This window comes from Lactuca virosa, chromosome 2 (genome assembly GCF_052849685.1).
Source record: "Lactuca virosa cultivar CGN04683 chromosome 2, Lactuca_virosa_CGN04683_v6, whole genome shotgun sequence".
Lineage (NCBI taxonomy): Eukaryota > Viridiplantae > Streptophyta > Magnoliopsida > Asterales > Asteraceae > Lactuca > Lactuca virosa.
In genome coordinates, this window is record NC_136427.1 from 52,058,044 (window position 1) to 52,130,132 (window position 72,089).

The following is a 72,089-nucleotide window of genomic DNA, read 5'->3' on the forward strand; positions in this document are numbered from 1 at the left end:
TCACCCTAGTAGCGTGATTTTATGTAATCTAAGCAGAAACGATCAGCGGTTCGCGATCACCGGGCTCGGGATGCAAGATGGCTTCAGCAAAGAACAGAGGAGAGAAAAGAAATGGTGTAAGGAGACAGGAGGCCGGACTTGCTATTTATAGGCTGTTTTGGGCCATTCCACGTCGTGGAATACATATTGCCACGTCGTGGACTTCAATGAGTCACCCCGTAGCTTTAACACGTGTTTTCTAGCCCCGATTAGTGTCCCTGACACGTTTCATGTCGTGAAATTAATGTCCACGTCGTGAACCATGGCGGCTAGGGTTTCTGCCACGTGTCATGTCCTTAGACAGCTGCATCTTCGGAAGGTCATAACTTTTGCATACGAACTCCGTTTTTAACGTTCTTTATATGCATGCGTAGCTAATTCCGAGTAATACAACTTTGATTTAGACTCCAATAGCTAATTCTAAGTCTATTTTAAATTCGTCTTTGTTATAGAGATTTATAGTGTTAGGGTTTATCATAACTTCTTCAGGCGAAGTCAGATTTAGACGTTTTCTATATTTTTGGAATCGTATGGACGTATACTTTGATTTATATCATAAATTATGTATGAATGTTCATACATTTACATGAATTACATAGTAATTTTATCACATTACTAGTTTAACAAAATCACATTACATGATTGGCATAATCACATTTGATTGTTGTTGACCTATTTTGACTGGTGGTACATTCTCCCCCCGTTAGAACAATTTCATCCCGAAATTGATCTTATGGATGGGGTTTTGTTAAATAGTTGGGGGTATTTTTGTTTCATCTGATATTCACATTCCCAAGTAAATTCAAGTCCTCGTAAAGAGTTCCATCGAACTTTCACTATGGGAATACGACTTTGTTTTAATCGTTTGGCGTATCGATCCATGATTTCGACAGGTTCTTCTACAAAGTTGAGTTTGGTATTTACTTGTATCTCGTCGAGAGGTACAACAAGAGTGTCATCGAATAGACATCTTTTGAGATTTGACACGTGAAAAACATTGTGTATATTGCTTAGCTCTTGAGGTAACTTGATTTGGTATGCGACAGAACCAATTATTGCTAGAATTTCAAAAGGTCCTATATACCGTGGGTTTAGTTTGCCTCGTTTTCCGAATCGAATTACGCCTTTCCAAGGAGAGACCTTCAACAGTACTTTATCTCCAACTTGGAATTCTAAAGGCTTACGTCTTACGTCAGCCTAACTCTTCTGACGATCACGTGTTGCCTTGAATCGATCCTTAATTTTCACAAACTTTTGAGTTTGTCTCGTGGATTTTTTTTCTGGCTCGGCACATAAGGTATTACCTATATGTTCTCTGGCCAATTGTGTGTCTCCAACTTCTCAGTGCAAAAACTACAGCTCCCAATTCAAGGTCATGGGTAGTGTAATTATTCTTATGCACCTTAAGTTGTCGAGATGGGGAGTTGGTCAGTCCAAAAGCATAACTAGGAACTATTAATGACTATACCAAGTCCTAAATGCTGTTTTGGAACATCGTCTTCTTGTACTCTGAGTTGATGGTATCCTGATTTGAGATCTATCTTTAATCTTCTAGAATCTTCTAGTGTTTTAGTTTATCAACCACCGTATCCAAGTTTAGTTGTGCATCGGTCTGACCATAATTAAACATAGGTGATCAGTCTACATTTAGTTGTGGTTCGGCCCATGTACAATAAAACTCGAATAAGTAGTTTTACCTAAAACATTGCGTTGAATTCTTATCGAGGGTTTGGGTTTTCTATATTTTTGGGTTATACATGTGTTCTCATTGCGGGACTGAGTTCATACATAACTCTATATCTTTGTCTTTGTTGTATTCATGAGTATTATTAATTATTGTTTGTTACTTCAGGTCTAGCTGATAAGGCAACGGCCAGTCAGGAGAGTCGAAAAGGGCTAGATCATTTTAGCATGTAGCCGTTCTGAAATCCAGCAACCCAAATCGACATGTCTATCCTTGTCACCGCTCCCGTAAGTAGTCCTTTAGTCGTGCTTTCCTAAGAAAGTACTAATTCACTATAGTTAATAGCTCTGATACCAATCTGTCACACCCCGGCCGTCGGCGGAAACACCGGGCAGTGTAACGTCATTTCTCGTATCATAGTTATCAACTTCCTGAAAACACATGCAATTTAAAATACGTCAACATAAAGTTGGTGAGTCCACAGGTTTTGACTCCATATAAAAATAATACATTTTCCAAGTTCAAAAGTATAGTTTTGAAAGTATCATTTTGACTCTCCAACGTGTAGTATATATATATCCTAGGTATAAAAGTTTACTTACCAAATAAGTAATTTACCTATAAGTCTCATATACTATGAATATAAGTGTTTGTAATTTCATACAAACATAAGTTGCTACGTATAAATCTTATTTCAATTCTATACGAGTAAAACCGCTACGTATAAATCTATTTCAATTCTATACGAGTATGTGTGTTAGGTATAATTATCTACTTAATATACAAGTAGTATACCTACAAGTTTCTTGTACCTAGAGTATAAGTGTTTGGGAAACTTATACTTAACATTAATACTTGTATAATGACAAAGTATAATGCTTCTACAATTTGCTACCATGAGTCTGTAACCGCGGCTATATGACTAGTTTCAAACCTCTGCTTGATGCTACAAGTTTCGCATCTTGAGATAAGTTCCACACGCTTCATCAAGGTCGGAACAATAAACAAATAAAAGGACAGTTCGTCACTCGCACACTGTTGTGTTGTAGCTAGCAACCACGAGTGGGGTTGTCAGCCCGTATCTTATTCAGACACGACTTCCTCGCTCACACGGGATTAACGGTTACAGGTCAGAGGATTTTCCCTAAGATTTCCAATCTTAGTTGATGAATACAATAGCTCATGTAGACTTGTCGAGTTCCGTTAGTTCTAGTAGTAAAATCATATTCATGTCTAAAACCTAAGTTATTAGACTATGCTTTTAACATTACTCCTAATATTTATAATACTTAGGCAGTACAACAGCTATAATTAGAATTAAAACCAGGTTTTATCTTGACATAAAACCAATAACAACAACATATCACATACCTGGTTTTATCTTGACATGAAACCAACAATAACAACATATTTATCAATTAACATATAGAACTTCCGAGTATAACTCTGGAACTATATCGCACACATAATATATATAGAATCCTAAGTATAACTCAAGATCTACATTAGTATACTACAATAACAATAACATGCTAACAACTTTACGATAGTTGTTTATTTTCAGATACGAAATAACTATATCCCGGTTATTATAACTATCTATGTTGATACTAATATACTATCATATAGAGATAATAATAACATATATACAATATTTAGCATGCATTTTCCCCCGAAAACATTAGAAAGTGGGGCCGTGAAACTCACCCTAGTAGCGTGATTTTATGTAATCTAAGCAGAAACGATCAGCGGTTCGCGATCAACGGGATTGGGATGCAAGATGGTTTCAGCAAAGGACAGAGGAGAGAAAAGAAATGGTGTAAGGAGACAGGAGGCCGGACTTGCTATTTATAGGCTGTTTTGGGCCATTCCACGTCGTGGAATACATATGGCCACGTCGTGGACTTCAATGTGTCACCCCGTAGCTTTAAAACGTGTTTTCTAGCCCTGATTAGTGTCCCTGACACGTTTCATGCCGTGAAATTAATGTCCACGTCGTGAACCATGGCGGCTAGGGTTTCTGCCACGTGTCATGTCCTTAGACAGCTGCATCTTCGGAATGTCATAACTTTTGCATACGAACTCCGTTATTGACCTTCTTTATATACACGCGTAGCTAATTATAAGTACTAAAACTTTCTTTTAGACTCCAATAGCTAATTCCAAGTATATTTTAAATTCATCTTTGTTATAGAGATTTATAGTGTTAGGGTTTATCATAACTTCTTCACGCGAAGTCAGATTTAGACATTTTCTATATTTTTGGAATCGTATGGACGTATGCTTTGATTTATATCATAAATTATGTATGAATGTTCATATATTTACATGAATTACATAGTAAGTTTATCGCATTACTAGTTTAACAAAATCACATTACATGATTGGCATAATCACATGTGATTGTTGTTGACCTTTTTTTACTGGTGTTACAAACTCCGACTACTTTGAGGATCACTAATGGGAGTCAGGGAAGGGTGGAGCCCCTGAGGGATCGAGGTCGTGCTTTCCAGCTCACTACCGAGGAGTCCAGATCAGCTCCCGATGTTATTACTGGCATGTTTCTATTCATTATCTTATTATGTACGTGTTATACTATGCTTATTTATGTACCTCTTCTTGGTATGTTCCTAGTGAACTCGTTGCCTGCTTTAGTGTTGTTTGACTCGGGTGCGAGTCAGTCCTTTGTGTCTCAATCGTTCAGTAGAGAGTTTGATTTGCCTATTGGGGAGGTAGAGTGCCCGTTGCGAGTGTCTATCGCCAACAAGCATGGGGTTGATGCATCATCAGTGTATCAAGGTTGTATTCTGGAGATCTTCGGGGTGTTGTATTCAATCGATTTGATCCCTATCCCCATGGTGGATGTTTGCGTGATTGTAGGGATGGATTGGTTGAGCCATTTGGTGCAATGATTGATTGTGAGGGCCAGCGAGTGGTAGTTCGAACCCAAGTGGTGGACAACTGGTCATCTATAGAGAGGTCACCAGGGTGGGTTCAGGGTTTTATTCTGCAGCTAGAGCCCGACAGTATATTCAGCACGGTTGTGTGGGTTATTTGGTTTATGTGGTGGATACGCGTGTTGGGGATAAAGTTCCAGTTTCATAGGTCCCGGTTTTCAGGGAGTTTGCCGACATGTTTCTGGAGGAGTTACCCGGGGTGCCTCCTGTAAGGCAGGTCGAGTCCAGGATTGATCTTGTGCTAGGTGCGACCCCGATTTCCATGGCTCCATACCGTTTCGCACCGTCTGAGATGCAGGAGATGTCATATCGGCTACAGGAACTGCTAGGCAATTAGTTCATCTGATCAAGTAGTTCTCCGTAGGGAGCACCGATTTTGTTCGTCAAGAAGAAAGATGGTTCACACCAGATATGCATTGATTACCAGGAGTTGAACAAGTTAACGGTGAAGAACCTTTATCCTCTTCCGCAGATTGATGATATCTTTGATCAGTTGCAGGGTGGATCTTTGTTCTCCAAGATAGATCTGAGGTTCGGGTATCATCAGGTCAGGGTGAGAGAGGAGGACGTGGAGAAGACTACGTTCCGAACTCGTTATGGGAATTACAAGTTTGTGGTGATGCCATTTGGGCTCACTAATATGCCTGCAATATTTATGGATTTAATGAACTGAGTATGCAGGCCGATGCTTGATCATTCTTTTATTGTGTTCATTGATGATATCTTCGTATATTCCAAGCCCAGAGAGCAACATGGGGAGCATTTACGGGGGCTTCTAGGGGTTTTGAGGTGAGAACGACTTTACACTAAGTTCTCTAAGTGTGTTTTGGTTACAAGAGGTCCAGTTCCTTGGACACCTCGTTAACCAGGATGGGATATTGGTCGATCTGGCCAAGATCGAGGTTGTGATGCAGTGGGAGGTTCCGAAATCTCCCTCGGATATAAGGAGTTTCTTGGGGTTGGCAGGGTACTACCGGAGAATCATTTAGGATTTCTCCAAGACTGTAGTACCCCTCACTTGTCTAAAGAGGAAGGGGGTGGATTTCCGATGGGGCCCTGAGCAGCAAAAAACATTTGAGACCCTTCGACAGAGATTGTGTGAGGCCCCAGTTTTGACCCTCCGAGAGAGAATTGAGGATTTTATGATTTTCTATGATGCTTCCATCACTGGTTTGGGGGAGGACCGGGAGGTCCTCATGCTGAGAGGACAAGTGATAGCTTATGCTTCACGGCAGATGAAGCCGCATGAGACGCGATATCCCACGCATGATTTGGAGTTAGGGGCAGTGTTTTTTTCCCTCAATATTTACATGCATTATCATTATGGGGTTCGTTGTACTATATACACGGACCACAAGAGTTTGAGGCATATTATGGATTCGCCGAACCTTAACATGAGGTAGCGCAGGTGGCTAGGATTATGACTGTGAGATCCTTTACCATCCAGGTAAAGTGAATGTGGTGGCGGATACCTTGAGCCGCAAGTCGGCTGGATCTTCTAAGGGGATGTCGTGTATGAGGATATCAGTGGATTCCTTGCTCTTGGGTTTGATGAGGGAGGCTCAGGCTGAGGGTGTTCGGGAAGAGAATTGGAAGAAAGAGAGGATCAGGGTGAGATGGCCAGATTTGTTACAGATAGTCGTGGGTTGTTGACCCGATGTGGTCGGGTCTGGATTCCGAAGTATGGAGGGGTCACGCAGACTGTATATGAGGAGGCTCATAAGTCTCATTTTTCTATCTATCCGGGGGTCACCAAGATGTATTGGAATCTAAGGTTGAGCTATTGGTGGCCATGTATGGAGAGGGAGATAGCTTGGTACGTGGAGAGGTGCATGAACTGCAGGATGGCTAAGGCTGAGCATCAGAAGCCGCATGGCAAGCTTCAACCTCTGGAGGTTCCCATGTTGAAATGGAAGCAGATTTCGATGCATTTCATCACCAAGTTTCCGAAGACGGTAAGGGGTTTTGATGCTATTTGGATCATCGTGGATCGATTGACCAAGAGCGCCCACTTCCTGGCGATTCAGTAGAGTTCTTCAACTGAGAAGTTGGCCGATGTATATGTTCGCGAGATCGTTGCTCGCTATGGGGTTTTGGTCTCCATTGTTTCAGACGGTGATGTTTAGTTCACCTCCCATTTTTGGCAGAAATTCCATGAGGAATTGGGCAAGAGTTTGCATTTCAGCACAACTTATCATTCGCAGAACGACGGCCATAGTGAGTGGACGATACAAACCCTTGAGGATATGTTTCGGGCCTATGTCATCGTTTTTGGTGGGAGTTGGGACTCCTACCTACCACTTGCAGAGTTCTCCTACAACAACAGTTACCACTCCAGCATTGGTGCTTCGCCTTTTGAGCCCTTGTATGGGCAGAGATGTCGTACCCCGATTTTATGGGGTGAGGTTGGTCACAGGGTTATGGGACGGACGGAAGTGGTCCTTCAGACCACGAAGATGATTGAACAATTTAGGTAGAGGTTGCAGACTACTCAGAGTCGACAGAAGAGCTATGCCGACCAACGCCGATCCGAGTTGGAATTCTAGGTCGACGATATCGTACTACTGAAGGTCTCACCTTGGAAAGGTGTGATATGCTTCAGGAAGAGGGGAAAGTTGGGTCCCCGATAGACTGGTCCATTTCGGGTTATTGCTAGGGTTGGCAAGGTTGCGTACATATTGGATCGTGCTGATGAGCTCAGTCAGATTCGTAGCACTTTCCATGTTTTGCAGGTGCGAAAATGCATATTGGATAAGGACGTAGTGGTGTCCTTAGACGATATTCAGGTTGATGAGTGCCTGAACTATGTTGAGAGGCCGGTGGCCATTCTGGAAAGAAAAATGAAGGTTTTGCGCAGCAAGGAGATACCTTTGGTAAAGGTACGGTGGCAGCACCAGAAGGGCTCCGAATGGACTTGGGAGCCGAAGGCGGAGATACGAGAGCATTATCCCGAGTTATTTACCGTGGCAGACTTCTAGGACGAAGTCTAGTTCAAGTGGGGGAGAATTATAACATCTCGATTTTTCAGGGATGGAATTATTCCCATTTATGCATATCCTTCTTTGGAATACGGCATGGTGAAGCCTCACAACGACGTGTTGAGAACTTTTAGGGATAGATTATCAATTGATATTTAAAATGTATTTTAAGTTAATCTTGGACGTTTTAGTGAACGTACCATCAATTTCTTTCGTTAGTAGATGACCACAATAAACATTTACTTTTGCAAAAAAGAGGAAACCACAAGAAATATGCACATTAAGATGAAGATCTAAAAGGGTTAACTTCTGCAAAAAAAAAAAAGAATAAAATTGAGGTACCTGAAGGAGAAAATGAAGAAGATCATGGTGATGTCCATAGCCTCTCAGAGTTCAACCAACAAAAACCCACAAAATTTGAAATCGTGGTGCGTATCTACGTCAATGGATAACATGCTAAGTAAGAGTAATAGAAAGACATTGAACATAACCACACACATTGTACCGTGTAACAGTGTTTGATATGAAAAAGAACTTCTCATGTTTATTTTATCAAACACATAGAGTGTACCATCAAATTAATTTTTCCTTCACCAAAATCATGTACAAATGGTTTCTAAATATCATTAGATCATCACAATCAAATACCACACAAACTCACATCCACACATTAATGATTATAAAAAGATCAAAAACAAAAAATGTAATATGTGAATGACAGCTTAAAGAGGGAACCTGGATGAACAACGAATTGAAGAAGAGCAATGGTAGACGGATAGAAACTTCGAGATCATGACAATTGTAGGCAAAATAACAATCATATTTTACAGGTAATTGTGAATATGAAATCGAATTTCTTCCACAAATATTGGGATTTTACCTATCAATCGAAAGATTATCGGCAACCTACTTAATGTGGCGGAGCTTGAACAAATTATTTGGGGGGGGGGGGGGGGGGCGAAACTAAAACTGTAGTTATTAAAAATAAACAACAGAGGCCTAAGCCTAATTTTTATATTTTAATGTCTAATATATATAAAATATAGTTGGTAAAACTAGTTGCTAGTAAAAAACAGGGGGGGGGGGGGGGGAGCCCCCCTAGCCCTTATAATCCTCCATTGATATAACGCCTTAAGATAGAAACTACTACTATCAATTTACTTAAACAAAAATTCAAATTTGAGAGACCTATAGCCGATTTAACAGGCCGTTAAAGATCAATGCAATCTCCGTGAAGTAATTTGAAGGGTATAACGATTCCTTATTTATTGTTATTAGACAAAACTTCTAAAATGGTCCCTGTGGTTTTCGAAAATATCAAGTTGAATCCCTAAGTTCGAAAAACCTCACCGATCGTCCCTGTGGTTTCAAAACTTTTAACAAGTTATCATTTTTGTTAACTCCGTTAGCTTTTGGCCGTTAAGTGAATGGCATTTCAGTCATTTCACTACTACAAGGACCATTTATGAAGTTTTGCCTCATTTAAAAAAAAGAAAAATATATATAACTATTTAATATAAAGGGGGCCCACCCACTTCTCTCTCTCTCTCTCTCTCTCTCTCTCTCGTTTTCTTTTCCGTCTCACGAACATCACAACGAAACCAAATATTCACCCACTACTATTTCCCTCTCGTTCGTATCTCACCGGCTGACCAAATTCAGGATTATATTGAATGATCAATGATAATCGGAAAGTATAAGGTGGGGCGAGATGAGTCGAAGTGATGTAGCGGCGGCGGTGGTTGGTAGTAAGTTGGAGACTCCATCAAGTTGATTACAGCTTCTGCAATTGGTGGAGCACTTTGATTTCGATTCAGTTCGTTGAGATTTATGGTGTTGTTAAATTGGGTTTTCTACTCCTCTCATGAGGGGTGGAAGACAACAATGGCGAAAACGAGAGAAAAATGTGAGTGTGGTATATATTTATTATGTATTCAAGTTTGATTATGCAGGAGGTAAACATCCTCCTGCATCTTCTTCGTTCTCAGGTTATCGCACCAGAGAAAAAAAAACCAATTTTCGTGGCTTTGAATGTGGAACTCGACTGGAGTTTATTATTTACGAAGGGTTTAGGAGGACTTATGGTGGTGGAGTAGCAGCAGCCGCACATGTGGTGATGGCGGTGATTTGGAACAACGACGGCGGTGGCAGGAGGCCACTCCGGTGGTCTTCTGATACCCTGTTCTTGCTTCTTTCGACTGTATTCAATTAAGGGAGTGTGGGGAAGGTCACTAAGCAGCTTAGGGTGGTTTTTCCAGTGAAAAAGTGAGGTGGCGGGTGATTTTTAATGCAGCGGCAGGAGGTGGCATTGGACAGTAGGAGGCTGCTTCGGTGGCCTTCTACTTCTTCTTTCTTGCTTAAAATTACCAGAGAAAACAAATGGGATGAGGGAGAGAGCTGTGGTGATCGAAAACAGCAGCAACAAAGGGTTGGGGATGTGCTCTCCGGTGGTAGCAGTGAAGGGTGGGGTGGTGGCAGTTTGGTGGCAGCAAGGTGGATGCCACTTCTTCCTTCCTTTTTCTGGGCAGAAACAGACGAGAGGGAGATGTGAGGTGGTGTTTGGGGTGACGTTTTTGATCAGAAGAAGGAGGTATAAGGGTGGTTTGGGGTGGTGGGTTATGGTGGTTTCTTGGTTGTTTAGAGAGAGAGAGAGAGAGAGAAGTGGGTGGGCCCCCTTTATATTAAATAATTATATATATTTTTCTTTTTTTTTAAATGAGGCAAAACTTCATAAATGGTCTCTGTAGTAGTGAAATGACCCGAATGCCCTTCACTTAACGACCAAAATCTAACGGAGTTAACGAAAAATACCATTTGTTAAAAGTTTTGAAACCACAGGGACGATCCGTGAGGTTTTTTGAACTTAGGGATTAAACTTGATATTTTCGAAAACCACAGGGACCATTTTTGAAGTCTTGTCTTGTTATTAAATATATTATAAGATAAATGATGATTTTGAAATTATACCTCCTCATTTTAGTAATTTTGTATTAACATAAATTAGAATTTGAGAGGGAAAAATATTACTAAAATGTACGAGAAAATGACTAAGATGTACGAGAAAATGACACGTGCCTAACACAGACAGGCTTATAAAGGTTACACATGCCACACACTTTTTATTAGAAGACAAAAAGAGAAGATTAGATCTATTTTCTTAGATTTTAGGTTTTCTATTTAATTCGACAAATTCCTTCATTTAGATCTCGAACGTCTATAGCAAATAATGATCCCTCGCAAAATTTCATTGAAAATAAGTTTATATATTGCGATGGTTTTATGCTGATAAGACGTTCTTGAGTCGTGGTAATTCGGACTTCTTTTTGTCACGCTGGCTTCTCTTAATCGCGTCGAAACTACCACCCCTTTTCATTTGACTATTCATATCGTTCAAATAAGCAATCTTATAGCTACTTCATTGTTCGTTTTTTTTAGATTAATTAGGCTTCTTAAAAAGGTATGTTTAAAATTCCTCTGGCTCATTCAGATTTTCTTTTCTTTTTTTTCTACCGAATATGATTCACTTTGATCATGAGTTAACTTCAATTTTTCTTGAAGAATGTACAAAAATCGTGATTGATTGCTTCTCAACATGTGGTTGAGCACAATTGAATTTGTTTCCGCAAACAATTACCATAAAATTAAATTTACTTTATTGCATATTCACTGTTTTTGCTGTTTAAGAGTGGTTTTAGTTATGATATTAACTTTTTAAGGCTATTTTTATGCCTGGAAGTGTTTGTTAAGGGTTTTTTAAAGTGGTTATTCGATTATTGCTACTTCAAGTGGTTATCTATTGTTATATGCTTATTTAATTAGGGTAAATAATCATAAGGTATGGTAGAGCAAAGTTACTTATACACCGCTATTTTATACATCATTAAAACTATTATTGTATTATATAATTAGCCCTAACTTGCTTCCCCAGAGCTCATTTTTAACTCAGCATTTGTTGTAGAAGTTTAAGAGGCAAAACCTGAAACTGAAGTTGTGTGATTACATGTTAATTTTGATTGGTTTGATAATTAGGTAATTAAACTGTTTCTGCTCATGATTATCTATTCATTTAAGGGTCAAACAACCAGATAATAAGTTTCCAATAATTAGTTTGCTACTAGCTGTAGAAAAACTTATCATCAAAAGGAGAAGTAAAATTACTATAAACCCTTATTTAATACGTTCTATCCATCAAAACTGATTATTACAACTTCAAACAGGAAAAGGATGTCCAAACACTATCTACTACAAGGATTCTAATTATTCATTACAAACTACGTATCCAAACATCTCCTTAATACCCTTTGAAGTTGAGTACTATAAAAAATAGCATATGGGGGACCTAGGTGACACATTCATGGATAAATTAATTTGAAAAAGGCAAAATGGGTGGAAAAAATCCCAACTCCAAATGTGTATAACTTTTGATCCTTCAGACCCACTTTAGACCCACTTTATATGGACGGAAAGCTTCTATGGGTTGGACCTAATAAATTTCCCACCTTTGGGACTTTTTGATTACTTATTGTTCTTTATTTATGTTCTATGATCAATAGGTGACTCTTTCTTTTCTTTTTCTCTCATCAAACGTATTTGTTTCTTTGTGTTCAATATGGAAATTACCCTACTGCATCATAATGATGTTATCATTTTTTGACCTTTTTTCATGTCTCTAATGCAGTTTTTGGCACTTGAGGGTTTATAGATAGCCGTTGAAGGAAAAGATGATGTACGATCTTTAAATGCTACAGATTGGCCATCCCATAGGCACGAGAATAATCTAAATCAAAGATTTTCACAAACAACCAGAAGTGTTTCAATATCCATTCCTGTGAGTTCCATTGAATTGAACTCCATTTCAACAAGTCATGTTGCCTTACTTAATAAAAGAAAATGTCCTGATGTACAGAGACAAGAGAGGGAAGCTGTGGAAGAGAAACAGACTAGAAATCATAACCATCAATTGGGAGTTAATGATGAAGAAAAAAATAAGCACTTATTGAAGTCAGGACAATTGGGGATGTGCAATGCTTCTTACTGTACATCATGCCCAATATCTTGCTATTATGAGAGACCACTGACCTCAAGAGTTTCACAGCGGTTTGATCACTATGTATTACTCTTTTCTTTGGAAAGTACTAAACATACTTGATTTCAATTTTCCCTTTTAGAACATATTGGTTCTTTAGATAATTTCAGTACCCATGTAACTAAACATACTTGTTCACAAGGCTGTTCAATTTTTATATCTAAATCATATGCTATAGTAGCTTGAATACTTACATGATTGCTGTTGTGGTGTTGTCTTAATTGCCTATATCATTAGTTTATATGGAATATTTAGACTCACTGGACGTAAGATTGTTGTATATTTAATTGCTGCAAAACTATTACTCCATGCACTCTTGTCACAATGAATTGCTTACTTTTGTTCATGCAGTTGTATTTTTTTGTTCTTTTGCAGAATGATGATGTTCAATGTCGAGGTGCAAAGGCGTGGAAACGGGAAAAGTTATCGTTACTAAAACATTTTATGTTTGGGGTCATCAATCTGTTAGATTACTTGGGTTGAAACTTGTGTAAATAACAAGCAAAAAAATAAACCCTTATGCAACAAGTAAAAAGAATATGTGAGAATGGAAGAATTGAAACAAATATATTACTTGAACAAAAGTAAACTAGAAAAGGTCCTGCATAAAAAAAATACCACACCATTCATCCTATTTATACTAGACAAATAAGTATCCTACTTGAATTCTAAAACTATGCAGGATATAAAATAAAAACTTAAATATGGCTACTTTCCTAATTGCCCATTATTTAAACTAAACAAAATAAACTCCTAAAATAATAAAACCGATTAATCCAACAATCACCCCTTAATCGGTTTGGTCATACGAGCCACTCGTTCAAAACAATGCCGGTTCCTCTTCGATTAGACCCGCTTCTTCCTTTTCCCATTTAGGACACTCGTTTTTATAGTGACCAAGCTCACCACATTTGTAACATCTAACGTGACTTTTATCCCGGACACGTTCATTACCATCTCGACTTCTCCCGGACCCCCGACCTCTTCCCCGGCCACGTCCAAAGTCATCCCGATTTGAACGTTCATTGCCACAATGCTTACAAACATGTGACTTTTCGTCACTAGCCAACAACAACCCACCTTGAGTGTCCTCCACTTTCTCGGTTCCTCTTATACGTTCCTCGTATGCCTTCAATCTACCAACCGCTTCATCGAATAACATTGAATCCAACTCGAAACATTGCTCTATTGAAGCCACGATTTGAAGAAACGACTTAGGCATCGAATCTAGTAACCTTTTTACCAAATCACCTTCTTCAAGCTTATATCCAAGACTCCTTGCTTTTGACGCTAAACCGGATAATTTTGTCACAAAATCATCAACCGTTTCATCCTCCTTCATGCGTAAACTTTCAAGCTCCCTTTTTAAGGTTGCAAGTCGAGCTGTTCTCACCCGATCCACTCCCAAATACCGTGTTTTTAGCCCATCCCACACTTGTTTTGGGTCGGTGTAACTCGCCATTTGCAACACCATGTCTTCGGGTATCGCTTGAAACAAAAAGGCAAGAGCTTGTTTTGACTTCTTTTGATCTGGTGCTTTATCTAACGTTTTCGGTTCGACCGTCTCCCATATGCCATGTGCATCCCTAATCGACTTGACTTTAACCGCCCACACCGGATAATTCGTTGGAGTCAAAACCGGAACTTGATATGTCAACGAACCTCCTTCTTTAACCAACGACATCCTTTTCTCCTTAACCCCGGCTTCTTTAATCAAGCTTGTTCTGAGAGCACTCTTCCACCGGACAACAAGACAAGGTCACGACCACCTTTACCGTCTTCCGTCACCCGCAAAACGAACCAAATCATAGCCACCCGCTTTGACGTCTTCTCGTTCGTTTACTCCGCGCCTCCAGTTAGTCTCTCACAAGCCCGATTAAAAGAAACCGGGGTTGCTTCTAATCAACCTCGAATCACACCCCTTCAACGAAACCGCGCTCTGATACCAAGTGTTGGATTACTTGGGTTGAAACTTGTGTAAATAACAAGCAAAAAAATAAACCCTTATGCAACAAGTAAAAAGAATACGTGAGAATGGAAGAATTGAAACAAATATATTACTTGAACAAAAGTAAACTAGAAAAGGTCATGCATAAAAAAAATACCACACCATTGATCCTATTTATACTAGACAAATAAGTATCCTACTTGAATTCTAAAACTATGCAGGATATAAAATAAAAACTTAAATATGGCTACTTTCCTAATTGCCCATTATTTAAACTAAACAAAATTAACTCCTAAAATAATAAAACCGATTAATCCAACAATCACCCCTTAATCGGTTTGGTCATACGAGCCACTCGTTCAAAACAATGCCGGTTCCTCTTCGATTAGACCCGCTTCTTCCTTTTCCCATTTAGGACACTCGTTTTTATAGTGACCAAGCTCACCACATTTGTAACATCTAACGTGACTTTTATCCCGGACACGTTCATTACCATCTCGACTTCTCCCGGACCCCCGACCTCTTCCCCGGCCACGTCCAAAGTCATCTCGATTTGAACGTTCATTGCCACAATGCTTACAAACATGTGACTTTTCGTCACTAGCCAACAACAACCCACCTTGAGTGTCCTCCACTTTCTCGGTTCCTCTTATACGCTCCTCGTATGCCTTCAATCTACCAACCGCTTCATCGAATAACATTGAATCCAACTCGAAACATTGCTCTATTGAAGCCACGATTTGAAGAAACGACTTAGGCATCGAATCTAGTAACCTTTTTACCAAATCACCTTCTTCAAGCTTATATCCAAGACTCCTTGCTTTTGACGCTAAACCGGATAATTTTGTGACAAAATCATCAACCGTTTCATCCTCCTTCATGCGTAAACTTTCAAGCTCCCTTTTTAAGGTTGCAAGTCGAGCTGTTCTCACCCGATCCACTCCCAAATACCGTGTTTTTAGCCCATCCCACACTTGTTTTGGGTCGGTGTAACTCCCCATTTGCAACACCATGTCTTCGAGTATCGCTTGAAACAAAAAGGCAAGAGCTTATTTTGACTTCTTTTGATCTGGTGCTTTATCTAACGTTTTAGGTTCGACCGTCTCCCATATGCCATGTGCATCCATAATCGACTTGACTTTAACCGCCCACACCGGATAATTCGTTGGAGTCAAAACCGGAACTTGATATGTCAACGAACCTCCTTCTTTAACCAACGACATCCTTTTCTCCTTAACCCCGACTTCTTTAATCAAGCTTGTTCTGAGAGCACTCTTCCACCGGACAACAAGACAAGGTCACGACCACCTTTACCGTCTTCCGTCACCCGCAAAACGAACCAAATAAAAGCCACCCGCTTTGACGTCTTCCCGTTCGCTTACTCCGCGCCTCCAGTTAGTCTCTCACAAGCCCGATTAAAAGAAACCGGGGTTGCTTCTAATCAACCTCGAATCACACCCCTTCAACGAAACCGCGCTCTGATACCAAGTGTTGGATTACTTGGGTTGAAACTTGTGTAAATAACAAGCAAAAAAATAAACCCTTATGCAACAAGTAAAAAGAATACGTGAGAATGGAAGAATTGAAACAAATATATTACTTGAACAAAAGTAAACTAGAAAAGGTCCTGCATAAAAAAAATACCACACCATTGATCCTATTTATACTAGACAAATAAGTATCCTACTTGAATTCTAAAACTATGCAGGATATAAAATAAAAACTTAAATATGGCTACTTTCCTAATTGCCCATTATTTAAACTAAACAAAATAAACTCCTAAAATAATAAAACCGATTAATCCAACACAATCCACATGCCAAAGTTGTTCGAGGGTGGGCCCAATTAGTTATCACTTCTTGCTCATCGCCACTGTCATAGACCCCTTATTCTGTTACTTGTTGTCAGTGAATAAGGTACAACCCTTAAGCACGCATTTAAACACTGATAAGTATATATGAAAACCGGTGCCATCTCATCTAAAATTTGACATTTTGTTCGTGTTATTTCCAAACTATGATGGTGAGTTAAATGTTCTTGTAACCGTGCTTGTGAATTGGCATAATATATACACTTCTTTTTAATTGTTTGATCTCTTACTAATCTAGTATATTATTATCTTCCTTTACATGCTTACTTTTTTTGGAAGCAAGGGTTTAAGTGCATAGGAATTGATTCAGGAACGACAACACCCATTGTGGTTTTCAGAAGCATCATGGACCTTATATTCCTCATGCACATGCTTGTTCAGGTAAACCTCTAGCTTTTACAGTTCTCTTTATTTTATATATATATATATATATATATATATATATATATATATATATATATATATACACACACAACACATACACACACACATACACACACACTTAGGTTACTTACTCGTTTATTACACGGATTGATTAAAAAAATTAAATAGAAAACAAAAATTAAAGATTTTTTTAAACGGTATTTTAATAGGACTCGACTAAAATGAGGAATAAGTAGGTATATTAAGTAATACAAATATTGTTCAACAAATCCATTTTTGGTCTCTACATTTTAGTGATTTCTTGCATTTGAGTGTTTTAGCCATAGAAACAACCACTTCATATCTTGAAAACTACTTCATCTTTCATCTAAAATAAATAGAAAAACTCATTAATAATCACCCCAATCTTATTTACAAATGTTTTAAATGTTACTGAAACTTTTTGGGATCCAATGTAAATGTTACTGAAACTTTTTGGGATCCAATGTGAAGATGTGGTTAAACTTGAAGTGATAATTATGAAAGATGATAAAAAATGGTTTTTATAAAGTAAAAGAAAACTAAGAAGACTTTTTGACTATTGTGTTCACCTTGACAATGGAAGTTTGTTATGAACCTAACACCATTTTTTTAACATTATATTCATTCAAATAAAAGCAGCTTTCCAGAAAAGTACCAAAAAAGTATATAGAAAAGTATATGGAGACTTGAATACCGATTGAAAAAACTAAATAAAATTACTTCTATATATTGATCGGTATCAGTGAAAACAAGGACAAAAGCTTGAATGAAATCCTAACCGGTATAGTTGTAAGTTAAATTGTTGGTATCTATGCAAAGTCGGGTTTAACGTCCGAAAAGTTACAAATAGATTTTTCATTTTAAAATAGATTAATCAATTAAAATCTTTTTACTTAAAATCAATAACCGACATTCATTTGTTTGAAACCATAGTGTTATTAGAGATGAATTTACAAAACATCGGAAACCAAAATCTTCAGTGCGTGTGAACAGTCCCGCCAAGTTCTTCTCACAAACAAACTGGAAAATATTTTATCCATAACTGTAAAAAGTTCCCTAATATACCACATATTCCACTATATATACAATGCATACAAGCGAAGTACTCGACTCTAGCGCCGAAAAACCACATATCCTACCCACATACATATATTATACATAACGGGTGCAACCCTCACTCACATAACAGGCTTTGCCCAAACATACATAACGGGTCCCGCCGAAGGAGTATAACGGGCCCAATCGAAACTCTCATAATGGGCCCCACCTAAACATACATAATGTGCCCTATCCAAGGAGTATAATGGGCCCAACCCAAACTCAATTTCCAGGTGCCAAATCCTAGTCTTCCGTATAATTGTTAGGGGCCAAATCCTGGTCTTCCAGAGAATACATAAAGTCATATGTAGTCAAACAGGGGCCAAATCCTAGTCTTCCGTATAATTGTTAGGGGCCAAATCCTGGTCTTCCAGAAAATACATAAAGTCATATGTAGTCAAACAAGAACCATGCAATAAGGCTTTTGGACCTAGAGTTCTCAGGCTATCCAACTTGACCACATACAACCCCTCAACAAACAATTAATACCATCATTAACTTAAGTACCTAACCACTCATGACATCTAAGGCTCAAGGGAGCAGACCGCGGTTTGGCCGCACTCAGTGCCACATAGGCAGGGGAACACCGCCCCCCCCCCCCATGAGGTATTGGGTACGGTTTAGCCGCACCTCTCCCAAAATATGTCGCATTCCTTTTTTTTCTCGCTCTCTCTCTCTCTTCCTTTATTTGTCTTTCTCTCTCTTCTCCTCTCTCTTACCTCTCTCTTTCTCTACCATAGTTCCCACATCTTAGGTGAGGTAAAGAATCACACTTTGTGTGGTATAAATGATGTGCCACCGATGTGGTTCCTATGCGTCAGAGGAGGGAGTGTGGTTCTTTTGGCACCACTCCCTCCAGCCTAACAATATCATATAATCCACATGCAAAACCCTACAAGTCTAGCATACCATGACACCAAGTCTCCTACTCTATACATACATAGCAAGGAGTTATCCTAGTCAACTATGATGCATGTACTCTAACAATACATGTATCCTGACATACAAAGAATATACAATGTCATACGTGGCATAGTGAGAAGACTCATCTGAATCGCAAAACCAGAGAAGAACAACACCCACACACATTGTACTGATCAATCCTGCAAAGCAACTAACACTAACGAAGAATAAACCTCAATCAATAACTCAAATTCTTCAAATTTGACCCAAGGTCAAACTGGTCAAAAGAAAAGTCAACGATCAACCAAGTCAATGACCACAACGACGTAGAGACCTCTTCGCCATGTCTTGGGATGTCAATAAGCAGGATATCACCACGTCGTGGGCCCTCCTTGGAAACGTCGTGGTTGTTGTCAGAAAGCCATTTTCTCATTAACAGCTTAATCCTTACAGATCAAAGCTCAAAACTTTAGATATGGTTCTTCTCATTAACTTAATGGATAAAGTTTCCAAGTTCATGTATTAAAACCTCACCATGAAGCAAGATCTTAAACCCTAATTCCGAATAAGTTATTTCAAGGCTAAATCTTGTCTATGGGATCAAGAGCACCCAATCAAGGACCTTTTTCTCACTTAATCAGAAGTCCATGGCCACAAGAGTGTCATAATAAGCTCTAGAGTTCCTTAAACTCCATGAGCATCCATGAATGAGACCACAACAAACCAAAAAGAGCATAAACACGGATCTCAAAAGAACAAGGTCAAGGTGCGAGCTTTATACCTTAAATGACTCTGAAACTTGAAGATAATGGACCTAGGCTTGTTCTTTGCTTCCTTGCACCAAGAGTTCATTCCTCCACAAGATTCACAAAATCAAAGAGATAAACTCAAAACCAAGCCATTAAGCTCACAAACATGGAAGGGAGGCTAGGGTCTCGAAATGGGAAGATAGGGATTGAAGGAGATGACCTAAACCAAGAGTTAAGTTCATTAAAAATGGGAAAAACCCTACAAATCATGGGCTTGGGCTGCAGCAGCCACATAAGTTCATCAGCAGATATTTTTCATTTAAATGTCATGCCACATAATGGTTATCAACACAACATGTCATGACATAAGGTCTTCTCCAAAACCTTATCTTTGACCTCTTTAAGTCTTCAACTGAACTGTTTTGGAAACGGGTGTTACACCAAGACTTAGAGTTTCTCCATTTAGTTGTAAGTGACATCATCACCCATCCTCAACAAATGGAGTCTATATCATACCTCATCCCCAAAAAATAAATAAACTAATGTTACAAAAAGAATTAGCAAAATGTAAAACAAAATGGCATACCGAAACTTTCTGGCATGTGATAGAATCTAAAGAATTAACAGGAAAGTAACACTTGAATTGAAAAGATAGAGCCCGATTCAAGAGGCGTTGAGTATCTGATTACAAAACTAAATATGTGAATGATAAAAACAAAATGAGTGAAAAACAAACTACAAGGCCTGCTGAACTAGATAGCTAAACACGGTTAGTTAAATAGTTGATCCGAAAAAGTAGCTCAAAACTTGCATGTTCATTACTGTTTTCCCGCCAGAGAATGGGTCAAATATATATTCTAAAAGTGAATTAAATTGGTTCTTTTCAGCTGATTCTTTGACTCTTTTGACTTGGTTCTTCCTTCGTGAGTAGACCTGTAGTGGGGATGTATCATTTCTTCCCTCCCAGTAAAACGCCTTGTCCTCAAGGCGAAAATCTGGAAACTAGGCGGGTAGAAGATCATAGTTTTCCCAATTAGCATCTTCGGAAGGGCGGTACCACCACAAAATTAAGAACTCTAAAACGGGATGACCACCTTTGATAACCTAACAATAGGCAAGTACCAAACTTGGTTGCAAATTGTGACATCCCTATTTTCACGGTTAGAAAAGACTTTTTTATTTATGCTTATTATAAAACAATGTATTCTTTATTTTGTGGAATTGGTCCCATAAAAGCATTTCCGAAAAAATGTTTTTTATTGATTTATTAAAATTTTGGGTGTTATAACTGATACAAGAAACATAAGCCTAAACGTAGTCATTACAGGCCTTACAATAACTTTTATATTATGACCTATATTTCCTCGAACCTCTCATCAGGGTCGAACATCATTATCTTTGTACTGCTTCCTGTGATATAAAGAAATTGAGTGGGTCAAGATGGGAAACCTTGTGGGTGCATAGGTTTTCAACCCACAATAATATATTTAATTTTTTAATTATCTATTTCATATAAAACATTAACCCAATTACCCATTCCCATTATTTTCTTTATTCATATATAAAGACCTGTCTTAAGGGACATCGTTTGTAATTATGGTGGTTGTCATTTATATTCTATTAGATGACTACATTGTTAGTACAATAGTACTAGTTCGTATATCATTAGTACAATAGTATCAGTTCCTACATTGTTAGTACAATAGTACTGGTTCAAGTCGTGGCATTCTGTCATCATTTTCGTCATTCATCGTACTATGACATCTTATCATCTTTACCTTTTAATACTCTTCATTACCCAATGTATTATATTCATATAAATTTATTTATATAACATTTCATCTAACATTCAATTATCTAAATACTTCATATCTATGTGTAAGATGAAAGTAACTAGACTGGCAGAAGTCCAGAAATTAGACTAGCAGAACTCCGACCCGAGCAGTTCTATTTTTTGAAATCTCTAACGAATCAGAATTCCACTAAAACTACTAAATACTAAAGAGATTTGAGACTCGAGGAAGAAGTTTCCAGAGAGAATTGTTTTGAATGGTGTGTGGGGTGAATGAGGGGCGAGCCTCTATTTATAATAGGTTTTTGACAATGTGCACCACACGCTCCAACTACGTTGTTTCTTCAGCTTTGTGACACGTGTCGCAATTCTGGTGGTCCACATCCTACCTTTTAGAAGCGCCCTGTGTGCGTCGCGCGATTTGCAAAACACAAATTTTGTAAGTTCCATAACTTCTTCATACGGGCTCTGTTTTTGACGTTATTTATATGTCTTTGATCAATGCGAACTATCTGATATCACTGCCAGTAGTGTTGATTTATCTTCTTTTCGTTTGAGTAATTCTTCTCCAATTTTTCTATCATTGGCATCAGTGTTGCAAAACTCGGGCTACTCGGCCGAGTACTCGGAATCGACCCTCCACCGAGGCGAGTAATGTGAACTCGGCAAAAAAACTCGGTTTAAGTCAAACTCGGTCAAACATCGGTCAAAATCGGTCAAAAATCGGTCAACATTTCTCTAACTCGGGCCTACTCAGTATTACTCGGTCTTACTCGGGCCTACTCGGTCAAACTCGGCCAACTCGGTCAAAATCGGTCAAACTTGGTCAAACTCAGTCAAAGGGTTAAAATTGTCATAAAAAGAGAAAATAAATCAAGAATTTCAAGATTAATATCTATAATACACTTAATAATTTATTATTTAACACACACATGTGATTATTACTACATATATATCTTAAATTTTCAGTAATTATTTATGAACTGAGACATTTGTGTGTATTTCAGTTTTTATGTATTCACATGTATCTACTTTTGTTATAAATTTCAATCAAATTATGATTTCAACTTATGATTTTGACATATATAATTTTCCTAAAAATATTTCTACATGAATTACCGAATCCGAGTACTCCCCGAGTACTCCCGAGTACTCCTACTCCCCAGTCGGCCGAGCAGGTACAGAGTAGCGAGTTCTACAACCTTGATTGGCATTCTCGTGTGGGACATGTGTCAGCATCACCTTTACAATTTCTAGTCTTTACAAATGTTTTGGGTCATTTGAATAGTTCTGATATCTATGATTGTAGTGGTTGGAAATTAGCCAAATTTTCTTCTTTGCCATTTACTAGAAGTGTCTCTTGCTCTTTTTGCACCTTGTGATCTTGTGTTCAACGGGAGGATCCATCTACTCTGTTCTGTTTGTAGATGATTATACTCGTTATTCTTGGGTTTATCTCATGAAGCACATCTGTGATTTCTTTAGAATTTACAAGAATTTTAGAGCTCTTATAAAGACACAACAGTCGGTTGTTACAAATGTTTGCGGTGTGACTTGGGGGTGAGTATACCTCTAATGATTTCACACAACTTCTTGCTTCTGATGATACCATAAACCAGTCGTCATGTATAGATACTCCTTAACAAAATTGTGTTACAGAGAGAAAACATAGACATCTTGTTGAAACTACTTGCTCATTGTTACTATCATCTAGGGTTCATAGTGGTTTTTGGGAGAAACTGTACTAACTATTGTCTACATGTTCAATCGAATCCCTACTTCATATAACTTTGGTATGCATCCATTCGAGAAGCTATAAGGTCACTTACCTGATTACTCATCATTACGAGTTTTTGGGTGCACTTGTTTTGTTCTCCACCCACATGTTGAGTGGAATAAGTTATCTCCACGATCAACCATATGTGTTTTTTTGGGATATGGTATTGGTCAAAAAGGATACCAGTGTTTTGATCCAATAAGTCAAAAAAGATTATGTTTCTCGACATGTCACTTTTTTGGAGCATGTTTCGTTCTACTGGAAAGGATATTAGTGTTTTGATCCAGTAAGTCAAAAAAGGATATCAGTGTTTTGATCTAGTAAGTCAAAAACATAGACATCTTGTACTCCTACATACAACACTCTTATTGTTCCAACACCTGTTGTGACTCCAAATCCTCTATCTCCAAGGAGGACTACTAGAACTCGTAAGTCACAAAGCTTTCAAAATTTTCATATTCTTCTTACTTGCCAGCATTTGCATCATTTATAGCTAATATACACCGTCTCATTGAGCCTAATTCCAAGAAATAGGAAGTCTCTTATCCTTTTTGGCAAAATGTTGTGGTTAAAGAACTTACATCTATTTATCCGACTCATACGTGAGACCTAGTTCCTCTCCCACCCGAAAAACGTATTATTGGTTGTCGTTAGGTATACAAGATCAAAACCAAGTTTGATGGGTATGTTGAACAATATAAGGCTAGACTTGTTGCAAAAGGGCATTCACAAGAGTATGGTATGGATTATGAGGAGACTTTTGCTCATGTTACAAAAATGACGACCGTTCGCACTCTAATACTTGTTTTTTTTTTCTATTTGATATGTGTGGATCTATGTAAATTTACATGTAAATTTGAGATAAATTCACTTGTGAATTTCACAAAACTCATTCGTGAATAATCAAAACGTTGAAATATTATCAATTGCAATTGAATCTACTTCGATTCATTTGTAAATGTGAATATTTATTCAAATTCATGTGTAATGTAAGTAAATTACTTTGTGAGTCTCTCTAAATTCATTTGCGAATGATCAAAAGTGTTGAAATAGAAAGTCAGATTAACATTTTCAATGTTAAAAATGGAATTATATAAAGTTCAAATTGTGAACATGAACAAGACCATGAAAAAAACTAAATTTTTTGAGATCATCCATGTATGTTGTTGATAGAGGACAAAAAGCAATAAGATATAATGCATAAAAAAACTGAGTTTTTTACTATGATCCACTAAATGCGCTCCTATGAACCAATATACAAGCTTCTCTTTAGCCTTCGATCGTTTGGATTTCGACGCTCACGATTTGTTTCTTACGATTGTTTCCTTGGTTCCTTGTTTAATATGGTTTTTTATTGAAGACATTTAAGACGATGAAAACTGAATTTTGATTCAAATACATTTCTCCAACTTTTCACAAGGAAAGAAACATGTTCTCGTTCCATTACACCAATGATGTTTTGTCTAATCTTCAAGAACCTAAGCAACCACTCTTTCGGAAAAAAAAGAACCTAAACAACCATTATATTTTCCATGATGAGGGTTTTCTATCATCTTAAAGAGATTCCCTGGTTGGAAAATTATAGATTATGAAAAGATACTAGATCAAAATAGAGTATAGAAAAAAACCCGGATAGATGATCAAACATATATAAGGTTCTATAAATCAAATTCTCAAGGAAAACAGTGAAACATAAATAAAAAGGGTAGCATGTATACAATGTTAGTAGAGCAGGGGTGCAACAATGGTGAGTAATGTGGCTGTAACCAGCGGTGAGGAAGAGCATCGACTCAGAAAGTGGAGCCTTTATAAAACTCCTTTATATGTGAAAAAAGATTTAAAATTATAAATGACTTAATTGTACCCCATGGAGTCCATCCCTTATCCATGTCAACTTCATTTTTTCTCAACGATAGACATTAGATAAGATACCAAACTATGTTAGAATCCCTAAAATTGTGTGAGCGTCGAGAGTGAGTTTACATGTTCCATTTAAACTACCATTCTACAATTCTAGAGTTTTGTTGAGTTCTTGGAGTGGTTCGTATTGCAGAATAAAGGCTTCGGGTGAAGTTGTTAGTGCAAAGATTAAGGCGTGACGCTTGGCAAAGTTGCTAAATGTTTCTTCTAGGCAAAAGTTGTAAGAGTGAAACTGAAGACTATGGACAAGGTCAAAAGAAACCATGAATTAGCTAATGTTGACGATATATATACTTGTAACCGTAATGCTGAAAGTTTGTATTATTGACCATCAATACAATCTCTCTCTAGTTTGCCTATAGATATAGCTTGATTACTCTGATCAAGTGAACAAAGTTAAATCTGTGTGCTATTATTGTCCTTCTAGAAGTGAAACTAAGCACCAAAGCGCAATTTTGGTCATCGGTGCACACCTTGCTTTGACCTTTAGTGATCAAAAGAAGGTTTGAACTCTAAACTTCGAAGCCCATGTTATGTTGGCGATGTCATAGAGCCATGAGCAAAAGAACAGAGCCATGAGCAACGATACAGGAGAAATTAGGTCAAATGTTTAATGTAAATAGATGTGCTTGTATGATTGTAACCCTAATGTTGAAAGTGTGTATTATTATTTATCAATACAATCACTCTCTAATTTGCCTGTGGACGTAGCTTGATTACTCTGATAAAGTGAACCAAGTTAAATCCTTATGCTCTTATTGTCGATTTAGCACCTTCTTAATTATCATGTTTGGGTTTGTCGAAGTCCTTAATCATAACAAGTTTGTGAATAATGTTATAGGATATCAAGTGTTGGTGACCATTTCCTTGCATATCCAATAATCTACGATGAATTTATATTGTGATAGATGATCTTTTTCTATGATGTATAGACCATTTCCTTGCATATCCAATAATCTTAGTTCGTTATTATAGTATTATAATGGTTCTCTGGTATCGAATAATTGTTAATGTCTTTTACAGTTCAGGTTAGCATTCTTTTCACCTGAATCAAGAGTTCTAGGTGCTCCAGAATTGGTTGATCATCCTAGAAAAACTGTGTTACATTATCTTTCTGGGTATTTTTTCCTTAACCTATTTATTGTACTACCAATTCCTCAGGTAAGATTCTCTTTCAAGCATATATATCGTCACTTACCATCATCATTTGTGCATTCCTCAAGAAGTTAATTAATTGTCCATGTAGATAATCGTATTATTTATCCTACCAAATACCATTGCATCATTGGGAGCAAATTATGCAAAGGATCTTTTGCGAGCAGCTGTTCTTGTTCAGTACATTCCCAGGTTATTACGAATTTCCAAGCTTATTGATGGCATGGGTGCAAGTGGTTACATTCCTCGGTCGGGATACTCGCTGGTTATATCCAATCTTCAGATTTTTGTCTCGGCTGGTCATTTTGTAGGGTCATGTTGGTATCTGTTAGGTTTACAGGTGAGTGGGAGCAGGAGTTTTTCATGTTTTATTCATGATTTCATTGCAAAATAAATCTAAAGAAAAAAAAAACTCCTATATCTTAATCACACTATCATTTTTATGACACTGATTTTTATTTTTAATTTTTTTTATTTAGTCACTCTATCATTTACATTTTTATTTTTAATTTTTTTTTTATTTAGTCACTCCATCATTTACTGTAAGACAAAAAAAGGTTAATCATTGATTGCTAAAGTCGAATTATGAAATCAAGACTTAAATACTATTGAAAAAATATATTTGTTGTTTTGATTTCATCCATGTTATTATTCCGCTAGTTCATAAAAGTTTGAAGGCTATTCTAACTGTTTTTCCTTTAATTCTTTCAAGAGGGTGAATCAATGCCTTCACGCTGCTTGCCATAATTCTACAATCATGCATTGTATGAAGTTTATAGATTGTGGGAAAGGGAAGGAGTCTTGGGCCTTTGATGGTAATCAAATATGGAACGAATGGAAACAAAAAAAAAATTCAAGTGCATGTTTTAGCGAAGATGGTTTCCCATATGGAATTTATGTGAAGGCTGTCAATCTTACTGTAGACAATAGTATAATCACAAGATGTGCGTACTCTATGTTTTGGGGGTTACAGGTATTTTATCTTGAATTGACTCTCTCTTCCTTTTTTTCTTTTATCTGATCCTTTTTCTTCGTCTCAACACTTTCTTACATTTTTCTAATTAAAGATGGGATTTAAGCTATTTCACATGCGCATTCCTTGTTATTTGATGTATAGCTTGTCAATAATCCATGTTATGTTTTTAACGGTTTTCTTTTTGGGGTTTTTGGCACTCTATATATTCTCTTTTTGTGACAAAGTATTGTTTTCATCCTCTTTAACATGGTATGAGGGCTTACGAATTCAAAATATTAAAAAAACAATCCTTGATTCCATTGGTAAAGCAACAACTTACTATTGGTAATATGTGATTTTGAATTAGAATTAGGCAAGTTACCTATTATTATAAGATATGCATCTAATAAGATTTCGTAGTTATTAGAGTAAGTATTAGATGAGTAGTCTATTAGTTTTCTTCTCTATAAATAACCTTATAGTTTAGTATCAACTCATTAGATAATGTTAAGTATGGAGAGGAAGATATGGTTTTAATTGTGTTACATTTTCTGCCAAGCTCCTATTCCAATTTCAAAGATATCATCTTATATAGGTGGGATACCCTCATTCTATATGTTATTTTTGTGGCCCTGGATTCAAAGAGCAGGCAAAGTAAATGTTGGCTACTAGTGGCTTCAGTAGTTTACAGGCCGATTGCTTGTGTGTTCATAGCGATCAATGAGAACGACTCAAATAATGGATCTCGAGCTAAAAAGGCCAATCAAAATCAAGAGGCAAGTTCAAATCATGCAAATATTGCAAAAAGAAAGAGCATGACATAATGTGTACATGTTGTAGAACAAGGAAAAAGGAATATCTCAAACAAATTGAAAGATAACAAAGCAGATGATTCTACGAAGTGTGTATTCGATAGTAGTTCAGAATATGAGAGATTCATGTTGTAGGATATTCTTAGATGAATGACGTGTGGGTTCTTGATTCCACTTGCACCTATCATATGCATAGTTATCGACTTAGTTCATGACTCGAAAGAGTAAAATGTTTACTCTGTGACTCGATTCATACGAGCAATGATTATATATATACATGGAGTATCACACACATGAAAGACATAATATTGGTTCAATATTAATGCACGTTCACCAAAATGTTACAACTTTGCTAGTTATGAGTTTGACTCACTGTTTGCCACCATATACATGTGGCTTGTGCAAAAATTATACAAAAGAATATATCGTATCCACAAAATAACACAACTTGCGAGCTATTAATAAAGCAAATGGAAAAACCCTTACTATCTTCATCTCCATCTTCATCATCCTCAACTTCAACTCATCTTTTGTATCACTCACAATAATTGTTGTTCTTGTCATTTATAACCGACACCTTTTTTACGTTCCTTGGTGCTAAAACAGTTAATAGTATCTTTATGTTTGACTACTGTATAAACTAAGGTAATACAATATATATTCTTTGTATATCAAAATATATACCTCTCTTTCGTTTTTTGTTACTAGTCCCCTCATCCACTTTAAAGCATTAGTGAACATCCATCCATGAGATATCTTTCGGGAGACATGCATCCTTGTAAGTTTCTCCTGGTTCTTGTCTCTTTTGATGCCTTGTATTAGGGTTAATGTGTATTTCACAAATACTAAAACATTTAACCTTTGTTTCTCCAAAAAGAGGAGTACATAATGAAATGTGCTCCAATTCCTCTCACATCCTGTGACACTACATGTGAGATTGAACATACAAATGGCTAGATGCTGAAGTTTTGGACACTCATCTCCATAGTTTCTCCACGACCTTGTTGGTTGGATCTTCTTTCTTATTGAAATGGTTGCGGCTAATTAAACCAAACATTCTAATTCTATCAATGAACTTATCAAGTTGTTCTTGAATTTTTATGTTTTTTGGTCTGTCATACATCTTCTCAATAACGTAGTACAATCCAAGTTTGACTTCATAATCAGCCCGAAAGTTCTCGTTGAAGTGAAGGCTATTTTTAAAAATTAAGGTAAGATATTAGTTTACTATATATAAAGTAAATTAATAAGTAATTTCAATCTCATGAACAAAAGTCAGCCTTGGATGAAGATGGTATCCCACATGAAGGGACCTATGGAGTTGCATTTGCCACCTACGATCAATCTTTTTCACAAATGGGTCGATATCTTGTCTCAACCCTAATAAAATTTTCCACATGGTCTTTTTCCCCGTTCTTAGGATATGAGGGCGTATTAGACTATATATTACACAAATTTAATTATCTTAGTCTAGAGGGAAATAGATATAATATTCATCTCAGTATTACATACATATATACCTCTTGTAATCCATTATTTACAATCAAATGCGAATGCATGACCTTACATAGAATATTAGTTACCATGGTTTTACTATATTCTGAAAGAATAAGCTTACTTATTTTTCATCCAAAAGTTCAAGACAATACTTTGGGACTTAAGGTTTTTTATCCACCTCCCATTAATCTATATTTCTTACTCATGTCAAAGGTAATAAGAGAGTTCCTTCTAATCCTTTTCATTTGCTGATGATTGTGACACAGCAAATCAGTACATTGGCTGGCAATCAAACTCCAAGTTATTTTTTCTGGGAAATCCTTTTTACCATGTTTATTATTGGCGTTGGACTTCTACTATTTTCCTTTCTGATCGGAAGCATGCAGAACTTTCTTCAAGGTCTCGATCGCAGGTACACCAATTAGTAGGAAATTTATGCTGCTTATAACCCTCACTGATTTATGATATTAGTAGCTCTTCAATATGAATGATCCATGGACATTTAATATTATCGTAGAGAAATGGAAACATTAGTTAGGCGACGTGATGTTGAAGAGTGGATGAGACACAAGAATTTACCAGAAAACCTACGAAGGTATAAATCACATATCTCATTATTTTCATCATTCACAGTAATTAATCATTAATGTGCAATTTCCTTTCTCAGTAAAAGTTCAAATTTAGCATGAAGCTTTAGGCTGTACTTATTACTCCGGACTGGACTCCAGAAGCTTTCTAGGGCTATTCTAAACTTGTTCCACGTTTTGGGTGTTTTAGTTATGTCCTTTCCTGCCATATGATTCTTTCTTTTCCATTGTGATTTGCATCAGGTAGTTTTGATGTCTACTTGGTCAAAACTTGACTATTTAAGGTGTTGATATGCAGAAAAGTTCGAGAGTCGGAGTATTTTAATGGGGCTGCTACCCAAGGGATTGATGGAGAAATGCTAATGCAGAATTTACCTGTAGACTTGCAAAGAGATGTTCGCCATCACCTCTTTAAGTTTTTCAAGAAAGTAAGATCAAACCATTTATATGTTCCTGTTAGGTGAAGGTTACATGAGCACATACCATTAAAGCTGCATCTCAACCTTTTAATCTGTAGGTCCGGATTTTTGCGTATATGGATGAACCACTTTTAGATGCAATATATGAAAGGTTAAGGAAAAAGACATACATTAAAGGAGGCAAAGTTTTATATATAGGTGGGGTTGTGACGAAAATGGTTTTTATTGCAAGAGGGAAGCTGGAGAGCATAGTAGAAAATGGGAATAAAGTTCCATTGTCAGAAGGCGATGTATGCGGTGAAGAACTTCTCATATCGTACTTCGAACATTTCTTTGGTAATGGTATAAACTAGTCTGGATGGGGAGATAACGATAAACAGGATTGCACTTTTACTTAATTTCTAATTGGTCATTGGAATATAATAAACTTAGTTAGTAAAACCATTGTATCACCCAAAATTGACTTTTTAGGTAACTTCAACCAAAAACTGTAAAATGCGGACATGGGTGAATGGATTTTTTAACAGTTGTCAGAAATTGGACCATGTTTTGGAAACATTTTTTAAAGTCTGGTTACCAAATTAGAAATTTAGTGAAAATGTATTGCTAACTATTGTGATTTCCCATGTTGGGTTAAATACCAATTTGTCCATTCACTACACATGCATATAAAGTGTTACAACCCTTGCACTAAATATTTTCTCTAAATATTTCTTGCCCTGCTTTCTTTTAAAGATTTTGATGTGTTTTTTTCCACTGTAAATTGTTACCAAGGAAAAAGATTGATTAGCAACAGAACGGTGAAATGCTTATCGAATGTGGAGGCATATGTTATTTTGCCTGCAGAACTTGATGAAGTAACCAACCTTTTTTGTGAATACTTCAGGAATCCTCGTGTTCAGCATGCCATAAGGTAATACATCTTCTACACAATATTTGATGCACTGTTTGTTAGTTGATATAAGTGAAATTCCAGACGAGATCGGAAACTGCAAAAGCCTCTTGTTTTCTCTTTGAACCCCGTCAAACCCACACACCCTTCTCCATTTGTCATCCATCTAACCTGCAACTCGAATGGGGGAAAGAGGAAGACTGCAATCGATTTTGTGAGAAGAAGAAGAAGGAACTGACGACCTCACAGAGAAACCCCAAACGAGATCGGAAACTGCAAAAACCTCGGTTAGCTCCCGTCGGATCTTGGCGACTGTTTATAGCTCCCGACAGAACAACTTCGTCGAATCAATCTCTATAGAAATCGGAAGAAAGCAACATCCGTCGGAGATGTAGCCGAAGCTTGTGTACGCCAGAGGTGTTCTTGGAAACAACGCCGGAAAATCGAGTTTGACCGGAGAAGATGACCGAAAAACTCCTTTTTGGTCGGAAACAATGCCGAAAACCGGAAAAACCCACTATATCGGACTGGTATAATGTACACGTTTAAACAAGTTCAATGGTTAATGAAGCACGAAAAATAATTTAGTGACCAAATGTCACCAACAGCTAAAGTACGTTACCCTCTCAAGTCATTATCCTTTTTACTTTTGAGTATGAGATGAGATATTTTAATGTTGAAATTTGTAGAAGGAAATTGAATGAAGTCGCGTACTTAAACTACTGTTTGATTAATACTGTCAATGTTCCAATAAACCTGAAATAATTAATTGCTACTTGTCAAATTATTGTTATACCTTTTATTATAAGCATGTGATCATCACTCAGTTGTTTCAGTTTATGCTTAAAAAATGAAAATGTATCTGAATGTTTTGGATCAAAACCGAATATTCTAGGACACGCATGCTGGGACAGGTTCTAGTAGTTTCACTTCCAAATGGGAAACACCAGCATTGTTGACATTTACTTTATAATAATTGTCCAATTGTTTAGTAGACATAAGCTATATGCCAGATTATGGTTTCTGTTCCTGTTACCAATTAAAATAAATTCAGTTTTTATAATTACATGATCTACATGTTTTGCTACCTTCAGGAACCAATCCCCATACTGGCGAAGCAGGGCAGCATACACTATCCAGGTGGCATGGAGATGGTATAAGAAGCGCCAACGTTGTGCAAAAACCTAACGTGGTCGTACCACGTGCTCTCATTTTCTGCAAGCACTGTAATGCTCTTGATGGTTTTCTTGGTTTAAGAACTTGTAATATGAGACATACATTCCACAGGAAATGGCTGGAATTTGGTGATATTGGTTCCAAAATGCCTCTAAGGTGTGTGTTGACATTCCCTCATTGTGTTTGTGGATTATGAAGTCATTATTATGAGATGTATATAATCAGTTCTGCGTGCCTAGACACTTATGTCGTTGGCGTCTCAAAGCCTTTCGAGTCATGTTTGCATCGTTTTCTTTTAGCATGAGGTTTGTACAAATTGAGTATTAAGGTGATGTTTGTTTTTAAAGAGATAAAAGGTCTCCTATCTGCAGACCAAATCTGCCTAAATGTTAAATGGCATTATCCTGAAAAGTTAAACTAATTAAACATTTAAAAAATAATAATATGACTTTAAATTATAAAACAAATAGGATAAATATCTAATACATTAAAACATTTAACTGATATCATATGTTAGTCCCGTTTTATAAATCGTCTATTTTGAAAATGATTTTAAAAATCCAATCCTTATTCTAAAAAAAATAGGTTTATTCTTCGTTTGTCATGTATCACCCTATTAGGCTTTCTAATTAATGTCATGCCATGGTCAACCTATTGATTCTCCATATTAAGGTTCAAATTTTAAATTTCCCACTCTAATTACATTAAACTAATAAAATTAGAATAAAAAATAAAATAAATTAATACATATTATAAGGTCACGTATTTATTTAAATCAACGATTATAGTTTTATAACTAAAAAATATATCTTTATTAATAATTTATTTAAAATAACTTATGAATAATTTTGAGTTTTTAGTATGAATGTTTAATTAATTTTGTAATCGTAGTTCCCACAGGTTATAAACTACTATTTAATATGGATATGCAATAAGAAAAAATACATAACAAACCCCATTATAACGTAAAAGAAAATTGTTGTGAATCGTAATAAGATATAAATTATGAGTAATGATTAATGAGTTAAAAAAATACCATAGTTTACTATTCAATGTAAAGCAAAAAAAATTGTTTATTTTAAAAATGTGTGAGAAGTTGTTATTCAATGTTTGCTTAAAGAAGAGGGCATACAAATCTTTTTAGGTTTGCAGTCTTCTAAAAATAAACGTGATATGAGTTAAAGCGTTTGCACAATGAGTGTGCAGTGAAAACAAAAGTGGTGATCCCTCGCTAATTTACGACGTAATTAGGTTTCGGCAAGGGTAATAATCCCTCGCTAGTGTACAAAGGATTTACGAGGGATTAGCGAGGCAACGATATTTCCAAACTTTTAATTATTTCTCAAGAAATTTGCGACAGCTTCGAAAGGAATTACTAACATAACCATCGATGGAATAGGCCTTTCTTGCAGACCGATCTTCTGCCGAGATTTATCCGGAGTGTTCTTGTTTTGTAAAGTCACTGTCTTGTCCTAATGATCGAAAAATGTTGAAGTTTAATAGAGCTTAAGAGAAGGATGTTGAACGAGCGTTTGGCGCTCTTAAAAAACGTTAGCATATACTTAAATACCCTGAACTTTTTTTTGACGAGGAGAAAATGGATGAGGTGATGTTGTGACATCCCCACTTTCACGGCCAGAAAAGACTGATTTTGTTTATGCTTTGTTTGAAAATCAGAGTAACATTTTAAATAAAAGTGTTGCGGAATTTGTCCCAAAACAAAATATGATAAAGATTTATCAAAAGCATTTCCATATAAATGTATTTCATTAAAAAGACTCGGGATGTCATGTTCGATACAGATCATAAGCATAAACAATACAACATTGGCCTTACTACATTATTCCGTATTTACAGGCCTAAAATCCCTTAATCTCTCATCCCCAAGACATCACATCAATGCTCATGTGTCACACCCCACTAAAGCGGAAACGCAAGATATGACAGCGATAACGGTTTCATTGCAAAAGATAAATATACATCACCATAACAATATTCAAAAGTTTACAACCCATAGCTTAAACAAAACAAAGTACAAGTTTTTCCAAAATAACATTGTTCAAAATATAACTTCATAAATAACTTCAACACGATGCAGCATGCTCTATGATGATGAATCTTTATATCCACTTACTAATTATTTCCTGAAAAAGCATGTAAAACGAGCGTCAACTATGAAAATAGTTGGTGAGTTCACAAGTTTATAAAATCAAGATTTGGAATAAGGCTTTTCATAAATACAAGTACATTGCTTTAATAAGAAACAAAGTTGATTGCTATGATTGATAACAAGTTTATTGCTATAATGAGAAACGAGTTTGTATGTGTATGAGCAAACAATGAGTCTCAACCAAACCTATGACTGAAGCCCTATCAAGATCTATGCTTATCGTTCCATAGATGAATATGGTATCATGCACTCCAGCAATAGGGCGAGTGAGGAGTTGTCAATTCCTAATAGCGCTATCCATAATGACCATTGGCTCAAAGAGTTAATGGTTAGAGATAAGGGAAGGGCCTTAATACGATAAGTTCTCATGTTCCGTGTTGCATAGACATACATAGAGAGATATAGCAATAAAATAGCAATCATGTTTGATACAAATCAATTTAAATACAACATTCAAATAATAGTTTTTCGGGACATGCTTTTCCACCCAAAAACATAAAAACTGAAAATAGGGGAGTGCGTGAATACTCACAATGTTTCGAGTAGATACAAGTGGTGCCTTGGAATACACCAACGTCTTAATGCCGGGATCCTACGACATCAAACACACACTAGTGAGTTTCCATGTCGAAATCTAATGCTAATATACTAAACTCTACATATAGTGAAATGCCAATTTATGTTCTAATATTGGATTTTATATTAATTGGTTACACTTTTTCTGAAATGATGAAATTCTACAAGTCATGCGATAAATACAACTTTGGGATATTAATTTTCCAGATTTAGTAATATAAATTTAAGGGTGTTTCAACACATTTAAAGGTGTTTTAAATTCCTAAAAATGTAAGATATTATCAAATAGTTTCCAAAAATTGTCAAACCTTGTATTTTTCATTCTAAATACAATAGAGGTTTTCCAGAAAATTTTCCTTGAATTTTTGATATGGTTAACTATTTTCCAAATTTTTAAGCCTTCATAACAACATAAATTCACGAAAAATAGCATTCAATGGATAAAAATTCTCAAACTTTTTATTTTACTGTTATTACACATTACTAAGCTGGGAAAAATATAAAAATGGATTTCCAAGCTGTGTAATTATATTTTACGATTTTTGAGCATTTATTCCAATAAAAATTGAAATAAATAGAAAACAATTTCCAAAATTACCCAAACTTTTTATTTAACTTTTATTATACATAACTAGGCTGGGAAAAATATAAAAGATATTTTTCAGTGGGTATTTCTATTTTTCCTTGTTTTATCCCCTTAAATAACCATTAATTGAAGAATAAATAACAAACAGTTAAAATAAATTACCAAAAATTTTTGTAACATCATTTACAGTGTAAGTAATCTGAGAAAAATACCAAAAGTGGTTTTCATATTGTATAATCCGGTTTTGGGTATTTATGTGTATTTAAGTGTATTTAAGTGTATTTAACCTTAGAAAATAGGAGAAAAATAGTATACAGTAGAGGAAAATCATCAAAAAAATTTTGTATCCTCCTAATGTACAACATGATGTTCTGGTAAGTTTTCATGAATTTTGGATAATCAGAACTATTTTTCCTAGTTTTAGGCCATTATAACTACCAAAAATTGGGAAAACTAGAAAGGCATGATGAAAAATTCTGAAATTATTTTTCTGAGTCTCCCACCACAGGTAAGAGCTGTGAAAATTGTTAGATACAATTTTCACTCTCTTTAAAGTGGTTTTGTGATTTATTGCACCCAAACAAAAAGAAAATCGAAAATCATACTAAACAGCAACATAAATCGATGAAATTTAATGAGAGGTCATTATTCACCATACGGGTCATCCACGAATTTATTCCGGATTTATAGACCTCTGGAAGTATTTTATGTGATTTATGCCCTTGTTTTCTTGTAACAATTTTATTAAATCAAGGAAATGATAAAAAGTCTTGAAATTTTCCAGGTGTTCATATTACCTTAATGGGAATCTGGAAAATTTTTGATTTGAACAGAAAAGAACTTTTAGATATTTTTATAGACAAAATCATTTACATGCACTATTAACAATGTACTTTGATCACCAAGCTCTTTAGCTTGGTGTTCATCACATGCATCACGGTTTGAAGACCATGCATGGACATATGTTTGTCATAGTGATGTTTTTAAAGGAAATACTTGAATGCATAAGGTGTATGAACCTTTAAAACTTGTAAAAATCCGAACTTTAGTGTTTGACATAGGTTTTGGTCCTTGGATTTCACCATTAAACAACATGCATGTTGTTCTTGGGTGAAACCCTACCACCATCATCATCAAACTCGACATTCATGAACATGTTCATGAATGTTCATAAAGAATGGTGTAGAAGGAAGAGAAATACAAGAAAACTCTTTAAAAACAAGAAGGAAAAGTAAGGGAGGGTGAAAGATTTTCGTGTATACCTTGAAGAATAGCCTTGGAAGATGAAGATTTGAGTGTGGAGAGGTGTTCTTGACTGAAAATTTTCGTGAGTTTAGAGAGAGAGGAGGAGAGTTTGAGAGTTGAAAGGGTGGAGTGTAAGAGAGAGTGAAGAGAGAAGTGGAAGAGTGGGGATTGTGTTTTAATGATTGAAGTTTTGGGAAGAGAGAGGGCATGGGGGAGAGGATGCACGAATTTTATGAGTGAGAGAGGCTCCCTCTCTCCTAAATTCAAACTTTATAAAACTCCCTCCTTAATTTTTATAAAACCCTAATTTTTATAAAAGTGTTTATTAAAGCAATTCTTGATTTATTTAAATATCTTGTTTTTAACTAATAAAGTATGATTAATGTATGATAATTTAACTTTCTATTTCATTGATTATAATCCATAATTTTGATTAATAAAAATTTGATATTAGGAAGTTTATAGCCAATTTTATAAAGTTTTTAAGCTTTAAGGTTTATAAATTTGGATTTTTGGCTCTTTAGGGTTTTTGGAATATTGTTTGATATTCACTATCATATTGGAATGTAATTAGAATATTTTAATTTATTTTTAGGGTTTTATACCCTTTTTCAATTGTAACAAAGTTTGAAGTTTCATTCTAATTATGGTATTGGCATTTCCTATTGTAGTCAAGCAACTTACTAGAATCGTAAGAGTCAAGTATATTAGTCCTAGATCTTAGTTGGATCCTAGTTTATGCAAGATTTTGACCTAATTTATACTACTAGGCCATGATATGTTGTGCATGAATGGTTTTTATAAAGATGCATGAGTCCGAGAATGACCTGAATTGACAGTTGTCACATCATGCGCCACTACCTGTAATACAAGAAACTGAGTAGGTCAGGCTTGGGACCCTGGTGAGCACATAGGGTTTTCAACCCACAATAAATAAGTTTATTAATTTCATCAACCAACAATAACCCGATTACCCGTTCCCGTTATCCTCACATTACGTCCCTAAAACACCTATCATAAGGGACCTAGAGTAAGGATCAACATCGGGATGGACACTAATGCTAAGGGGATTCCTCAGCAATAAATGTCCTTAAGGCAACCATGAGGGGGATGGAGTACACTCGGTGAGCACACAGTTCAAATAAACACACAGTTCAAATAAACACCTACAGGTTGCGAGCCTGCTAGCGTTCCACTGGACTGTCTAGAATAGTCTGTGGTCGTCATCTATACTCCGCTAGATGACTGGATCATCAATAACATCTATAACGAGGCCTCTTATTATTTTATTTTGTCACACAACAACTATTCATCTACCCAGGTTTTACCCAACACATTTTGTAGATATAAAATACATATACAGTTTAAATCATTTAAAACATGTATAAAATCGTTCATCCAGCATAGATAGCAAGTATACAGATAATATGCACACACAACACGTAATTTATATAAAATACTTCATATCTATGTGTAAGCTGAAAGTAACTATGCACTCACTTGAAAAGGTGGTGAATCCGAACTCAGACAGCGCTTCGCTTCTTAAAAATAATTTCCTTCGACGAAACCTAGTATTATTACCATTAGAGTTTAGTCTATTATTCGCCGAGACTAATTAATAGTCTAGAAATTATTACTATTATATAAGCGTTAAACAATACTTATATAACCCATAATAATAGCCAGAGTACTTATTATAAGTTCCTAATAACGTTACTATAATTAAATAAACGATATATTAAAAATAACGTAGGCGTAGCTCACTTACAGCAAGTTTTATAGAAAACCGGGCTTTGCTTGGAGCAGCATTCCCGATCCGAAAAGCTCTTCTTCTCGGAGCCGTCGAGCATTCCGGGGCTTCCACCTCGTGCTAGGGAGGTTCCCTAGGCTTTTCGGGGGGTTTCGGTGCTAGAGAGAGGTTCTAGAGAGAGAGTAAAGAGAAGAAAGAATGGGAAAAGGTGTGAAGAAAATGAGGGTAAGAGAGGTTCTATTTATAGGGTGAAATATGGCAGAACTTGGTGCCACATGTCACCATCTTGTGGCAAGACTTGGGGAGAAAACAATGGCCAAGATTGTGCCACGTCACCCATTTTTGCACAACACACTTCCGACTTCTAAAATCCGTAACTTTCTTATACGAGCTCCGTTTTTGACGTTCTTTATATCCACGCATAGGTAAAAATAAGATATACAACTTTCATTTTGACGCCGTCGGCTAAGTCTCGGCCGATCTTAAATTTAACAGTACGAGGAGATGATACTGTTAAATGTCCGCGTAAAATTCATAACTTCTACATACAGACTCTATTTTTGTCTGTCTTTTTACCGTTGAGTTCCTATTAATGAGGTCTTCAATTCTCATTTAGGTCGCGTTGGCCAAAAACCACTCGATCTAAAATTCGAGTTTCGGGTTGTGCACTGTTAAGCCAAATCTTAGAAAATTCATAACTTCCTCATACGAAGTCAGATTTGGGCTTTCTTTTTATGGACGCTCTCGGTTTAACGTATACTACAACTTTGGTTTAGATTACTAAGGCCAAAAAGTCCTCTATCGTAAATTCACTATTTTACGTTTCTCGGTGCCGTGCTGGTTCTGTCGCGAAACTTCGACGCGTCATAACTTCTTCGTTATAACTCGGATTTCGGCGTTCTTTCTATCCCCGGAATCCTTGTTTCGACCACTACGACTTTACGTAAAGATATCGGGATTATCTCACATTTTAATTTTGATGCTTATTTTTATTCTTTATTAATTATACCTTTATAATTAAGTTAAAAGCACACATAATTCACATAGTATTCAAATATTTCATCTTTATTACTTCAAAAAGAGTTACAATAGTTGACCTAGACTATTACATCATCTAAAATGCTTAGCCCGGAAACCCAGGCGTTACAGATGTATACTTGTATCATATTGCGTAATATGATTCTCAAAGATGAAGGAAATGCAATATGTTAGTATAATAAAAACGAGATAGTTCCACCAACACAAGCATTTGAGGTTGGAAGCGACGAATACTTGACGAGAAGATCAATAAATAATGATATCGAGACCTATCATGTTCTTCGTAGAGATCTGACATAACATATTTGGACTGTTGACCACATCGATCATAACACAGAACCGGTGATGATTTAGATGACTAATTTTTCGATTAAGATGTCCTTTACGTCTATCTATATTTCGTTTTTTAATATCTAGGTTTTGTAATTTTAATTTTTTGTTTTGTATTTTTAAATTTTATGTTTTTTTATTTTTTGTAATTTCCATTCAAATTTATTAGTTTTTAAATAATTTTTTTGAATTAATTATTTTTAATATAAATTAATTTTAAAAATAGCATGGCAAGGATGACAACCCACTCCCTGTAAATGTTACATGACAAAGTTTTGTAGCAACATGACAAAGCCTATGTGGCGCCTAGTGGATTATAGAAAGCGTGGAATCATTCCTTACAACCATACTAATTCATTCCCTCCAATTATTTCATTCCCCAAATTCTTTCACTTGCAAAGATTATTTCAGCGTTCCCTCCACATTGTGAAAATTTCCTCCTCTCACTTGCTTTCCCTCTTCAAAATCGAAACCCTTTTATCCTAAATCCTAATTGACCAATTTTTCTAGTTCCCTCTATTTTCCAGAACTCCTCCTCCCACTCAAACCTAATTTGTATCCTAATCGTGTGGTTCCCTCCTCCTTATTACCCTCTTTATTCAGAATCAAAATTGTTACAATCGACATAACACCCTCTTCTCTTGGTTTGTTATCTTCTTCCGACCACCATCACATACTGATTTCCTTACTTAACATTTGGACCCCTCATTATCCTCTTTGCTACTACCGCTCTAACTCAGGTAATATTTCACGCACACTTTCCTTTTGTTATGACCAAAGAAGTGTTTTTTCAAAGTAAAATATCTACTTCTTTCAATATATTTGTGTTCAAGGTTTTTGTGGTTGCTTATTATGAACCTTAACTGATCATTTACTGTGGTTTTGTTGTGTTGTTTAATTAAATATAATCAAGAACTCGATGACCTTATTCTGTTTTAGATCATGGAGTGGAAGTTGTATTTCTAGTCGATAAGACAAAATCTTTCAGTTCAATTTACAGATTCAACATTGCTTTCTAGTAGTGGTCAAGTAATAAGAGGCCATTGTGAATCTTGTCTGTATATGTGTGTTCCATTTGTAAACAGACAAAGTCCCTTCTTCATAAGCTTTGCATTTAGGATGTGAACATATGTGTACGAAGAGCATAAATTTCTGAGAAAGAATAAAGTGATTTGATTAAAGGCTTCAAGCCTTTTTGCTATGAAGAGTTTTGATACAACTTATAGAGGAAGGAGGTATACAAGGGTTACATATACATAGAAAACTAAACTATAAGGTATAAGTTACATAAACTACCCTAAGCTGTATGTAATTACAAAACTTGCCCTAAAGATACAACACAATCTAGAATGTACACTAATATAGTGGTGGCTATTGAGGCGAACAAAATAAACATCCTAAATATTAAATACAAATTAGTGTATAATGGTAAAGTGATCGTATCCACGGAGATTGGTTCAATTTGTAACTTCTATGAAAATCTTGTTGTACAAACACTTGTGAACCTAAAATAAAAATAAAAAGGGGGTTTTAATCTTTTGGTTGTTTAAAGAACATAAAATTAAATTTAGATTTAGAAAACACAATTCAACAAAAGGAAAGGTTTGATGTAAAATCAATCAGAGAAAGATGGTTGACTTCAGGTTTCATCACTTGAACATTTAGTAAACATGTCATTAGAATCGAAGGTGCAATACTTATCATAAATCCCTAATTTGGCTATAGTAATCTAAGAAGCTTGAGATTACCTAGACTTCTCTTAGTTACTAAAATAGCTAGAGGATCACATAACATATTTCCTTATTTAAACTCATAATTTCCATTAAGCATGTAATTAGTGAAAGTTAACTAGCATTAAGAGCCAAAACTCACCAAATCCAAGAAGAGTCAAAAGCTTTCACTACCATGTTGGAAAAAATATTTTTGTGATTATGTGAAATGAAAACTAACACAAGAACCACTTGTTTCTTGCTAATTTGAAGATCCATTACTTTATCAAGAAATTATCCAAGTAATCACTACATATACATCTAAACTCATGAATCATATAAGTAGAAAGAAGATGTTAAAATGGAAAACACTTTCATAAAGATTCAAGAACAAGTTCATGGAGTTCTTCAACATCAACCAAACATTCAAGAAAATTCACCAAAGTCAGCAAATATTAACTTACCCTAACATGGATAAGTTTAAACAAAACAAAAAAGTGTTTAGAAATACCCAGTATAAACCGAAGATGAAAAGTGTTGAAGAAATGATGTTCTTCAACTGTTCTTCCTTTTCAAAACCTCCAAAATGTAGAGAGAAACTCCATATTTTTTGAATGTGAAAAAGTTATGCAAAAGTTTTCCACCTACTTTCCTCAAATAGCAACGAAGACAAAAATCTAGATGTTCCCATACGCGAGTCATGCGGACCGTTACGATTCTCACTCGGACTACGTGAGCTTCGCTGAAATGAAGAATCGTTGCTTTTAAAATCCTTCTCCCTCCATTCTCTCGTTGTCTTTCCTCTATCCCAATTCATTGAATTCTAAACCCAATTAATTGTCGTCTTAGCACTTCCAAGGTAGCCCAAGTCATTATGTCCTCATTAGATCATTAGCCCATATTGATTCCATATTCTTCTCAACACCAAACCCAATTATTTGCATCCAATAATCTGGAAAAATACCGCAAGCTTCATGTTTTAGTATCTTGCATTCCCACAATCAGTCAATATTATATAGTCTCTAATAAATCTGCAATTAAACTCAAAATACTAGAAAGTACCCTATATATATATCAAATAACAAAAGGGAAAATATGCATGAAGATTAACTAGAATGAATTGAGATATCCTAAAATAAACTATAAAAAGAAGTAAATAAAATGAAACTATCACATATAAAATCTTGTTCTTTTCATGTTCACCAAGTAAGGTATTTCATTGATATACACTTTATCCCAATCATACAATTCATCCATAAGTGAAAATATCCGGATGCAAGTTGTAATGTTTAGATGTAAGAAATAGCAACACACTTCAATTTTTTACGTATAACATTTCTTTGGGTAAAATTTTGATAGTACAATGCGTTAATATGAAAAATACTAGAAGTACAAGGCTATAATCATATAATCGTCACCATGAGAGGAACAAAGAGAGAGAGAGAGAGAGAGAGAGAGATGCATCTTTCTTTCTTAACAAACTTAAAGAGATGTCGGCGTATATTTCTTTGCAAATCTTCGGGTAGATTCTCTATTTGGGTCTCTGTTGGGCCTAATTGTGTTGTGTTAAATATGTACTAGTATAGGCTTATTTATTCCGGAATGGGCCTGTCCATTCTCGGTTTTGCTTTCTAGTCGTAGCCTATAAATAGTGCATGCATGTAACATATTAGGGTTAACGTTTTCATAACCCTAATTGACATTGTACGCTCTTATAGAGAAGTTGTTGAGAAATATTCTAGAGCTGATTAATGAAAGAATTCGACACCTTTTGATCTTTGTTTTCTTGTCATTCAGTTCACGTTATTTATTATAGAATCTATCGATCATATTTATTATACTCACAATTGGTATCGGAGCGGGAGATAGTGTAACTAATTCATTATTCCTCTATCGATTTTTACCAGGGTTTCATATTTTACTTAGATATGTTCTTGTTGTCTCAATCGTCTCAATCGATTGTTGATCTCAGACCTAGATCTCAATTTGTATCCTTGAACTCGATTCACGTATTACACCTCTGGTTTTATACTTGATTTTGTGGATTTTTAATAAGATGGCTCAAGAAGATCCTCACTCTCTTTCGTTAAATCTCTCAATGTTGGGTAAAAAATTTGGTTTATACTTTACTTTTCTAGGCAATTATAGTTTTCAGTCTAGGACCGAAAACAACCTAGTGTTTGCGGCCGTGAACCTGTTTGCGGTTGGGTGTGTTTGCAGCTGCAAACTCGTTTGCGGCTGTAAACACGGTTACGGCTGTAAACATGTTTGCAGCCTCTGTTCCCTATACATATAAATAGGGTGAGGAGTGCATGTGGAGAGTGTAAGGAGGGGCTAAGTGTGTGTAAATCAAGGTGTTTTAGAGAGAGAAACTAGAGAGAAGAAGAGTGTGGGTGTGTGGATCTTATGTGTATGGAGCATCATTCATATTATTGAATACATCATAGATTCACCTTCTTCTTCTTCTCCTTGTTCTTCTCCATTTGATCTTGCATCATCCAATTGATTGGGATTCCACACCATCAATTGGATTTGATTGATACATCAAGCAAATTGGGACTCACAGTTGGTATCAGAGCTTGGATTGTATCAATCATTTTGGCAAGATCTAGAGCGTTTTTGCACTTTTTCTTGAAGGATTTTTCGTTTTTGGATAGTTTTTTTGAAAAATATTAGGGGTTTGTTCTCTGTGTTTTTCATAAAAACGAGTTTTTGATCGAGTTTTGGAGCAAAAAAAGGTGAAAAAACGTTGTTTTTGGTCGTAACCAGCGAGGGGGTGGCGGCGTGTACGGCCAACGGCTAGGGTTTCCGAAGCGTTTGCGGCCGGAAACGATGTGCGGTTCGGGGGTTTACGGTCCGAGGTCTCGCGAGATTACGGTCCGGAGACACGTGTTCGGTCAGGCTGGTTTGCGGTGGAGGGGGTTCGTTTGCGGTGGCGCATCTCGTTCTCGGTCGCAAACAGTTCTCGACCGAGATTGGTCTTCGGTGCGACTCCAGCACGTGTTCGGCTCGCAGGTTGCGAGTTCTCGGTAGCGGTAGTAATTCAAAAATATTTGGGGGTGCAAGGTTTCGAACCCGTGTCGATTGCCTCCTCAACCCCCGCCTTACCAACTCATCTAGCTTGCGAGATGTTATTTTCCTTCCAGATTTAATTCATATGGACTCGCAACTTCGACCTTAATTTCGCAATTTTGACAATTTCAGCCCAAAATTCAAGTTTTTAAATTTTAAAATTCCATTTTCAACGCAAAGTTTTTGACTTTTAATTTTTGACTATCATTTTTGACTTTTGACCTGAAAAAGTGACTTTGACTTTCAAGTTTGACCTTTGATTTTAAACTTTGACTTTCTCGTTTAACCTTCAAAATTTTCACTTTTAGCTTTTCGGTTTGACTTATAAGTTTGACTTTTAACTTTGACTTTTTAAGCTTGACTTTTGAGGTTTTAAGTCAAAGGGCAATTTTTTTTAAAACAATGAGTTCCTCAAACATCTCGGTCAATGAAGTTTCATGTTCTAAATCTTGTGAAGCTACAATTAAATTTCTTCGTGAACAAAATGATTTTACTAAAAAGGGAAAATGAGGACCTTAAATATGAAGGATATACTATTAGGAATACCCAAAAACCCTTAAAAACACAACTAGAGGCCAAAACTAAGGATTTTCGAAAACTTCAAGAGGAATATAGCAATAAATGTGAAAACTATGACTATGTTAAGAGAAAGCTTGCCGAATTAACTGTCGAACTTGATGCATTGAAAGCAAAATATAATGATGTTGAATTTAACTTTAAAAAGTTTGATGTATCAAGTGGGGTAGTTGCTTCCATGATTAAAAAACAACTAAAATTCAAAGATAATCAAAACAAGGGTCTAGGGTATCACGATGTTCCACCTCCTTTTAATGATAACTACATTTCGACTCCACTAACCGAGGAGGAAATTGCAAATGAAGCACATCTGCAGTATGGCCAACCCCCTGCACCGGCTTCAGTTAAGACTGAACAATCAGAGCCAACTGAGGGTGTTGAGATGAAAGATACTAATGTTTCTACTTCCTGTGCAGGTAAAGTAGCCGAAGATGAGAACAAGGAGAACAGTATTGAACAAAGCAATGACTCCTTGAACTCTGAATCTGTTGCTTCTAACTCAGGTACCTCTAAACCTGCTGTTGATAAATACATGCCACCAAAACAAGCAAATCAGAGTGTCTGCTGCATGTGTGCTTGTGGGAACAATCAGAGACAAGGCAAGGAAACGCCACCAGGGGCAGGAAGAAACAACTTCTCAGTGAAGAAACAAACTTGTTTTCACTGTGGAACACCTGGACACATTGCCAGAAACTGTCCAAATCGCGCATACGTTCCCTACTACGCACAAGGATGGCAAAATGCACCAAGAGGGAGATACTTCAAAATGATGATGTGATAAATCGAGAATATAACAAATCAGAGTAACTAAAATGAAATCGAACACACGATGTAAATATGATATTGTTTCAGCTCTATTATGCTTTCAAATGTTACAGAGAGAAAATAGACAAGTTCGTACAAGACTCTTATCTAACTCTAAGTAATGTCCCTATTTATAGGAAACATGAAAGCACACAAAAAATTACAAGGACTAAAACACCAAGCTTCGTTACAAAAATGCCTTGTAAAATAATCTTAAGTCTTCGACATATTACAACAGGTCTTCGACCCTTACAGTCTCCTCCTTTGTAATAATGTCGACCTTCTTCAGTTTGTGAGAATCTGTATGGCATACAGCATCACCCTTCGAATTTCCGTGTATCAAGAAATAATCTTCTTCAGCTCCTTCTTATCCCTAATATTGTTTTTCGAACAATTATTCATACGAACAATAAAGTTCCTATACTGAGACGTAGTGTATCTCTCTATTTCGCTAGTCTGGAACAAAAATCTTTTAGCCTTCCCATTTTTGTCCTTTCCTGCGAAGACCATTCCAAATGGCTTTAAGCAGATCTCCCCATCTGCAAACTTCTTCAACTCAACTTGAGTCTTCGGAAGTTCCATCGGAACTTTCACTTCCAACCCCTTCGCAGTAGCTAACTCCACATCAGTTAGAGCCAAACACTCATAGTAGTTGTCTATGAATATCTTGATGTGAGCAATCCCAAGACGAAAAACTGCTGGATCAGTTTCTCGAAGATACGAAGCATCTTTATCTTTCAAAAGCAATACAACTTGTATAAGATCATGCAAGTTCATCAAAGGAAAATCCGCCACAGAGAAATCACACAATTGACCATTTTCCCTTGTAACATAGAAGCGAAAATTATGCATCATGTTCTCGAACATAACATCCTTCTTAATGCTGATCACTTTCTTTATCTTTATCAAAGACCAAATCTCCTATGGAAGTTTCCCAAGTACAGCATGAAACCTAAGTTTCATATACGTGTATTGATCATCATTATCAAACTTCTCAGCAATCTTGTATTGAGCCATCATGAACATCGTCTCATTCATAGGGAAATCCAGTTGATTCATGTCAGAATTAGCAACAACATAGCTTTGCTTCGGCTTCTTCAGAAATACATACATATGATTATATGAAACTTTCGCTTCGATCGTTTCATAGTTATAATGCTTTCTTGGATCAGCTTTGTTCATTCCAGGAGGATCATTAGCACGAAGTAGCATAATGCTCTGAATCACCCTTTGCTTCTCCTTTTCAGCTTCCACTTCGGCTTTCCTTTCTTCTTTCGATTTTTCCACAACAATTGTTTTCCCTTTATCTCTATTCCCAGGAATATCAACAACTTCCTTAGGTTTAGAACTACTTCCACCTTCACCAGAAGAACCAATCACAATTCCTTTGGAAATTGGCGTTGTAGTTACTACTGTCGAAGTCACTGGAGCAACAGTAGAAACAATTGGTTTTGTTGTTGGAATTTTTGATGAGAAAACTTTTCCAACAACCTTGATACTTTCATGCGAAACTCCACCACCAAACTTTCCTTCTCCCCCTTGCACCCCTGAGACAACAGGTGGGGCATCCGTTGGTAACAAATTCAAAATTTTGGACAATGGAGCTAATTGTTTGTGCAGAATAACTTCAAATTGAGTAAACTCCTGGGACAAAAATTCTGGTGTAATCAACGAAGAAGAACCAGACTTCGAAATTAAAGACTTCAAATCTTTTAACTGATAAGTAATCTCAGTTAAATTATTAGATTCCTGAGTAGATAGCTTAGTGATTTGAGGACTCAGTCCTTCGTAGAACTTCACAAACTTCGTAACCACATCAGCAATAATATCAACCTTCTGATTAAAAGAAGCATAATCACGTTGTACTACTGCAATTTCTTTGGTCATATCTTCACAGAGTTCTCTAATTTGCAAATTCACATCCTCCCTCACCTTCTTTACATCTTGAACAAACAAGACATGCCCTTCCTTAGCCATCCGTAAAAAATCATTAACTTCGTCCCTAAAATTCGAATATTGAGACTTTATCCGTAAATCATTACATTTATCATTCTGATCCAACTTCTCCATTAGACGTGATTCAGAGTCTGCAACCAGTCCAGGACATTTATTAATCACCCTAGCTTCGACCGCTTTGAGCATACCATCGATTTCCATACTTGAGACAGATTGAATTCCTCCCATGTCAGCTTGAGACTGAATAATGGAATTCAACTTCTTGTTCAGAATCTTGAATTGCTTCATGGACATCAACATATGATCAGGAAAATTCTCTTCCTCGACATCAAAATCCAAGTCTTCAAAAGTTCCCCCAAAACCTCATTGATCAGTATCAGTTTTAGGTTCACCAACATCTTTGGGTGGATCAGTAGATTGAGATGAGAAAAGTGTGGTAAACGGATGTTGAATAACATGCTCAAAAGTAAATGAGTGTGTGGTGTTCGAAACAGGGATGATATAAGGTGGCAAAGAAACACTAGTATCCACGTGTGAGAAAGCAGGAATACCTTGAGTGTGTGGTGTTCGAAACATGGAGGCTCTGTATCCGAAACTCCTTCACCCATGTTGACATTTACACCCGTATCAGATACATTTGTAGTGATGTCTGAAGTTTGAACCTCCTCAATTACTGACTCGGTTAACGAAACTTCGGGTGGTATGACCTTAGTCTTCTCAGGAGTTGATTTAGAAAGAGTAGCTTCAGGTGTCTCAGGAACTATCTCCTCTTCATACGATTCCTCTTGAATAACCAACTTTCGTTTCTTTATCTTATTCTTGGAAACATGTTTGGCCACATCTTCAGCTTTTCGTTTCTTTGATGAAGGTGAATCAGGAGTTGGAACCTCACGAATAAGGACCCCTTGGTGATTAAGATGTGGTTTACGAACCATTGTAGGAGAAAATCTAGAAGATCCATCTGTAGACTTTCGTGAACCACGAGTTAACTTCTTTAGTCTTCGAAAAACACCAGACTTCGATGGAATTGTTTCCTTAATTTGATCATCAACTATAGGCTCAATAGGCTTCGCTGTTTCAACAGACTTTGTCTCAACATTCGAAACATGCTCCTCTGTCGTAGACTGTTTCTTTGGAGACTTTTTGGGCTTGCATTCTTGCACAGGCTTCTCAGGAGTAGCCTTTGCATTGTCACACCCCGCTAAAGCGGAAATGCGGGGCGTGGCAGTACAAAGGGTCTCATAGCAAAAGTTAAAAGACAACACCAACCATAGTATTAAAAATCATTACAAATTTACAATGAGTTTGAACAACTTTTTAAAAGAGATTACAATGTATTTAAAAGTCAAGACATGCAAATGCTCCTACAAGTGTTGTGTCTCTACCTGCCTCTTACTAGATGATTCCTGAAAAAGCATGTAAAACGAGCGTCAACTACAAAAATAGTTGGTGAGTACTCACATATTTAAAAATAATATTGGTTTCATAAATCGAAATAAAAATTTAGATAAAAGTTTCCACGAATAAAAATATATTGCCAAAATAAGTAAATAAGTTTGCATAAACAAAGTTCGTTGTCATCATGAGAGATAAAGTATGTTGCTCAAATGAGATGCAATGTTCATATTCTCATGGGAAATAAAGTTCGTTACTAAAACGAGTAAACAAGTTTCATTGCTAAAATGAGTATATAAGTTTCGTTGATAAAATTAGTATACAAGTTTCGTTACTAAAATACGATATAAGATTCGTATATGCATCAAGTTTCCATTCATGAGTTCACAACCCAAGCCTAATGACCGTTCCTGCCCCCATTCCATCATGTCCATGGTTCCCATGATGTCAGTTCATGGAAATATGCACTCGCGGTTCCAGGCGAGTGGGGGCTGTCGACCCCAAATAGCGCTATCCATAAGACCATCGGCTCGAATATGAGTTAATAGGTTGTATCGGTTCTCCGGGGACTTAATCGTACAAGTTCATAACACCAAATTCATAGTACAAGTTCATAATACAAGGTTCATACAACAAAGTTCATATCATATAGTTCATAGCACAAGTTCATAAAATAATGTTCATAGAAATTGTAGCATGCTTTCCACCCCAAAACATTAAAAACGTAAAATATGGGCTATGAATACTCACAATATGCAAAATATAGCAACCAAGTTTATACGAGTCAAATAAATACAATGAACATAGATAGTTTAAGACATGCTTTCCCACCCCCAAAACATTTAAAAGAAATAGGAAAATAGGGGAGTCGTGAATACTCACAATGCATTGAGATGATAAAAATGATGCCTTGAACTACGTTCCACGTGTACCACTACCGATTCCTACAATAATGGTATTCGCTAGTGAGTCTCTAATCGAAATCTAACACTAGTATACTTACTACTACAATAGAATTATGCCAATATTGTGTCAAAATTTAATATTGATATTAATTCTACAAAACAATCATTTAGAGAATATATAATAGTAAAATCCAAGACTTTTGATGTATTTAAAGGAAAGAAGAAACATAAGGAAACATATCCTTCACATATATTTTCCGGATATAGAAAAATTATAAGCATAAGGGTCTTCATCTTGGGTATTAATTATAAGGAAAAATATAATGAAACTTGCATTTTAAATCAAGTTTCCGAATTTAGAACGAAAGAGCAAATGTAAATAAGGATCACTTGTTTATACTAGATTTCAAAATAAAAATAAGATGTATATGATAAAAGGAGTAATTAAATATATCAAAGTTGACTAAATCAAAATTATGTCTCACGACTATACACGTATTAATCGCTCAAAACGAAAGGGTAGACTTCTAGTCTGTATGTGGACGAACATGATACCATGAGAAGCAAAATAGACAGAAACAAAGTTAGTCAATGTATTATGTTATTATCGTGGGTGTGTAATATCTAAAATTAGAAGGAGAGCAAGAAATCAAGTGCGGGGGATAGAAAAGGAAGGTACCGGCGACAATGATTGCTATCACTAAAATTTTAAGAATAATATGTATAGGTAGATTTAAAGCCAAGTCGAGATATTTTTCAAACTTCAATATTTGATGTATGTTGATGATTAAATAGACATGTGGAACTTTTAAAGTGTTTGCTAAAAATCATGAGTGATCTATTAAGTTAAACTCCATTTGTGAAAAAGAAGAAGCACTACAATGGTAGTTGAAAATCTGACAATTTGACTTTTTAGAATGGAGTTCAATAATAGTTAAAACATATAAGGTAAAGACTCAATAGATTTAGAAGAGTAATTATACATTGTTGAAGGTGCGTCACTAGAAATTTAAAAGTGAACACTAAGTTTTACAATGCTTTATATTTTAGAAGTTTTACAGATTATTTAACTAATTTGTAATAAAATATACAAATAAGGTGTGTTTTGAAATGTACGCATTAGTGATGCCTTGTAATCACGCTTGGAGTAGAAAGTTGTAAAAAAAATATCATGTTCGGTTTTAAGAAAACACATTTAAGTAAAGTACAATGCCTAAATAAGAAAGTGGTCAAAAGAGTCAAAACAAAAGTGGTTTGAAAGATCCGATGAAGCTTTTACATGTAATATGAACTTCAATGTCATATGTCTAAGTTTTATAGAATAGAATTTAAACACTTTTATAAAAGAAAATGTTTCTAAGTTTTTCGAAAACGTGTCAAATTGGTAAGCAAGGTTTAAAATGGTTTATATGCCCTTAAAAGCATATCTATCCATTGAAATGGATTTGAATTGAAATTGAAATAGCAATGTTAAAACTAATATTGGTTAAATTGAGTTTAGAAGAAAATTGTTAAGTTAAAGCAAGTTGTCAAAAGATTTTAGCGAGAATATGACTTACATTGTTTGGAATGGTTTACTAAGTTGTATGAAGTGGTTATAAAATATTTTATCGATGATAAACAAAACCGATGAAGCAAAATAACTTTTCGAAGGAAGATTAAAAGTAAGGGATAGGTAGATTAGTGTAGATGATCGTACCTAAACACTAAGGCGAGTATAAGGCAAGTATAAGGCGAGTACTGATGTCTTTTCCTCAAGATAAAGGACAAGAAAAAAAAAATATTTATGAAAATTGTTTGAAAAACGTTTTACGGTGTCAATGTAGTTTATGACCTTTTATAGAGGTCAAAGGGGCATCCTACGTTAAGTTTTAAGCTCAAGGTGGAAACAACCTAGAGCTAAGTCGTAACGTAGTAATAAGGTCTCACGTATGGGTTAAACCTCCTTACGCGATGCTCCAATTTTCATCCGTGTCGGTATCGGAACGCTTTCCTAGTTGTAACTCTAGTACGAAGACGATGAAGAGGTATTGAGGAATAATTGGAATAGGTTTCGACTTAAGATTATTAATTGTGTATATTTAACTACTAACCTTACATCTAAAGTCAACAGCTACCGAGGAATACTCATTCTCAGTACTAAGTGCATTGCTCCTAGAGTGACTAGTGATATAACCTAAGTGGTTAACCTAGCACTTGATAAGGGGTAAGAATATTTCTAAATAAAGGCATTGTTATAAAAGTGCACTTAGTTTCTAAGTGTATCTAGATGAATGCCTATAATATGCAATGCCCGTACGCACACCGAAAAAATTTTGTTCTTCAAAAGTTTAAGTTGAAAATTGTTTGGAACATAATTCTAGTATAACCGTTTCCAGCCTCACATTAACCTTCCTTAATTAAGCATAGTTGGCCAGACTATACTTAATTAAAGTCCAATAATGCGTACTCGAATTAGTTATACCAGTAGTATGTTCTATATTTTAAAAACCTTTAGAAATTTTTTGGCTATAGTTGTGGTTCTCCAAAGGAAAACCGGTATTCTCTATAACCTTCGGCTCTGATACCATTTCTGTCACACCCCGCTAAAGCGGAAATACGGGGCGTGGCAGTACAAAGGGTCTCATAGCAAAAGTTAAAAGACAACACCAACCATAGTATTAAAAATCATTACAAATTTACAATAAGTTTGAACAACTTTTTAAAAGAGATTACAATGTATTTAAAAGTCAACACATGCAAATGCTCCTACAAGTGTTGTGTCTCTACGTGCCTCTTACTAGATGATTCCTGAAAAAGCATGTAAAACGAGCGTCAACTACAAAAATAGTTGGTGAGTACTCACATATTTAAAAATAATATTGGTTTCATAAATCGAAATAAAAATTTTGATAAAAGTTTCCACGAATAAAAATAAATTGCCAAAATAAGTAAATAAGTTTACATAAACAAAGTTCGTTGTCATCATGAGAGATAAAGTATGTTGCTCAAATGAGATGCAATGTTCATATTCTCATGGGAAATAAAGTTCGTTACTAAAACGAGTAAACAAGTTTCATTGCTAAAATGAGTATATAAGTTTCGTTGATAAAATTAGTATACAAGTTTCGTTACTAAAATACGATATAAGATTCGTATATGCATCAAGTTTCCATTCATGAGTTCACAACCCAAGCCTAATGACCGTTCCTGCCCCCATTCCATCATGTACATGGTTCCCATGATGTCAGTTCATGGAAATATGCACTCGCGGTTCCGGGCGAGTGGGGGCTGTCGACCCCAAATAGCGCTATCCATAAGACCATCGGCTCGAATATGAGTTAATAGGTTGTATCGGTTCTCCGGGGACTTAATCGTACAAGTTCATAACACCAAATTCATAGTACAAGTTCATAATACAAGGTTCATACAACAAAGTTCATATCATATAGTTCATAGCACAAGTTCATAAAATAATGTTCATAGAAATTGTAGCATGCTTTCCACCCCAAAACATTAAAAACGTAAAATATGGGCTAGGAATACTCACAATATGCAAAATATAGCAACCAAGTTTATACGAGTCAAATAAATACAATGAACATAGATAGTTTAAGACATGCTTTCCCACCCCCAAAACATTTAAAAGAAACAGGAAAATAGGGGAGTCGTGAATACTCACAATGCATTGAGATGATGAAAATGATGCCTTGAACTACGTTCCACGTGTACCACTACCGATTCCTACAATAATGGTATTCGCTAGTGAGTCTCTAATCGAAATCTAACACTAGTATACTTACTACTACAATAGAATTATGCCAATATTGTGTCAAAATTTAATATTGATAAATTACAAACATTTTTCTGAAATGGTGAAATTTTACAGCTCATGTGATCAAGACAATTTTGGATATTAATTTCCAGATTTTTGTAATATTAATTGAGGGTATTTCAACACATTTAAATGTGTTTTAAGCTCTTAAAAAGCCAAAATATTATCAAACAATTTCCAAAAATTCTCAAACTTTGCATTTTCATTCTAAACACAGTAGAGGTCTTCCAGAAATTTTCCCTTGAATTTTTGATGTGATTAACTATTTTTCCCAATTTTTAAGCCTTCATAACAATATATATTCGTGAAAAATAGGATCCAGATGATAAAAATTCCCAAACTTTTTATAATACTGCCATTAGACATACTTAAGCTGAGAAAAATATAAAAATGAATTTCTAAACTGTTTAACCCAATTTTATGATTTTTGTGCATTTATTCTAATAAAAATGGATTTAAGTGTATTTAATCTTGGGAAAATAGATGAAAAATAGCATACAGAAGAGAAAAATTATCAAAATTTTTATGTAGCATTCTAATATATTATAAGGTGTTCTGGTAAATTTTCATGAATTTTGGATGAGTAAAACTAGTTTTCCTGTTTTTAGTCCATTATAAACACAAAAAAATCATGAAAAATAGATATACATTTTGAAAAATTCCCAAAATATTTTCCTGATTCTTCCACATAGGGTAGAAGCTGCGCAAATTATTAGATACTCTTTTTATATTCACTAATGTGGTTTTATGATTTATTAGAGCTAAACAAAAAGAAAATTCAAAACCATATTAAACAGTAACAAAAGTCATTGAAACTTCATGGGAGATGTTTATTAACTTAAAGGATCATCCAAGAATTGTTAAAAAATTTATTTACTAGTGTAAGTATTTTATATGATTTAACACTCTATTTTCTTATTATTTTCATATAGAAATAAAGAAAATATATATTGTGCTGAAAATTTCCAGAATGCATCTTCATACAATTTAATAACAATGAAAAATTGTTTTCTTATTTTTGACGTTGAAAACCATGCCTAAAGGCTCAATAAATTATAGAGAAAACTTGGTTCTTGTGATTTATGTAAAGATTATTGATGTTACTTTGAGAATTTTTGCAACATGTTACAAAGACTTTTGAATCAAGATCTTTTTGTCCCTATTAATACATGATATTAAGAGTTCAAAATAATTTTTGAATTATTTTTAGTGATGAATAAGTCCTTTGAACATGCAACACAAAACAAATGTTCATAAGGAAAGTGCTATTTGAGCAACAGTTTTGTAAAAATTGGTAAAAATCGAAATATTGGAATTTTCCAGTGAGGTCATATGGGTTTGAAATCTAACTCAAAATATTATATTTCAGAAAAAGAATCACGAATTTTGGTTAAGAAATGAGTGAGATATGGCAGTTTAAAGTCAGGTAAAGAAATCTGGCAGATTACATGCATGATGATTGGTTAGAAAAGTGAGTTTTCATCATTTCCTTGAGTAAATCTTTTGAAATATTTTAAATATATCATGATAAACTCATATTTTAGTCATGTTTCCAGAGGTCAAAAGATTAAAACTTATCAAAATGTATACATGCATTTATGAACAAAATTTTGTTTCTCAAAAACTCTTAACTTGAGTTTAATGTTTTAGTCCTTAAAAATCAATTTTTGCACTAAGATCATGAACATGCAACCTTGTTTATCATACATGCATGGTGTTAGAACACATCCATGATGTTCTAAAAACCATTTTAACAAAAAGAAAACAAGTTTGAAGAAGATGAAGAAGTAGAAGTCGGTTTTTGAAGTAAAATGCACATGCATGGCTTAAATCATTGTTGTGGATCTTCAAGAGATGTATGTTCTTTACCTTAAATTTATTTGTGGCTTGAAAACCCCTTATGAATCTCCATAATTTCGTGGTTAAGAGGCTGTGGTTGTGGTGTTTGGAGAAAAAAAATTAGAGAGAAAGTAGAGAGAGTTTTCTAGAGAGAGAAAGAAGAGAGATGTGTGTATGTTGGAGAATGAGAGTGTGAGAGAGAGATATGGGGAGGGAGAGAACGAAATTTAGGGGAGGAGAGGCTCCCTCTCTCTTGTTTCTTTTATAAAAATTCAAATCTTTTATAAAAATATCCAACTTTTTATAAAATGTGCACCTTAACCTAGTTTTTATGCATAAAACTCTTGATTTTTGACTCATAAATCAAGGGTAAATGTTAATAACTAAATCTTTATTTTTCAATGATTATATGTCATAATAATTATTATGATAAGATAATATTATAAGGTTCATAATTGTTTTTATAGGATTTTTAAGGTTAAAGTTTATAAATATGAGTTTTTAGGGCTTTTAGGGTTTTTAGGGTTTTTCGGATTTTGCTAAACTTTAGATATCAAGGTAGATTGAATTTTGGAGGCATCAAATTATTTTTGAGTCTTATAACTCTTTTATAGTTATAAATAATGTTTTTAATTCCTTTTTGTCGGTTTATTGGCATTTATATGTAGTGGTTCCGAGATTCAAGTGAACTTGAAGAACCAAGTATACTAGTCATAGTTTGTCTTTGATTCATGTGTGTATATGATTCATGAAAAGGTGTTCGAGTCAAAGAGTGACCCGAATATGGATAGTCTCTACAGTTAAGTAGTTGTAGAATTCACATATCAATTTGAAATCTAAGTACATTATCCATTGTTTCTAATTGTTTCCAAGTTCCTAGTAGGTTATAACTTAGCTTCTAGTTACTAAGTCTAGTATGTGTCGTGCCTGTACGTGCAACTAAGTTTAGTCAAATATAGAACCGACTCGAATTTTGACGGTTGTCACATGCATCCTTCTTCGAACGTTTCAATTTCTTAGAAGGACCAGCATCCTCTTTGGATAATAACTTTCCTGTTTCATCATGAGGATTAATATTCTTCAAATACTCAATCAACATCGTGTTGGTTGGATCAACACGCTTCAACATCGCATCAGGAATCCTGGCAATGTGTGTGAACACCTCAGCATCATCAGAAACCTCCTTTGGAAAGTGATATTTCATGAATTCAGCAGTCTCTTCATCAGCAGGCACCTCAATCCCTTCTTTGTCATAGAAATAACAAAGAATCAAACTCCAATACCTTGCACACGAAATTCCTTGAACAACATTCGTGTTTTCGACACTCTTTTGAAATTCCTTCCACAATTGAGTTGAGTAATCCACTGAAATATCATAATACAAGCCAACAACTATAGCATAAACTTCCATTCGACCTTTATCTAACCCAACGCTACAACCAGTCAAGCAGCGTAGAAATATTCCAAAAAGAAAATTCCAAACAGTCGGAAGTCCAGATTTCTTGAAATCACTGATCTTGGTGAGTGGGGGTTGATGACCTATCTCATTGAACATGTAGTTAACTTGAGAAAAAGAAAGATCAGTATAAGGTGGAGAATTAGAGATATCAAGAATCTGACAGAATATCTTCTTGGTCAATCGTATCTTCTTATCATTCAGCAGTTGAAATGTAATAACATCCATTACTTTGCTGTAAGTGGCACTAGATCCTGCTTGTGAAAGCCATGAAAGAGGAACAACAAACGAATTGAACATAGCAGTTGAAAGAACAGAGCTTTTCAAAGCAATAATCAACATCTTCAACTCTTCGGGATACAGTGAACCATCCCCCTCGACTTGAAAATTTGTGCTTTGAATCTTCATAATCGGTTGGGAAGTAATGTCTTCAGTTGTTCGGGATGCAGAATCAACACCAGTATGAGCAACCATGATTAGGGTTTTGAAGCTTTGAAGAACAGAGAGAATTTTGGGAATTTTTCTTTTGTGAGCGTAAACTAAGAAAGAACTATTGATTCCCCTTTTATATGTAACACAAGAATTTGAATTGAACGCGGGACAAGCATTAATGTGATCTGACGTGACACCTTAATACTCGCACCACTCTGCCGATAAAGCAGACATGCGTCAAAAGTAACTGTAACATCGCCTTGAAAGCCGGACTGAATACAAAATGTGTTGTCACACAGTCTGTTCTTGTCTCCCCATAGAATTGTAACCGTCACCAACCTTCGGATGGAGGTAAAGCTCTTTCGTCTTTGGGTTTAGAGACGAGGTCATTTGGTAGACGTTTGAAATCATCAGCCTGAGTTGGTAGTATTCAGAACCTCAAGGATTTCGTGAGTGTAGTGTGCGAAAGATAAGATAAGAAGCAAATTAACGATAATATGGAACTGTGATGTCGAAAAACAGATTTTCGACACAAAAGCAGATAAAGCCCTGGCAAAGGTTGCTTTGTTAATTATCAAGAGAGATAATCAACTGCTTGTGTATGTTCCCGTGAATTTCAATCTAATACTTATAGAGAAGTATCGAAGGGCTTCTTTTTCAAGGCTTTGTGGGTGGTTTACAATTTCGTTACAAATCAACCTAAACATAATGTGAGCAATTGTAACAGAAATTACCTGTTTAACCAGTGTAGTCACGGACAAGTAAGCTTTGAATTATTTTGCATGTGACTTAGAAAGCAAATGAAACTCACACGGAAATCATATTCAAGAAAATAAAATTTGTGTGCTGGATCTTGTTGGGTAACAAATATCGTGGGTTTCAAATATTTGATCAAGACCACTCAAACGAATTGAATATGATTTGGAGTTTCGAAAAATGGTACATAAACAAATGTTTCGTTAAAACTGGAACTTCGTTCCTGTCAATTCCTTAAATGAGTTCGTAAGATTGGGTTTCACTTTCATCACGGTCTCATGATGTTAGATCATTAACACAGAAGTTTGATATGCCTAAGTCATGATTGGGTTGATCAATGACCTCTCAGACATATGTCGTTGTGTTAGAATTTTTGGGATGAAAAAGATTGATTTTGAGAAACGAATTGTACCTCTGTTATTTTCATACCAAACAGAAAACTCTTCACTCATTTGAGAAGAGTAAGGTAACTCATTTGACTAATATGAATATAAGCCTGACTTGGGAAGAAATTTTCATATGAAAAATTTCATTAAGGCTTTCATAAACACACATTGAGTCTATGGAGGCTTGGGTCGACATGCTGCAGCATGCTTCTAGGGACAATCTAACTAGTACATAGTTGTCGAAATTGTACCTTCCCATAGAAACGCAAGCATGACCCTTGGAAAACTTTCGTGTACTCTGCACAAACGAAAGACAAATAACAAAATAACAAAAATCTTTTTGATATTTTTGATTTTTCGAACAGAAAGAAAATATTTTTGTGTTTTTGTAAGTTTTTCGAAAAAGATAACAATGAACAAAAGAAAATCTTTTTGGAATTTTTGAGTTTTCGAAAATAAAACGACAAAACAAAAATAAAATCTTTTTGTAGTTTTTGATTTTTCGAAAATAAAGCAAAGATAAAAACTAACGAAAGACATTTTTACAAACATACGAAAATTTGTAAACTAACGAAAATTTGACAACCTAACGAAAATTTGATAAACTAACGAAAGGTTGTACCACAAAACCAACATGCGCAATGTGTCGAATTCGAAGCGTGTCGAAGCGTTGACTATGAACAGTAACCTCTGAATGGTTAATACTATCAGCCTCTGAATGAAGTATTATTCCTCTGAATCGACACATTTGTATAACACTTCTTTGTTATACATTCGAAATCATTCCTGGAACTGAATTTGCTTCAATCATTCCCAAACCTGTCAAAATTCGAACAAATGATTTTTCATCCAAAACTTTTGTAAAAATATCAGCAAGCTGATCAGTTGTGTTTACAAAATGGACTTCAATGTTGCCATCTTCCACATGATCTTTGATAAAATGATAACGAAGACCAATATGTTTTGTTTTCGAATGTTGTACTGGATTATGACAAATGCGTATAGCACTCTGTGAATCACGGTATAATGGAATCTTTTTCATATTAACGGCATAATCTCGCAACTGAATCTGGATCCAAATAATTTGTGAAGTACAAGCAGCAGCTGCAACATATTCAACTTCAGCAGTAGAAATCGAAACACACGTCTGCTTCTTTGACTGCCAACTAACCAACTTTCCATCCAAAAATTGACATCCACCACTTGTGCTTTTTCGATCCAAAGTACACCCTCCTAGATTTGCATCTGAAAATGCCTGAATGAAAAATCCTGATTTTGAAGGATACCACAATCCTAACGAAATTGTTCCCTTGAGATAACGAAAGATATTCTTCACATCAGTTAAATGTGGTTCTCGTGGATTTGGTTGATACCTAGCATAATTACAGACAGAAAACATGATATCTGATCTACTTGCAGTAAGATAAAGCAATGAACCTATCATGCTCCTGTATAAGGTAAGATCAACCGCAGGCGTTTCTAACGAAGGTGATAGCCTTGTGCCAACTGCCATTGGTACTCTTAACTTCGTGTTATTTGTCATTCCAAATTTTTCGAGCAAATTTCTTGTATATTTTTCCTGATTGATGAAAATGCCTTCTCTGCTTTGATAAATGTTTATGCCAAAAAAATTATTGATTTTACCCATCATGCTCATTTCGAATTGGCTTTTCATCAAATTTTCGAATTCATTAGATAAAGCAGGGTCAGTAGAGCCAAAAATAATATCGTCGACATAAATTTGAACAAACATTAGATGATTCCGAACTTTCTTTCGAAATAATATGGGGTCAACTGATCCTTGTTTAAATTTTGACTGTTTTAAGAAACTGGTAAGAGTTGCATACCATGCTCTTGGTGCTTGTTTTAACCCATATACAACTTTATCTAAAATTTACACATGATCAGGATGCATTTCATTTACGAAACCTAGAGGTTTTTCAACGTAAACAGTTTCTTCGAGTTCAACATTGAGAAAGGCACATTTCACATCCATTTGATAGACATGGAAATCCTTATGAGCTGCATAAGCTAAAATATTCGAACAACCTCGAGTCTTGCGATAGGGGCAAAGGTTTCTTCATAATCAATACCTTCTTGTTGCGAATATCCTTTTACGACTAATCGTGCTTTATTTCGTATGATATTTCCATCTTTGTCGATTTTGTTTTTGAAAATCCATTTTAACCTGACAATCGAAACATTTTGAGGTTTAGGAATTAATCTCCAAACCTTGTTTCTTAAGAATTCAGCCAGTTCAGATTGCATTGCAACAACACAATCTGGGTGTTCCATTGAAACCTTAACTGTCTTTGGTTCAATTTTCGATATGAAAACATTGAACATGCAAAATTCTTGATGAGTATTTAATACCTCATTCTTTGCACGAATTTGAGCTCTTGTTAATAATCCATCTTGAGGATTCCCAATGACTTGATCTTTCGGATGAGTCCTTGTACATTTCTCTAATGGTGGATATGCTGGATCAAATTCCAAAGGTGCATCTTCGTACATCTCTTCATTTTCAGATCCTGCAACAGAAAGATTATCATTTATTTCATGAAATTCTTCATTTTGATCAAGACTTATCATCTCATCATCATTATGTTTACTTTCAACAGAATTATCATTCTGATGCTCCCCCTCAACAAGATGCTCCCCCTCAACATCTTCAACCATTCTCCCATTCTCCCCCTCGAAAGAATGCTCCCCCTCAACCAGAGTATTCGAATCCAAGTGCTCCCCCTCCACTGGATTATTATGCATACTTTCGCCAACTTCTGGAGAATTCGTTGTTGAAATCCTATCAAAAATAGTTTGATTGGGTTCGGAGTCATCATTATGCTTCGAAGATTCAGATTGTTGGTTATCATTCGCACGGACTTCAGCATCCACAGCCCTGTCAGGAACACCGAAAATTAAATCATAATCAAAATCAGATGAACTCACAACTTCAGAATCATTTGTTGATTTATTAACAATAGGCTTTTGTTCGAATTGTTTTTCAACTTGTTTGACATAATAGTCATCAAAAGTAAGATTAAATGTCACTTCGACTTTTCGTGTGCGCTTATTCAACACTCTGTATGCCACCGAGTTGTGTGAATATCCCAAAAATATTCCTTCGTCAGCCTTCGCTTGAAATTTCGAAAGATTATCCTTGAGATTCATGATAAAGCACCTACATTCAAACACATGAAAGAATTTAACATTTTGTTTTCGGTTATTGATAATTTCATACGGAGTGATGTTATAACGTTGATGAATAAAAGAATGATTCTGAGTAAAACATGATGTTGACACCGCTTCGGCCCATAGATATTGAAGAAGATTCGCATATGTCAACATTGTTCGTGCCGCTTCGCAAAGTGACCTATTCCTTCTTTCAACCACACCATTTTGTTGCGGTGTATAAGGCGATGAGAAATTATGCGAAATTCCTTTCTCAATTAAGTACGATTCCAGCATATTGTTTTAGAACTCAGAGCCATTATCACTTTTAATTTTTCGAACATTCTTTTTCAAACTCATCTCAATTTTCTTGACATAATCAATCATTGTTTGAGCGACTTCAGATTTTAACCTGAGAAAATACGCCCAAGTGAATCGAGAAAAATCATCAATAGTAACCAAAATGTACCGTTTCTTGTTGAGAGTTTCAACAGTTGATGGTCCACAAAGGTCAATATGAAGAAGTTCCAACGGTTCCATAATTTTCGAATTTATCACAATTGGATGTCCTTTCCAATGCTGTTTCCCTAGTTCGCAAGCTTCACATAAGGTATCATTGTCAAATTTTAAAACCGGTAAGCCTCTAACAAGATCATCAAGTACCAACTTATTTAAATTGCGAAAATTTAAATGTGATAAACGACGATGCCATAACCAGCTAACATCGGATGTGGCTTTCGAAAGTAAACAAACCGAAGGTTCCCCAACAATCGGTTTTAGATCAAGAGTAAACATATCGCCATAACGTTTTGACTTCAGCAACACTTCGTTCGTTTCAACCTTTGAGATAATACTCCATTCTTCGTTAAACACAACTTGATTGCCAGTGCCCACAACGAGTTGTGAAACACTTATCAAATTATGTTTCAGACCTTCAACATACGCAACGCGATTTACAGTAAATTGTCCATTCGTTACTTTCCCATATCATTTCACTTGACATTTATGATTGTTTCCAAACTTCACAACACCTGCATTATCCAAGCTTCAAAAATCTCTCAAATTTTCCCTTCGTCCAGTCATGTGACGTGAGCAACCACTATCGATATACCATTTCTCATCATATTGCTCGTCACATAGAACCTGCGATCAATGAAAGAATTTAGGTACCCAAGACTTTTTGGGTCCTAGGAAATTATCTTTGAAAATAGAATGAAATGCAGAACTTTTAACCCAATCACAAACTTTAGTTTTGAGACTATCAATTAAGTTCACATCACTATGTAAAGGAACAGAAACATAAGTTTTTGTTAGTTTGGGATTGTCACTGACATATGCCTTCGTCTTTTTAGATTATGTATGAACAGACTTGTCTTTCTAAAACCCGTTGCTAAGTTTTTACCGAAACATTCGAATCTTTTGAAGATGAGCTTTCAGTTGACGAAGTACTCACATACTTCTCATAAGCTTCTTGAATTTGTTGTTGAGAGTATTTCCTTGATTGATACATTCGTCCTTTTCCTTCAAGCCAATGATCAATGTTTTTGTCACGAGACAACCCTTTTGTGTACGAAACTTTAAAGGTTTGTTTTCCTGAAGGATTTGAAAATTTCGGTTTTTGTGGAACGAAATCAACATTTGATTTAGGACGAAATGCCATTGCATATCGACTTCCATCATTGTTTCCAACGCTTGTATTTTGAGAAAATCGATTGTGAGGTTTTTTGTTTATGAGAAAATCTTGATTGTTGATTAGAAAAAAATCGTTGTGTTGAGGGTTGATTTTGAAATCTCTTTGAGGTAATCTTAATATTCGTGGAAAACGTTGTATTTTGAACTTTCGAAGAATTTGTTTTTGGATAAAATTCATATTTTGTTTTATTTGAATGAGCGGGATTTGTCTTTTGATCTGAATAAGATGCTGAATTTTAAGACTTGTTCTCAACAGATTTAGTCTTTGTGATTTCAGACGTTTTCAATGTCAAACCATTTTGTTTCTTTCGAGACTCCATGGTTTGCCAAAAAATCTTCTTTCGAGCTTGTCTTTTTGAAATTTCATTTTATTTTGAAAACTTGTCAATTTGTTCTTTAAATTCTTTTAAATTTAATTTGACAACAATTTCATTTTCCACAACAACCTCTTTTGAAACTTCTTTCACCACTTTAGATTTTTCAACCCATTTGTGTTGTGGTTTTTGTCTTTAAAAAACATACGAATTGTTTGTTAGATTATTTTCGACAGTACTTTGATTTGAAAAGAATCCTTCGTCTGTTGTTATCTTATTGTCATCTTTGACCATTTTGTTGATTTCTGGTTTAATGTTATCAACATTTCCAGTAGTGACAAACACTTGATTTGGAAATACAACATCATCAGTACACTTGAAATTTGGATACACCACTTGATTTGTTTCCAAATAATGGGCTCCTTTTTCAGAGAACACTTTGTCGAAATTTTTCAGTGTCCCCAAACACTTGATCAACAACAACACGTGAAATTTCAGTTTCTTTCGAATCTTTGTTTGATGAGACCTTTTTGTGCGAATTGTCTTCATCATTTTTATCATCACTGCTATCCGTTTGACTATCTCGGATATCCACAAAATCGGAATCACAAACTTTCGAAGTTGAAGGTTTGTCAGTGTCAATCTTAACCATCAAATCCTTAAGTTTTTCTTTTCCTTTAGATTTTGATGCAACATTAATGACAGACAACTGAGAACAATCAACATCCTCAATATCACTAATTTCGCTAATATTGTCAGAGTTATCTTCAATATCGGCAAAATTAGATTGAGAATCAGATGTTGAATTCTCAGTCTTTTTCAAAATTTTGATTTGTTCTGATTTAGTCAAAGTTTCGTTCACTATGTTAACTAATTCATTCAAATCCAGACATTCATCAATTTTGACAATTCCATAAGCATATCTATCATCAGGAATTTTGTCAAACTCAGCAATATTTTTCTCACAATCATACGAAATATTATCAACCTTCTCTCTCTCAGATGCTAAGAAAGGTAATAATTTCCTATGTTGTTCCTTGCTAATTTCACACGAATGATGTAATAAAGTTAATTTGCCATATAGACCTTTAGCAGAATTACAATATATGTTTCGTTCAGCTAATAAGAGTTTTACATCACTAGACAACGAATCCCTATCAACCATAATGTTTGTAATGTGCAATTCTAAACATTCTATCTTGACAATTTTCAAATCTAACTTCTTCTGAGTATCTAACAATTAATTGCTTAATTTCTTAGCTTCATTGCTAGCAGAAACAACCAAATTATCAAAATAAGCAACAATATCATCAAAAGCAACAATTTCAGAATCATATGCACTCAAAGGAATATTGAAAGATTGAAGAATATTACGTACCTTAGTTGTCATTGGAGACTTATCAACAGACTTTGACACAAAGCATTGGCCCGTCACCTCTTCGTCCGAATCTTCCTCCAGCTTCGCATACATGGCTCCATACGTAGGATTACGCATTTCTTCATCATCTGATCCCGAAGACTAAATTTGATACGTTCCATCATCCTCCTGTTCACCTTGAGCCACCAAAGACAAATTTTTTGCCTTCGTATGCACCTCTTCCAATCTATCCACATAATACACTTCGTCCTTTACCCTACTCTTTTTTCTCATCCTTCTTACGAAGCATGCAATCATTTTGCTAGATGATTTGCTCCGTTGCAATAATGGCAATCCATACCTGAATCTCCTTTCAGTTTCTTCTCTTTCTTCTCCTTAGCAACCTTCCCATCATTCTTCTCATACTTCTTCTTCTCCTCTCCAGTAGCCTTGTTTACAAAACTTCCTTTTCCCTCACTTTGCTTCACCTTTAGATTAAACAGTTTCTTGAAAAACTTTTTGACTCTGTTGTTTGAGTAAAAAGCTATTGCCTGATCATCCGAATTCATGATAAACCCCTCTTCATCATCAGAATTACCTTTTTCGACTGCTTTCTTTTCAGACACTTTAGAGACAAGTGCTAATGGACCTCCCAGACTAAGCTTCGACTCTTCTTCCATTTCATTCACTTCACTTTCGTGAGTTTTTAGTTGATTGTACAAATCATTTAGAGAAGATGTGTCGAAACTCTGTTGATTTTTCACCATCATGCTAACACTCCTCCATTATTTACGGAGTCCCATAATGAAGGTGAGATTGAATTCCATAGCAGACCTCGTGATTCCATAACGATTGCATTTGTAAATCAACTCATTCAGCCTATCATAGTAACTTTCAATCATTTCACCATCTTTTTGCTTGAAATCCTTCAATTCAATCAAACAGTGTTTAACCGAATTGATTTTCGTCTTCTCGCCACCTTGAAACTTTTCTTTGAGATTATTCTAGATTTCTTTTGCAGTTGTACAACTTCTGACATAGCTATACACAACTGGAGGCAATGCACCGCGTAACTCCCTTATGCATCGTTTTTCAAGTTTCTTCATTCGATCAGATTGAGCATCCACACTCGTAGTTCCAGACGAAGATCCAATTGGTTGAAGATTCGTCGGAAGAGTAACATTCCCTGAGATGCAAGACCAAAGCTCTTCATCGAGTCCATTCAAGTAATCTTGCATACGATCAGACCACTGATCATAGTATTCCGGAATGAGCATAGGAATCTTAGTTGAAGATCCTAGCAAATGAGAGTATAAAGTCATCGAGTTCAGGTGGAAGTTTGCCATTGATGTACGGAAGAAATTTTTTGAGAAATCAAAGAGAATTTGAAAGCAAATTGTTGAATTGAACAGAAATATCAAGTAGAATACTCGATTCAACAAATCAGTTGCAGAATCAAATCACAACTAAAGATCTAGAATGCTTTTTCATGTCAAAAGGTGCGGAAACTTTTTGAACCAGAAATTTGATTCAAAAACCTTTTGAATCAGAGTGAAAATCAGATCGCAGATTATGATTCCTGCTCTGATACCAATTGATGATGTGATGAATCGAGAATATAACAAATCAGAGTAACTAAAATGTAATCGAACACACGATGTAAATATGATCTTGTTTCAGCTCTATTATGCTTTCAAATGTTACAGAGAGAAACTAGAAAAGTTCATACAAGACTCTTATCTAACTCTAAGTAATGTCCCTATTTATAGGAAACATGAAAGCACACAAAAAATTACAAGGACTAAAACACTAAGCTTCGTTACAAAAATGCCTTGTAAAATAATCTTAATTCTTCGACATATTACAACAGGTCTTCGACCCTTACACAAAAGAAACCCTTCGAGGCCACGTTCAAACAATGGTGTCTGGAACGCGCAGAAGGCCAAAAATCAAAATCCCAAGGTCAGGAAGGGAATGTCTGCGAAGAAGTCCAATCCAAGAGATGCTACAGTGAAACCAAGATCAGTTAGATCAAATTCATCTCGATGATCGGCTTCAAGTTCAAAATCAAGTGCCGAGGCACCCATCCGCTCGAACAAGAAATGGGTTAAACCCAACTACAGATGGGTACCAAAGGTTCAATCTCCCAAATCGTCTAATGATTCTAACATTTCTTCATCTTCTGTTTGTGATAAGCAGGATATGTCATGGGAGAGAGTACCTTGCAAAGATGACCAAGGTCGACCCAGTTTCAAAATGGATTGGGTTCCAAAGACCAACTGATCTCGCTCTGTGCTGGAGCAGCTATCCAGGCATATATTAGACTTCAGTTTGTTGATAGTGGCTGTTCCAGGAAAATGATAGGGGACATCTCTCAAGTGTACAACATTCAAAACTTTGTTTGAGAGTATGTGTCCTTTGAGGGAAGGGAAGAAAGGAAAGGATCACACATAGGGTGTGTGGTTAACGACGTGAAGAATTTTCGGATCTGTTCTGATATTATGTGTGCTGTTCTCAGACCTTCTGGATGCAAATTCAATCAGTGACTTACGGTTTGAGTTTTCTTCTCGATACTCCTGATTTTATCTTAAACTGATTCGTTTTGAAGACAATCTTTTATTTTTTTAGTTTGTATGTGCTTAGTTGGGAAGTGATATCAAGAGAGTGATGACGGGAAGTCTAAACCAGTGTAAGGTACTGAATTTGAATTGTCTAGACTTTGTGTTCAATGTGCTGGTAGGCACGAAAGATTTGACAGTGTGGATTTAGATAGGATCATTTGGACTGACCATACGACACTTGAGTAGATTGACCGGTGAGATAAACACGGGAACCCACGAGATACACTAAATTAATATGCATCTAGAACTGTGGCTCAACTTTTTCCTCGATGTACGGACTTATGTCCTTAATTCTGGTTCTGATAAAGTAGGTCTGTACGAAATTAGTTTCTTGCTTTCTATCTGTCAGTCATATGTTGCTTCCTCTGCGTGATTGGAAGAGATCCGACCTGGAATCCGACATATGCAACTCTATTTCTATGCACCTCTTTATCTATGCAATTCTTTCTATCTGTTAGTCATATGTTGTCTCCTCTGCGTGATTGAAATGATCCGACCTAGAACACGGCATATGCAATATTCTACCTCTCAATCCCTTTATCCTAGTTAGCCATATGTTGTCCCTTCTGCGTGATTGAAATAGATCCGACCTGGGACACAACATATGCATCTATCTCAAAATATGTCTTCCTCCTTAATAATTATTTACTCACCTGAAGTAAGGAGTCCTTAGGAAGTTCTTGATAACCAGGGTATATCGGGAAATGGGGAACACGTTCTAGTGCAACTAAAATTGAACCATTTAGAGGTTGCCTGTAGATCTCGTTGCTTAATTTAAGTGGACAACAATACATGTGGTCGTCGTCAGCTAAATGATTTATTTAGAAAAGTTTGTCAATATTCTTCATGTTTAAGTGGACCACAATACCGGCAATTGACCAGATCTATTCATGAAGGTGAATGTACTAAAAAACAAGTTGAGACTGTCTCAAAACTTTGATCCCAAAAGATTTTAAATTTAGTCATTATTTTTGTTTTTGTTTTGTTAAATATGTTCATAGTTTTCCTCTATGCACAAATTTAGGGGGAGAATTAAAAATTTTAAAAATCAAACAAAAATTTGAAAAATCAAAAAAATCAAAAAAAAAATAGTGTTATTTCCATTTTATTTCTTTTTCAAAAAAAAAATCAAAAATCCAAAAATATTTTTGTTCCCGTTTTATTTTTTTTTCAGAAAATATTAAAAATACAAAAATATTGTGTGTTGAGTTTATTTTTAGTTTTGTCTTAAAAAGTGAATTCAGATGTAGATGAGACTCATGGTGACTGTATCGAAAATTTCTGAGCCAAGGCTTCATCTGTGATCACTGAAGAATTCTCATTCGAAGGAACAAGAAATGAAGATTATTCTTTCAAAATTCAATATTTCAACCCCAGAAGCAAGGTCAAGCTGTACTTGAAGATTATGTGACAAATTGCAATGAAGCCTCCTCAATCAATTTGCTGCTATCTATGAACCTGCTGAAGTGATCCAGAAGATTCGTTCTCTCTGATATTCTCTCTGAAGATTCTCAAGCTGAAAGTGTTGATTTTCAAGAATCTTTACAAGAAGCCTCCTCACCCAATGTGCATTTAGAGTCAAATTTTGAAGAGAAGCCCAACTGCTCAAGATGAAGTCATTTATTTAAGATTCATCAAGTTCATCTTGAAGCTGTGAAGAAATCGAAGATAAACGCTGAAGCCAAGCTCCAAATGAAGATTGACAAGAAAAGCCAGCTACATTTTTATGGGGACTTTGTTGGGTCAAATAGAAAAGAAAGCTATAAACCAAGGGGGAGATTGTCGGGTCAAAAATATGGTTTATACTTTACTTTTCTAGGCAATTGTAGTTTTCGGTCTAGGACCGAAAACAACCTAGTGTTTGCGGTCGTGAACCTGTTTGTGGTTGGGTGTATTTACGGCTGCAGACTTGTTTGCAGCTGTAAACACGTTTACGGCTGTAAATGTGTTTGCAGCCTCTATTCCCTATATATATAAATAGGGTGAGGAGTGCTTGTGGAGAGTGTAAGGAGGGGCTAAATATGTGTAAATCAAGGTGTTTTAGAGAGAGAAACTAGAAAGAAGAAGAGAGTGTGTGTGTGTGTGGATCTTATGTGTATGGAGCATCATTCATATTATTGAATACATCATAGATTCACCTTCTTCTTATTCTCCTTCTTCTTCTCCATTTGATCTTGCATCATCCAATTGATTGGGATTCCGCACCATCAATTGGATCTGATTGATACATCAAGCAAATTTGGGACTTACACTCAAGTAGTATTGGATCCACGACAGGGATTCCAATTCTCTTTCCAAACGATTATGAGGTTTGGGCACTACACTTAGAAGATTACGTTCTAGGAATCGAAGAATACGACTCCACCATTTGGTAAGCAATGACGAGAGAGACATACTATTATACGACGACTAGGAAAGTAATCAAAACTCAGGATGATTACGATGCACTTATTCTCGATCACACTGACATCTCTCAAGACGAAAAGAATAAGATTATGAGCAATATCAAGGCAATGAGGATTATACGGTTTACTCTTCCTCCAGACACGTTTCGTCTAGTAAGTGCATGTGATATTGTTAAGGGCATATGGGATAGGCTGAAAGAGTTATACTCAGGAGATGCTGATCTTGAACATTCTTTGCAAACGACTCTATTATCTGATTTTTGTTCGTTTATTCTGACACCTGATGAGAAGTTAGATCAGACATTCAATTGGTTTAATCACTTGCTGAGTAGAATGCTCAAATATAATCTTGAGCGCCGTGTTATTGAACAAAAAGTTACTTTTATGAATGGTCTTAGGTCAGAATGGAAGACTATTGTGTCTACAGTTAAGGCAAATGAACAATTTAAAAACTATTCATTGGCAATGCTTGTAGGAATTCTGAGACCCCACGAAGAGGCAGTAACAAAGGAAGTGAAGCTTGTTTCAGGTGTTGGATCCTTCGCACTTGTTGCGAAAGTAAAGAAGACTGCTGAAGAAGATTCAGAATCTGATATTTCAGACAATGAACTCTCAAAGGAAAATTATGCTCTTATGGTGTCCAATCCGTAAAATTTCTTTAAGAATAACTAATCTTGATTCAGAAACAAGAACATGCAAGGAAACTCCAGTTCCAAAAAGTCTAGAGATGAGAGTTTTAAGAACGCTGACAATGATGAAGAAAAGAAAGAGAATAAGCTTCTGGGAGATTCAGGCTATGATTGCAATTTTTGTCATGGCAAAAACCATTTTTCACAGGATTGGATGTTGAGAAAGAAAAGTGAGAAGAAGAAATTGGAAAAGGACGAAACTTAATATGTCCAAAACATAGAGGAATTAAGGAAAATGAATGCTTCAAATGCAAAGCCAACGTTGATTGTACAGGAAAGAAGCGATGATGATGGACGAGTAGAGCTATGGTCTACAGACTCGGAGGATGATGAGGTCAGGAAACCA

General features: G+C 35.7%; 1 pseudogene; it reads left to right on the forward strand.

Moving 5' to 3' along the window:
* Positions 1-9,369: 9,369 nt before the first annotated feature.
* LOC145157432 (putative cyclic nucleotide-gated ion channel 20, chloroplastic) lies at positions 9,370-32,726 on the forward strand (annotated as a pseudogene).
* The last annotated feature ends 39,363 nt before the right edge of the window (positions 32,727-72,089 follow it).